Source organism: Hypanus sabinus, unplaced genomic scaffold, assembly GCF_030144855.1.
Source record: "Hypanus sabinus isolate sHypSab1 unplaced genomic scaffold, sHypSab1.hap1 scaffold_117, whole genome shotgun sequence".
Lineage (NCBI taxonomy): Eukaryota > Metazoa > Chordata > Chondrichthyes > Myliobatiformes > Dasyatidae > Hypanus > Hypanus sabinus.
In genome coordinates this window covers 1-71,556 of record NW_026779229.1, presented here as the reverse complement: position 1 = coordinate 71,556, position 71,556 = coordinate 1, and the positions used below count along the sequence as shown (strand labels likewise).

The following is a 71,556-nucleotide window of genomic DNA, read 5'->3' as shown; positions in this document are numbered from 1 at the left end:
TCACCGAATTACCTCAACTTAAGATACATCAGCGAGTTCACTCCGGAGAGAGGCCATTCACCTGCTCAAACTGTGGGAAGGGATTCGCTCAGTCATCTCAACTGAAGGTACATCAGCGAGTTCACACTGGAGAGAAGCCTTTCACCTGCTCGGACTGTGGGAAAGGATTCACTCAGTTATCTCAACTGAAGGCACACCAGAGCGTTCACACCGGAGAGTGGCCAATCACCTGCTCGGACTGCGGGAAGGGATTCGCTTCGTCATCCCATCTGAAGATACATCAGCGAGTTCACACTGGAGAGAGGCCGTTCACCTGCTCAGACTGTGGGAAGGGTTTCTCTTCGTCATCCCACCTGAAGGTACATCAGCGAGTTCACACTGGGGAGAGGCCGTTCACTTGCTCAGACTGTGGGAAAGGATTCACTCAGTCATCCATCCTAAAGACACACCAGCGACTTCACACTGGGTAGAGACTGATCTGCTCGGACTTTGGGAAAAGATTCTCTCAGCCAAATCAACCAGTGTGCATCATTGAGTTCACACTGGGGAGAGGCCATTCACCGGCTGTGAATGTAGAAAGCGATTCACTCCATCATCTAATCTTATGTAGCTCTCAGTTCTTCTGGCAGCTTAACAGAGGGGGTTATAGCCCCCCCCCCCCCAGTCCACTTTGGCCAAACTGAAGAATCTCGTTTGGGTGGATACTGTGTGATGTGTCCCCTGTGTAATGTGTCCCTGGGGTTCATACTTTCTGTGGACTGTCTCTTTAAAAGGCAAAGAGAACCGAGACTGACGTTGGACACGCTGTTGGATTTCTGCAGAAGTGCTGGGTTGCTATGGTGACCAGCTAATGTTTATGTTCTGTGTGGTTAAGCAAGGTCAGAATGATCCTTTACCGACACAGAACAAGCAAGCGACTTCTTACAGAGAGAGGGGGCGGAGCTATGTGATGGACAGCTGGTGTTCAGCACAACGGTATTTAAACACACGTAACTGCTTTTCTCGCAGGACATGCGGACGCACAAAGGCTAGTGATGAAAGTTTCTGCTGGTTGGACTTTCTTGTACCCACAAGGGTGGGATTTGAGGATTGATAAAGAAGAATCGATCTGTGGCTGTTAGTGCGTGTAAGAGTGACCCTGTGGGATCTACCGGAGAGTCTAACCCTTACCTGGGTTGGGAGACTTTCTCTTGAAGAAGGTGCTCTTGAGTTGGTCACGTCTGGCTAACTTGGAAGATTTGATGGGCATTGGAAAAGGTCGACAACACCTGTTTACTTGGATTACATCTCCCTCTCCCTCTGCCTCCTTCCCTTCCTCCCTCCCCCTCCAATCTTGTGAACTAAATTGAACCTACCACTTCATCGTAAGACTATGTCGTTTACCACCTCGGTTTTGGATTTTATATACAGGTGGCTCCCATTTTTCGGACATTTGCTTTACGACAGCTCACTGTAACGAAAGACCTACATTAGTACCTGTTTTTGCTAACCAAAGAGGATTTTCGCTTTTACGATAAAGATGATGACTGCTTTATACGTGAGTTTACCCCGAGAAAGACTACTGTGACCGTGAAGTCTTGTGCGGCAGTTGTGTACGCATGTGTGTACGTGCTGATTTTTTTTCTCTCCAAATCGATTTCAGTTCACTATCTTCCCGATTTTCAGTGAAACTGCACATACATACAATATTTCTACTTTATATAGTGTGTATATTTATCATACCATTCCTACTTTTACTATAGGTTAGCGTTATTTTAGGATTTATGTGCTATTTGGTATGATTTGGTGGGTTATTCTTTGGGTCTGGGAACATCCAAAATCTTTTCCCATTTAGATTAATGGTGATTGCTTCTTCGCTTCATGACATTTCGGCTTACAAATGGTTTCATAGGAACGCTGTACCTTTAGATACTGGGGGAAACCTTTATTCACACCTATATATGCATAACATTGCTAACCCTTGGATTATCTGGTTTAAGTTCACTATTATTAGTAGTTACCAATAAAATAGTGTTTGTTCACTGCAAAACCAGACTCCAAGTGTGCTTAATTGTTGCTGGTAGTTTTATAGGTTTGCGTCTATGTGACACCTGAAGTAACAAATGGTACATAATATGTGATTAAACTATTAAGATTTATAATTCTTACTTTGACTATAGGGTTAGTAAAGAAAACAAAAAAAAAAAGAAAATGGGCCCACTCTCTCCATTCACGTCTTCTCATCTCTCCCCAGCAAAAGGCCATGAAAATCTCTCTTCCAGACTCACAAGGAAGAACATTTCTGTCATTAGATAGTCCCACACTCCAAAACCCTGTTATCTCTGGTCTTACCCTAAACATTGCTGCTGCAGAGAAGCCATTACCTCAGCAGTGAAACATTACAGAGAGGCCGTTACATTAGCAGTGACACCTTACAGTGTGTTACACTTGTGACACACTACCAAGTTCAAACTGGAGAGAAAGTTTCAATGAGCTGCATGCTGGATATTTGTCCATCACCGTTGCTGAATGCAACTTCAAGAGTGACTGTCGGTGCTGAACTCTGCAATTATTGCTGCTGCTCACCACACCCAGTTCTGCACCCTGGTCACTGGGCATGGGAGGAGTTTCTTCTGCTGCACATTCACCTTTAATGGGACTGGAGTTTAATATTCTGCATCTGAGACAAATAAACCAGTTCTATTTTAAACTATGTCTTTGGTACTTAGTGAATTTATAACACAACTGGTGTACTCAGGCCTGCTGAACCCGGCCAGTGAATCTGCTCCACATCAGTCCATTTAAATCCTCCTCTGTTGTTTCCCTTAAGTTCTCTGCAGACTGAAGAAGTCGAGATGACTGCAGTTCTAATCTCTGGGGTGATGAAAAATGACATTGTTCGTTAACCTCCTTAATCACAACATATTTCCACATTATGACTCACTTTCCCTGCTTCTAAAGGGTTGTTGGAAACACCACTGTCCTCGAAAGACTTAAATTGGAATGGAAGCCTAGTTGGAAGTTCAAAGGAGCAGGGTCAGAAACCAGAGGCTGGTCTGCACAGGGCAGAGTTTGGGACTCTGGACGATGGTTCTGGTAAGAACGTATGATGAGGAGAAAGGAATCAACAGTGGGGCATGGCAACGAATGACAGAGTAGCAACATTTGGATGTTAATTGGCAGACAAAATAATTTTGTTGTCTGACTGATGAACAATGCCTGTGGTGAGAGGCCCCATTGGTCGAGGCACATGTGTGTGTTGAGAATGGTTATACCTATTGAGGGAGTTATTCCTGGTGTTTATCCTGTAAAATTATATCTGAATGGTTATTTGAGATGATCCTATCTGTAATAATGTATTGATTATCATATAAATTGTGAGATTATGTCCTTAACTGAATCAGGCTTGAATTTATGGTGCCTTAATGAAGTTACTGTGGTCATTCACCCATTTGTATTTTAAAGCAAGATTTTGGTGAATGACATTTGCCATTTGATTGTACCTGCATAAGTAATCAGATTGAGTTAAACTGCTGCAGGATCCTGGAATGTGTTGAATTGTCTCTGGTTTTTCTTGGCATTTTCTGCATTTAGTGTCTTGTTTGCTTGTATTGCATGTATTTCAGATTTTTTTCTTTTTCTTAAACACCTTGTCCTGCATTTCTGCAAGGAACCCCTCTGTTTCTGGGAAGAGGTCTCCAACTCTCAGTCAGGTGCTCGATGCTTCCTTCACACCATCTAGTCTGCTCAGATCATTGGGATGTCTCCCATGGAGGGTCATACTCATTCCACTGGTTAATGTTTTCTTCCAGAGTGATGACTTATTGTTCTCAGTTGGCCTCTCATTTAAGCTTTCTGGTCTATATTTCTTATCATGATTGCATATACACACATGGAGTGCTGAATCCTGTTTATTTTTGATGAAAATATATATTTAGGTTTTATCTGACTGTTGTGTGATTTTTTTTTCATGTGTGTTATTCCTGTTCCTCCTTCTGTCCAAGGTAGTTGTTAATCTAAGTGGGACTTCGTGTAAATAGACTTTTCTAAAGTCTCTTCAGTTCTTATTTGTCTTTGTAAATTTTACTGATTGAAATGGGACCAAGATATTTTCATTAAAAAAGTCAATCTCGGTATTGATGCAAGTGTTTATTGCCTTTGTTGTATTTGTTACCTATTGAGTTCTGTTTGGCAGGTTTTTTTGAAGCCATGAACTAAATTTTGTCAAAGGTTTTCTGGATTTTACACTACTTTCTATTGTCTTTGCTTGTTGATATTCCAGATACGTGGGTATCGAGTCATAAAGAAGAGTCTTTTATAAGACTCTTCTTTATGTTGATTCCCATCCAGAGATGCTGCTTGACATTCTGAGCTCCTCCAGCACTTTATGTGTAGTTCTCTCCATTTCTAGCATCTGCAGGTCCTCTCATTTCCCCGATACTTATATGTTTCTTGAAATAATGAGCCGGTAGTAGGGCTGTGTGGCTCTTTTTGTAAAATATTAAATAAACTCATTATAATGAGGTTGTATAGGGTTGGAAGGTGTAGAATCTCTGGGTAGAATCATCGCCCTCTGTGGTGGGGATTTACAGACATTCACCACCCTCGGAGTGGAAACATTTCCCCTCATCTCAGTCCCGGGTAGTCCACCCCTGTTTCAGAGACTGGGATCCCTGATTCAACCGGTAATGATGTTGTGCATTTCAATGTTCACCTCTCAGTCTTCGTTTTCCTAAATGAAAGGGTTATCACATTTGATCTTTCTTCATATGATGACCCCACCACACCAGGGATCAGTCAGGTGAATCTTCATTGCACTCTCTATAACAAATACTCTCTAACCTCTTTGTTAATCCTCTATGGAATTTTCATATTCTTCAGCCCCGTGTTGCCCCAACCAATCACCTCCCACCCATCACTATTTCCACCTTCCCACCTCCCCCTCACCTGGATCCACCTCTCACTCCCCGGATCTTGCCCCATCCCCACCCCTCACCTCTATTCTCTGACTATTTCCCGTCCACTCTCAGTCCAGAGAGAGGGTCTCGGCCCGAAATGTTGACGGTCCATTTCCCTCCACAGATGCTGCCCGACCCACTGAGTTCCTCCGGCAGTTTGTTCTTTGGTCTGTATAACCCGTGTTAGTATGGGGAGCGGGATTTTACACCATATTCCAGGCACAATCTCAATAAAGCCCAAATAATTGTCACTTTGCCCGGCCCATTGGCCCCGCTTGCAGGACAACGGTCTGCCGGTGTTTCCCCCACATGTGCTGAATCCCTCTGCTCGACACCACCGTGGGCTCAGACATTTCCACAGATGAGCCCCTCCTGTCCCCACCGGGCCAAACATCCTGTCCGCCCCCTCTCTCACCATCTTCATCCTTTCAAGAAAATCCCCCACTCCCTCCCTCCCTCCCTCCCCGGGGAACCGGCATCGAACCGACGGGCCGAGCGGTCTCCTCCTACCTCTCAGCGATACATCAGACTCCGGCCCAGGAGACGCTTCACAAACGCCCCAACTTCCCTCGAAGGGAAATGGAAATAAATCAGAAAGCGGACATTTACTTTGAGGTTTTCTCCGCTCTGAGGAGGCGGTCGGCGCTCGAGTGGGAGACGGACTCAGCGGGGTAACGCCCACTCGGCTTGTCCGCCTCCGCGACTGGTTGTAACCAGCGATTGACATCGCATCGCACCAATGGGAATAGCGCACGCAACTCCTGAAACCTCTGTTGACAGTGGTGGGGGAGGGGCTGGTCACTTGATTATTAGTCCAGCCGTTAAACCGATAAAGCTCGAGCACAGCAGCGCGTGGGTGACGTAAGACAGCGCACGTGAGGGCAGATCCCGGTGTGGGGAGCCCATGTGTGACGTCAGGCGCGTGGGGGGAGGAGCTGTGTGACGTCACCTGTGGGAGAGCGCTGGCATTTAAAAGCACCTCAATGGACTTTTCATTGGGACAACAACATTAATGACGGGTTTCATCACTGAATCCAGTGTTGTGGGATGTAAAGTCCCCTGTTATGTGTCCGGCTGTGCCGTGTTGTTGGTGGAGTGGGCAGCGTGGTGTTTGTCTCGATTCGGGTCACAACACCAGAATTGCCAGCGGGGTCCACACACAGTGTATTAGTGAACAGAAAACCTCAAGTCCCTGCAGTCTTTGTCTCCTGGTAAACTCAACACCCTGACAGTGTGGACAATAGATACCCCTTCCTCTCAGAGTCAGGGGATCACTCAGAAAGCTGATCGCCGAGAGGAATTATATTTATTGGTCATTAAAGTTCACCCAGATTCGTTTGGACGGATTTGATGTGGAGTTCAGGGAGTCACAGTGAAAGGGCCGGACGGCTGAACTCTCTCCGTTGTCCAAACATCCTTCCAGCTGAGGCGACATTTCACCTGTGAATCTTCCGGGGTCGCCTGTTGTGTCCGCTGGTCCCGATGCGGCCGGTTCGACACTGGTGACAGCGGCTGCTCCGCAGTTGTGCGGGGTAGGGGTGTTTATTTTCGGGGGCTCAATGTTTGTTCCCTTTTGTGCGGGGGGGGGGTGTGGATTGATGATCGGGATGCCGTTCTTTTTTATGCTGGGGTTGGGGTGGAAGTTTGATTTTTCTCTCTGAACGAATGTCATGCTCTTTGTTTCTTGGCTCTCTGGAGAAGGGATAAAAACTCAACTGGAGTCGGGGTGATGACTTCTCTGTAGGCTGACACGTTATTATTTGGGATTCGGCCGATCAATGTAGTGCCGTCAGTAAATCTGATTAGCAGATTGGAACCCGCCACTGCAGCCCCACAGTGCACTATGTACTGATTGCAAAGCTACGAAATTGCATGTGAATAGCCTCCCCTCCCCCAACTCCACTCTTTCTGCGTCACCAGCAGACTGGGGCATCTCACATCTCGCTGCCTCCTCCAGGACATTAAACTGTGAACAACTGTGGTTAGGGACTGATCTCTGGGGTACTCCAAACGCTACCTCCTTCCAGTCTGAAAACGACCCACTCATCCAGCCACACACTACCGGCAGTTTATCGATCTCCAACGAAAAAGCCTAATCACCTACTCCTGAGGGTCAATACCATTGCTGACTCTGAGTTTACCACCGTCAAATGCCGGGAGGGACATAATAATCAGAAAGTCTCTCGTCACAGCCGTGTAAATAAAATATGATCGCAGTGTGTGTGTGGCGCATGCTCAGAATGCGAAGGAGACGGACAAACTGAGCCATGTCACAGACTGATGAAGGGGAGGAATGATCCATTTTGACACAGAGAGGGAAGCAGAGAGTTTTATATTGTGCCTGATACCGAAACTGTGGCCAGTTAAAAGATGAGTGCTGAATCCTGTTTATTTTTGATGAAAATATATATTTAGGTTTTATCTGACAGTTGTGTGATTTTTTTTTTCATTATTAGTCCAGCCGTTAAACCGATAAAGCTCGAGCACAGCAGCGCGTGGGTGACGTAAGACACCGCGCACGTGAGGGCAGATCCCGGTATGGGGAGTCCATGTGTGACGTCAGGCGAGTGGGGGTGTCTGACGTCACCGTATTTAAACGAACCAAAATGGGCGTTTCTTATTATTTCGGTGGGACAACAACATTAATCACGGGTTTCATCACTGACTCCAGTGTTGTGGGATGTAAAGTCCCCTGTTATGTGTCCGGCTGTGCCGTGTTGTTGGTGGAGTGGGCAGCGTGGTGTTTGTCTCGATTCGGGTCACAACACCAGAATTGCTAGCGGGGTCCACACACAGTGTATTAGTCAACAGAAAACCTCTCGTCCCTGCAGTCTTTGTCTCCTGGTAAACTCAACACCCTGACATTGTGGACCATAGATACCCCTTCCTCTCAGAGTCAGGGGATCATTCATACAGCTGATCGCTGAGAAAAATTATATTTATTGGTCATTAAAGTTGGCCCAGATTCGTTTGGACGGATTTGATGTGGAGTTCGGGGTGTCACAGTGAAAGGGCCGGACGGCTGAACTCTCTCCGTTGTCCAAACATCCTTCCAGGTGAGGCGACACTTCACCTGTGAATCTTCCGGGGTCGTTCGTTGTGTCCGCTGCTCCCGGTGCGGCCGCCTCGACACTGGTGACACCGGCTCCTCCGCAGTTGTGCGGGGTAGGGGTGTTTTCTTTTTTATCGTGGGTCGATATTATTGTTCCCTTTTGTGCGGAGAGGTGGATTTTGGTGTTTGATGATTGGGATTCCGCTCTTCTTGATCCGGGGGGGTGGGGTGGAAGTTTGATTTTTCTCTGTGAACGACTTTCATGCTCTCTCTCTGTTTCGTGGTTCTATGGAGAAACAAAGCTCAGCGTTATTTATGGATACCTGCTTTAATAATAAACTAACCTTTGAACTATCCACTCCAAGCGGGACTTCCCGGTGTCCAAACATTTTCAATCCGATTACCATTCCCGTTGCTACCCGGCCTGTTGTGTTCGGCCAGCATTTTGTTTGTATTGCTTTGGATTTTCAGGATCTGCAGACTTTGTCGTTTTTTTACCTCTCCGTTGTCCGTCCCGCCTCCGAACACTGGTGGCGCTGTGCGGATCTCCAGCCACTGGTGGCGCTGTGTGGGTCTCCGGCTGTCGGCGACGATGTGCAGACCTCCGGCAGCCGGTGGCGCTGTGGAGGAACGCTGCTGAACGCATGCGCGGTGCCGAGTTCTGTTGTTGGCGGTTCTCCGATTCGAGCAGGGGTGAGTAGGGAATGATCCCGGTGTTGTGTAACTCGGGGGCCGGTTGCATTGGGAAAGGTCTGGGCCCGAGCTCTGCCGGACGGCTGGAGGGGGCGTGCAGTGCCAATTTTTTAGGTGCTGGAGCAGTACCGGGGGGGGGGGGGGGGGGGGGTTGGGGTTGGGGTGGGGGCGGTAATTGATAAGTTCGTGGCCTAAGTTAGGCCTGAAGTTATACAGCGTTCGGTATCTGCACGTGTAGTTTAACTCTTTGAGTGATTATGCAGAAAGTTTGAAGTTAATAACTTTTGTGGTATTTCTGTTTGACATAATTGAAAATTGCTAAGTTTTGTAAAATTGAATCTTTCCACCTTGGGCCACGAACTTATTAATCACCCTTAGTTTGTGACACCCAATTTGTGTACCTGCTCATTTCATGTACTGGGCAACTTCCTTGCCCCATTCGTGTAATGAGCAGGTACACAAATTGGGTGTGACATATATAGGGCTTCTTGTAATGTCAAGCAATAAACCAGATGAAAGGAATATATGAATTTCAGAGCTCCACAGAAATATAGTTATAGCTAAAACATTAACAAGATTTTAGCCTATCACTAGATTTCAGTGTATAACTGGTGCAATTAAACATAAAATTCTTAATTTAATAATATGACAAAGTATTACACGGTTGCACTTAACTGATTATCATAGAATATAATTATCAAGCAAGTAAAATAACTTTGATTGCTTCGAAGACACAGGGTTGTAAGTGAGAAAAATGTACTTTAGGATTAGCGAGTAATCCACGGACCACCACAGATGTAGCCTTACTAATACGACTGAGTCAGAGCAGACGGCCGCAGCACTTAGCAGTGTTCCTCAGAGGTATAAAAATAACAAAAATAAAGCAATTCAGTTTTTACACTTTTAGCCCCTAAATTGGAACCAAGTAATCAAGTATGAAAAAAGAAACTCTGATGAACTATTGCTAAAGCCACGAATATTGCTGAATATTAGTCTCAAAAGCTGTAGGTTGTCAACTCTGCCTTGTACTGTTTGTCTCGCAGAAATGGTTGGACAGGAAGTGTACCTGTGAGTGTCGATACTCACAATATCCTCACATGACATGGTTAGACCGATACAGACACTGTTTAGTCTTTAAATATATAAAAAGTTAAACAAGCTTGAATCTTTATTATTATCGCATCTATACGAATAGAAAAGATTGTATTTTGAAAGTCATAAATGTTAAGAGGGGAGGAGAGCAACCATTTGGGAGGTTTGGAAATGTGTTTTGTCTCATTCATTACCTCACTAAATTATTCTTCTTCCTTTCAACACAAAGGGAAAAAGAGCCTCTTTCCAATCAGCTACAGTTGGTGGAGCGAGGCCAAGGGGTTGATCTGCTATTAATGATAATTGAAATGACGTAAAACTAGCTTAAATCCCAGAAATGTCTTGTTTTCCATTTGGCTTGGAAAATAAAACTAAATTTATCCAGGTTTCGAAGAGGATTTTGGATGATTAGCTTGTGTTTTTGATCAAAGTCAGATCGAAGATAAGTGAGCAGTGAATTTTTCTTTCATTGTTTTTAACTTTTAAACTTGGGTTTCAATGTTCATTCCTTGCTGAATATAGCTCCTTCATGGTATCCAATGGTACCCATTGCAAAGAGCGGAAGAATGCTCACATTTGTGTACAGGGATTTCCCAGCTTCCTCGGCCAATGGGTCGAGCGAGGAGGAATTTCACAAATACCTAAATAAAAAGCAGTCACAGCTCCAGGATTTCACCAAAAACGATCAAATATCCTAATGTTATTAGTGGTATTTTTTCCCCACCAGCCAACACTTTCCAACACCCGCTTCCGTAAAATTCCCTCTATTTAATATCCGGGGTTGTTAAATTCCGTACTTGCTTATTTTGACTTTTTTCCAGAGGTGTCAGAGCGGCGCTCCGGTGAGCTCTGATAGCACTGCACCCCTGAATGTATGAGACTGTTAAATGCAAAACCCCGAACAATGTCGATGATCAGAGGGATCTTAGACTCCAAGTTCATCACTCCCTGAAAGAGATTGATCGGGTGGTTAAGAAGCAAATGCAGTGGTTGTCTTTATTAGTTGAAGCACTGAGTTCAAAAGTCATGAAGTTGTGCTGCAGCTTTGTAAAACTTGTTAGCCCACATCTGGAGTGTTTCATACAGTTCTGGTCGCCCCCATTCTCGGAAGGATGTTGGGTCTTTGGAGAAGGCGCAGGAAAGGTTTACCAGGATACTGCCTGGATTAGAGGGCATGAGCTATAACGAGAGGCTGGGCAAACTTGTGTTGATTTCTCCAGAGCGGCGCAGGCTGGGGTGAGACTGGATGGACGTTTATAATATTACAAGAGGAATAGATAGAGTGGACAGAGGGTATGTTTTTCCTGAGGGTTGAAATGTCTGACACATTTAAGGTGAGAGGAGATGTGAGGGGCAAGTTTGTTTATTTCCACAGAATGCTGGGAAGCTGGAGTCTGTGCCTGGGATGTTAGACCGCCCGGTCACGTGATCCCATTTGCCCCTTCCATATAACCACAGATGTAACGATCTCTTTGTGCATGTTCACAATCTCCAGATGGGCGGTCACTCGTCCTCCAACTTGCCCGAACTCGTCTCGCTTCCTGAGGCTCCTCACATTTGTCCTGGAGCTTTATGGCTGTTGTGTCTTCTCCCGGATTGGGGTGGGTGAGGAAGCAGAACGACCCAGGTTGTGGGGATCTTTGATTTCACTGCCTGCTTTACCGAGGGACTGGGAAGTCTCGGGGGGAGGATGGTTTCTGTGATGTGCTGCTCTGTATCCAAAGGTCTCTGCATTTCCTAGCAGTCACAGATGGAGCAGTTACCGTGCAAAGCTTGAAGTGTCTGGATGGGAAACTTTCTATGGTGTGTTGATAAAAATCTGGTGAGGGTCAAAGTATATCTGGCAAAGTTCTTGTTATTTTTGCTAATTCTGTCATTTTAGAATCTTTTGGACAATAGTATGTACTATTCATTCAGTACCTATGTGTTGCTGGAGGACCATCAGTGATCGTCCTTGATCCCTTCTCCCACCTGGTTCCATCTGCTCATCTTGTTCAACCTCTGTCCAGTCTCCTCACAACCCCAACCCCACTTCAGTGATATACATCAACCATCTGGGTCATCCTCAGTCCGCCTTGTATCCCACCTCCTCAATGTTATATATCAACAAACTTTCTTCCAACCCTTGTCTTCATTGTGAAGTGTTCTTTTGTACCTTTGGCCTCGCTGATCATTTCCAGAATCAGTTATTGTTAGCTGGAATGCCGGAGGGTCATCAGGTCCCAGTTCTGTTGTGCATTGGTGTGGAGGTGCTAGTTTATGAACAGTGACGGGCTGACACACTGCAGCATTTTACTGGCAGCAAAGAGTACTGGGAGAGTTGGTGCTTGGGCTCTAATCCTGTGATTGGCTTTCCAGGCAAATGGAACTGTTGTTGTGTTGGCTTGGACTTTGGTTAGTGCTTCTACAGATGGGGCTGGATGGATGTCCTTCTTCGAGCAGCTGGACATTGGTTGTGGGGAAATCCCGGATTGCACTACCCAGTGTGAGATGTGGGGACAATGTGTGAGACTCTCAGGGTCGGTGAGTGGCAGATTAAGCTGTGTGACTCTGTGAGGTTGGGTCCTGGGATATCATAGTTTTTCATCCAGGTAAAATGGACCTGGGGATCGAGCTGCTTGGGCTTATGAGGTGTTGAGTGAGTATTTCTGGTCTTGGTTCAGATGTTTGTTTCTGGAGTTCCTTTGGAAGCAATGACTGCCAGTCTGAGGAGAGGATGATTCCCACTTCCATCCTCACAGGCAGAGGCTGTGAGTAAATGAGCTGTTCCGTGTTTACAACTGTAGATATAGACCCTGAGTTTGGTGTTCAAACTGTGTTTGGAAATTCCTCCCCCCCCCCCCCCCCCGCCTCACTGTCACACAGTGGAAATCAGGCAGCTGTGCTGGAGATCTACACTAAAAACTGAAAATATTTGAAGTCATTCTGATGAAGTGTTATTAATTGAATTGTATTGTAAGCTATTCCTTACCTGCTGAGTGTTTCTGGTATTTATGACAGAAATTAATATATTCATGATTGCTAAGTACCTTCAGGCTAACAGGAGGAAGACAGGAATATGGTGTTGGAATGAAAATCAGCCGTGGCTGAATGGTGGGCAGACCATATGGATCGAATCACCTAATTCTCTTCCTGTGTCTTATGTCTTACCATGACTGAATGACGGCTCCTTCTTATCCCATATCGTCTGTGTCATGTGAGGGACAGTAAAAGATTGTTCACTGAGATCATTATATTTGCCTTCAATGTTTAAATTTCAGTGAGTTTTGTTCCTAGTAACATTAAGCAGAAATGTTTGGTCCTCCTTTTCATTGTGAACGTGCTTCATTCTCTTTCACGTTAAAGTTAGACCTGCAGTGAGAGATTTATTGGAAGAAAAACCACGACTGAAGTCGAGGGAACAGCAACAAGTGAACCAGCCCGAGGATTGAGAGCACCGACTGGAGAGAACCCATCTGACTCGGAGATTCCAGTGATTCAGTCAGGAGAAAGTTTGGTGAGTCTCATTTACTCAAACACTGGTCCTTTAGACATTACATACCTGCACAAAGGAAGGTAGGAAATAGTTGGGAGTGAGACAGAATGTGCCCAGAAGAACCAGTTATGCTTCTATCAGACCCAGTTGTGAAGAAGCCCCCCCCCCCCAATATTCCCATTAAATGTTTCGCCCTTCACCCTTAACCCATGTCTTCTGTTCTTTTTCTCCCCTCGCCTCAGTGGAAAAAGCCTGTTTGCTTTCACTCCATCTATACCCATCATAATTTTATATACCTCTATCAAGTCCCTGCTCATTCTTCTACTCTCCAAGGAATGAAGTCCAAAACTATTGATCCTTTCTCTGTAACTCATGTCCTCAACTCCCGGCAACATCCTTGTAAACCTTCTCTGCACTCTTTCAACCTTATTAATATCCTTCCTGTAATTAAGTGACTAAAACTGCACACAATACTCCAAATTCACCCTCACCAATGCCTTATACTGCCTTACCATAACATTCCAACTCGTATACTCAAAACTTTGATTTATGAAGGCCAATGTACCAAAAGCTTTCTTTACTACCCTATCTACCCGTGACGCCACTTTTAGGGAATTTTGTATCTGTATTCAAAGATCCATCTGTTCTACTGCACTCCTCAGTGCCCTGCCATTTACCTTGTATGTTCTACCTTAGTTTTTCCTTCCAAAGTGCAAGACCTCACACTTGCCTGTATTAACCTCCTTCTGCCATTTTTCAGCCCATTTTTCTAGCTGGTACAGATCCCTCTGCAAGATTTGAAAACCTTCCTCACTGTCCACTACACCTCCAATTTTTGTATCATCAGCAAATTTGCTGATCCAATTTACCAAATTATTATCCAGATCATTGACAAATAACAATGGACCCAGCACTGATCCCTGTGGCACACTACTAGTCACAGGCCTCCACTCAGAGAAGCAATCCTCCACTACCACTCTCTGGCTTCTTCCATTGAGCCAATATCTAATCCAGTTTACTACCTCTCCATGTATACCTAGCAACTGAATCTTCCTAACTAACCTCCCATGCAGGACCTTGTCAAAGGCCTTACTGAAGTCCATACAGACAACATCCACTGCCTTTCCTTCATCTATTTTCCTGTAACCTCCTTGAAACACTCTTGTTAATCATGCCCTACCATACGCAAAGCCATGTTGACTCACCCTAATAAGTCCCTGTCTATCTAAATACTTGTAGATCCTATCGCTTAGCACCCCTTCCAATAATTTACCCACGACCGACGTCAAAGTTACCCTATAATTTCCTGAATTACTTTTTGAGTCTTTTTTACCCAACAGAACAACATGAGCTATCCTTGAATTCTCTAGCACCTCACCCACAGATAACAACATTTAAATATACCTGCCAGGGCCCCTGCAATTTCAACACTAGTCTCCTTCAAAGTCTGAGGGAATACCCTGTCAGGTCCAAGAGATTTATCTACTCTGACTTGCCTCTAGATAGCAAGCACCTCCTCTTCTTCTTTCTGTATAGGTTCCATGACCTTAATTCTTGTTTGCCTTACTTCCATTGACTTCCGGCCAATTTCCTTAGTAAATACAGGAGCAAAAAAATACATTTAAGATCCCCCCAATTTCTTTTGGTTCCATTCATAGGTGACCACTCTGATCTTCAAGAGGACCAATTTTGCCAGTCTCCCTCGGTGCTGGAGGCCTGTTTCGTCCAAGGAGCCCTTGGCTCTTTGGCTTGAACCCAGGGCAAACCCTGAAGGTGGTATGGGGAACCACCAGTCCTGTCTGTCGCCAAAAGTAATTTGGAACTTTGGCCAGAAATGCAATGCCGTCTCTTCCTTTATCGTCTCCAATCACCATGACTGGGAATTTCTGTCCCTCGAGGGGTGCAAAATATTAGTTTTCCTCAGTTGAGCACCACGTAGGGTCATAACACGGAGTCACATGAGAGCTGGCCCCTGGCAGAAGGGGTTCAAATGAGGTGGAGTCCAGATAAAGTGCCCACCACTGGGTGGTCAGAGGAAGCTATCAGTTGTTCGCAGTAACAGCATGATATCCTTGTCCGTGCATAGAATCTCGACGTCCAACAGACAGAGCAAGTCTCTCCCTACGAGATTACACCCCCGTCTGGTGGTGACAGTAAATGAAACCTCACACTGCTTCCCCTGGAATTCCACCTGCTGTGGCTGGGTATGTGAATACGTTCGTTCCGTGCCTTAGCTGGAATCCCTTTTCCGATACTATTTCCTGATCGAGACTGGTTGTGGTTGCCCCACATCAATCATAAACGGAATTGAAATTCCAGCACCTGTCAATATTACACTGGGCTCTTCCTGAGGGATGATACTCAGAGTAGGAGGCATCCTTGCTTGTCCATTTCTAAACGGGTTGTTGTCCCCATCTGTCCCTTGGTAGGTTTTTGATCCCATTTCTGATCCCCAGATGTAGCCCGCTCGCATCCTTCCTGCTGAACATGTTCATTTTAAATATTAGTTCCCTTCGGGGTTGATCGGGATTCAAAAGCCGGGTCCCAATAATATGTCAAAGCTCGTCTCATTCTATTTCAGTCATTGTCAGGCCAGTCCATATTATTTGTTTTAATCCTGTTGGCTAACTTTGTTGGTAAGCATTGGAGCAGTAGGGCATTGAACAGGGGGGACAGATTCCCATCATTAAATGTTTGGTCTCCTGTGAAAGTGCCGTAGCAGGCCACAAATCACTCCCAACAGTCTGGTCCTGATTTCCCCAGGGTTATGTTTGCATCCAGGTACTTTAGTGATGCTACAGGTTGCTGGACAGCCCTTTCCAATGCTTGAATGATCTGGTCTGTCTGTTCATTCTCATTATGGTTTTCCGCCTGTAACTCCTGATAGGTTTGGTATCTCAATTCTGCCTTCCATTTCCGCCCCTCATCAGTTGACAGAATCCTGCAGCAGAGACCGAATAAATCTTACGGAGTCGCATTAAACATTTGTGTAGTACTCTGGACACACTGAGCAAACTGTGCTGGATTTTCTTTTCTATCTGGGGCCTGAATCATGATCATTATCGTTTCTTGAGGCTTCCAGGGTGCATACACAGGAATCACCATAAGACAAAGGAGCAGCAGTCGACCATTCAGCCCATCGAGTCTGCTCCTCCATTTCAATATGAGCTGATCCAATCTCCCCTTGAGTCCCATTCCCCCGCCTTCTCAGCATAACCTTTAATGCCCTGACTACTCATATACCTATCAATCTCTGCCTTAAATACACCCAATGACTTGGCCTCCACTGCCGCTGGTGGCAACAAATTCCACAGATTCACCACCCTCTGGCTGAAAAAATGTTTTCGCATCTCCATTCTGCATGGGCGCCCTGCAATCCTCAAGTCATGTCCTCTCGTACTGGACTCCCCCACCATGGGAAACAACTTTGCCACATCCACTCTGTCCATGTCTTTCAACATTCAAAATATTTCTGTGATGTCCCCCCGCATTCTTCTAAACACCAATGAGTACAGTCCAAGAGTGGTCAAACGTCCCTCATATGTTAACCCTCTCATTCCTGGAATCATTCCAGTGGATCTTCTCTGAACCCTCTCCAATGTCAGCACATCCTTTCTTAAATAAGGAGCCCAAAACTGCACACAAGTGATGTCTTACCAGTGCCTTATAGAGCCTCAACATCACATCCCTGCTCCTATACTCCATGTTCCTCTAGAAATGAATGCCAACATTGCATTCGCCATTTTCACCACCAACTCAGTCTGGAGGTTAACCTTAAGGGTATCCTTCACAAGGACTCCCAAGTGCCGTTGCATCTCAGAACTCTGAATTTTCTCCCCATTTAAATAATAGTCTGCCCGTTTATTTCTTCTACCAAAGTGCATGACCATACACTTTCAGACAATGTAATTCAATTGCCACTTCTTTGCCCATTCCCCCAATCTATCCAAGGCTCTCTGCAGACTCTCTGTTTCCTCAGTACAACGAGCCCCTCCACCTATCTTAGTATCATCAACAAACTTAACCACGAAGCCATCTATTCCATAATCCAAATCGTTGATACACAACGTAAAAAGAAACGGCCCCACACGGACCCCTGTGGAACACCACTGGTAACCGGCAGCCAACCAGCATGGGATGCCTTTATAAAACAACACACAAAAAATGCTGGTGGAACACAGCAGGCCAAGCAGCATCTATAAGGAGAAGCACTGTCCACGTTTTGGGCCGAGACCCTTCGTCAGGACTCAATGGGAATGCCTTTATTTCCACTTTCTGTTTCCCGCCAATCAACCAACGCTCTATCCACGTATGTAACTTTCCTGTAATTCCATGGACTCTTATCTTGTTTAGCAGCCTCATGTGTGGCACCTTGTCAAAGGCCTTCTGAAAATCCAAATACACAACATCCACTGCATCTCCCTTGTCTAGCCTACTTGTGATTCCCTCAAAAAATTACACTAGGTTTGTCAGGCAGGATTTTCCTTTAAGGAAACCATGCTGAGTTCAGCCTATCTTGTCATATGCCTCCAGGTACTCCGTAACCTCATCCTTGACAATTGACTCCAACAACTTCCGAACAACCGCTGTCAAGATAACAGGTCTATAATTTCCTTTTTCTCCCTTGCCCCTTTCTTAAGTAGCAGTGTGACATTTGCAGTCTTCCAGTCCTCCGGAACCATGCCAGAGACTATCGACTTTTGAAAGATCATTGCTAATGCCTCCGCAATCTCCACTGCTACCTCCTACAAAACACGAGGGTGCATTCCATCTGGTCCAGGAGATTTATCTACCCTTAGACTATTCAGCTTCCTGAGTACTTACTCTGTCGTAATTGTGACTGCGCACATTTCTCTTCCCTGACACCCTTGAATGTCCGGTATATTTCTGATGTCTTCCTCAGTGAAGACTGATGCATAATACTCGTTCAGTTCCTCCGCCATCTCCTTATCTCCCATTACAATTTGCCAGCATCATTTTTTATCAGTCCTATATCTATTCACAAAGCCTTTTACTCTTTATATACTTGAGAAAGCTTTTAGTATCATCTTTGATATTATTTGCTCGCTTCCTTTCATAGTTCATCTTTTCCCTCTAAATGACCTTCTTAGTTTCCTTCTGTAAGCTTTTAAAAACTTCACAATCCCCTGTCTTCCCACTAATTTTTGCGTCCTTCTATGCCCTCTGCTTTACTTTAACTTTGGCTTTGACTTCTCTTGTCAGCCACGGTTGCATCCTTTTTCCATTCGAAAATTTCTTCTTCTTTGGAATATATCTGTCCTGCACCTTCCTCACTTCTCACGTAACTCCAGCCACTGCTGCTCTGCCGTCCTTCCTGCTAGTGTCCCTTTCCAGTCAACCTTGGCCAGTTCCTCTCTCATGCCACTGTTATTTCCTTTACTCCACTGAAATAGCGACACATCGGATTTCAGCTTCTCTTTCTCAAATTTCACAGGAACTCAGTCATGTTGTGATCACTGCCTCCTAAGGGTTCCTTCACTTTCATCTCTCTAATTACCTCTGTTTCATCACACAATACCCAATCCAGTACAGCTGATCCCCTAGTGGGCTCAACAATAAGCTGTTCTCAAAAGCAGTCTCAGAGACATTCTACAAATTCTCTCTCTTGAGATCCAGTGCTGACCTGATTTTCCCAATCCACTCGCAAGTTAATATCCCCCAAAATTGGAATTCCTTGGAATGTAGAAGATTGAGGGGAGATTTGACAGAGACGTACCAAAATCATGAGGGTTATAGATGGGGAAAATGCAAGCTGGCTTTTTCCACTGAGATTGGGTGGGACTACAACCAGAGGCCATGGGTTAAGGGTGAAAGGTGAAATGTTAAGGGAAACATGAGGGGAAACTTCTTCCACTGACGGTCATCCGGGTGTGGAATGAGCAGAAAACCCAGCTGGACCATGCGAGGTCAGTTTCAACTTCTAAGAGGGTTGTATAGGCACCTGGATGGCAGGGGTACAGGAGCAGACAGTTTAAATAGTTCAACACAAACTAGATGGGCCAAAGGGCCTGATTCTGTGTTGTGCTTTTCTATGACTGTGACAAGAACCTGAAATAATATGATTATTCATTTAATTCCTTTTAACAGCTGTGCGGACCAACCATTCATCTGGGCAGGAAACGTTTACATGGCTTCAAAACTGTGGCACTTCACATTGACAATAGATAAAAGAAAATCCCAGCTGCACGTCAACAAAGGGTATTTGTGTGAGAGTGTTCAGTTACTTTGCGGACAGGCACTCTTGCAGCTCAGTGGAAACAGAGAATAATACCAATGGAGAGAGTCAAACTGAGCCAGGTCACAGACTGGTGACGGCAGAAATGCCCGATTCTTATAGACACAGGAAGATCATCAGAGAATTTGATGGTCGTTCCAGATACCTGCACTGTGCCCAGCTGGAAGATGACTTCTCTCTCCAACTTGGGTTGAACCTCACTGTAACAGTGTGATGCCAGATCACACCTTGACACCTCAAGTAATCTCGTCTGACATATTGTCCTTCACCCATTGATGTACTATAAATCTTTTTCAGGTTAAAAACAACAAGGAAATTATCTACGGGGAGGTCAAACACAACACGCTGTTTTGTTGTCTATGTCCAGATATTTAAGAAGTGGAACAAGGGATTCACTCGATCATCATTCCTACTCAGGCTGTGGGGAGTGATTCACTCGATCATTATTCCTATTCAGACTGTGGGAGAGATTCATCGATCATCTGACCGACTGACATGCTGTCAATTTACACGGGGGGAATCCATTTATCTGCTCAGTCATCCACTCTAATGGCTCACCAGCGAGTTCACACCGGGGTGTGGCCATTCACCTGCTCAGACTGTGGGAAGGGATTCATGTTGTCAGCTCACCTACTGAGTCATCAGTCAGTTCACACGGGTGAGAGGCCATTCACCTGCTCTGACTGTGGGAAAGGATTCACTTTGTCATCTAATCTTAAGCTACATCAGCGAGTTCACTCTGGGGAGAGGCCGTTCACCTGCTCAGACTGTGGGAAGGGATTGGCGTTGTCTTCCCACCTACTGAGACATCAGTTAGTACACACTGGTGAGAGGCCATTCACCTGCTCAGAATGTGGGAAAAGATTCACTTCGTCATCTCAACTTAAGGTACATCAGCGAGTTCACACTGGGGAGAGGCCATTCACCTGCTCAGACTGTGGAAAAGGATTCACTCAGTCATCCCACCTTCAAGCACATCAGCGAGTTCACACTGGGGAGAGGTCGTTCAACTGCTCAGAGTGTGGGAAGGGATTCGCGTTGTCATCTCACCTACTGAGACATCAGTTAGTTCACACTGGTGAGAGGCCATTCACCTGCTCAGAATGTGGGAAAAGATTCACTTTGTCATCTCAACTTAAGGTACATCAGCGAGTTCACACTGGTGAGAGGCCGTTCACCTGCTCGGACTGTGGAAAAGGATTCACTCAGTCATCCCACCTAGAAGCACATCAGCGAGTTCACACTGGGGAGAGGCCATTCACCTGCTTAGACTGTGGGAAGGCATTCACACAGTTTGCTACCCTACAAGCACACCGGTCAGTTCACACTGGGGAGAGGCCGTTCACCTGCTCAGACTGTGGGAAAGGATTCACTTCGTCATATAAACTTAAGGTGCATCAGCGAGTTCACACTGGGGAGAAGCCATTCTCCTGCTTAGACTGTGGGAAGGGATTTGCGTTGTCATCTCACCTACTGAGACATCAGTTAGTACACACTGGTGAGAGGCCGTTCACCTGCTCAGACTGTGGGAAAGGATTCACTCAGTCATCCCAACTACAAGCACATCAGCGAGTTCACACTGGGGAGAGGCCATTCACCTGCTCAGACTGTGGGAAAGGATTCACTTCATCATATAAACTTAAGGTACATCAGCGAGTTCACATGGGGGAGAGGCCGTTCACCTGCTCGGACTGTGGGAAAAGATTCACTTCGTCATCTCAACTGGAGATTCATCAGCAAGTTCACACTGGGGAGAGGCCGTTCACCTGCTCAGACTGTGGGAAAGGATTCACTCAGTCATCCCAACTACAAGCACATCAGCGAGTTCACACTGGGGAGAGGCCGTTCACCTGCTCAGACTGTGGGAAAGGATTCACTCAGTCATCCCACCTGCGAGCACATCAGCGAGTTCACACTGGGGAGAGGCCGTTCACCTGCTCGGACTGTGGGAAGGGATTCACTCAGTCATCCCACCTGCGAGCTCATCAGCGAGTTCACACTGGGGAGAAGCCGTTCACCTGCTTAGACTGTGGGAAGGGATTTGCGTTGTCATCTCACCTACTGAGACATCAGTTAGTACACACTGGTGAGAGGCCGTTCACCTGCTCAGAATGTGGGAAAAGATTCACTTTGTCATCTCAACTTAAGGTACATCAGCGAGTTCACACTGGGGAGAGGCCATTCACCTGCTCAGACAATGGAAAAGGATTCACTCAGTCATCCCACCTGCGAGCACACTACTCAGTTCACACCGGGGAGACTCTAGACACCTGCTCGGACTTTGGGAAGAGATTCTCTCAGTCAAATCAACCAAATGTGCATCATTGAGTTCTCACTGGAGAGACCGTTCACTGGATGTGTGTCCATCACCGTTGCTGAATGCAATTTCGAGACTGACTGTCGGTGCTGAACTCTGCAATCATTGCTGCTGCTCACCACACCCAGTTCTGCACCCTGGTCAATGGGCATGGGAGGAGTTTCTTCTGCTGCACATTTACCTTTAATAGGACTGGAGTTTAATATTTTGCATCTGTGACAAATAAATCAGTTCTATTTTAAACTCTGTCTCTGGTACTTAGTGAAATTATAACACACATAGTGCACAGTAGAGAGTCAACTCAGGCCGCCTGGACTTTGCTGAGATTCAATTCCACGATAGTCCTTTTAAATCATCCCCTGTTATTCACCTCTCACTCTCCCTGTGGTGATGGGTTCCAAATAGTCACCACTCTGTGGGTGAAGAGGTTTCCCTTGAATTCTCTGTGGACTGAAGAAGTTGAGCTGACTGCAGTTCTGTCTGAGATGTTCTTCGCCCCTCAGATCTCTGGATGAGGAAGAATGACATTGGTAGTTAACCTCAATAATCACGACTCATTTCCATTTTATGAGTCATTTTTCCTACTAACAAAGGATAGTTGAAAACACCAGTGTCGTTTAAAGACTGGAATTAGAATCGGAAACCATCAGTTGGATGTTCAAAGAATCATGGTCAGAAGCCAGAGGCAGGTCTGCACAGGGTAGAGTTTGTGGCTCTGGAAGATGGTTGGGGTAAGAACGTATTATGAGAAGGGAATCAGCAGCAGGAAGTGGAAACAAATAACAAAATAGGAACATTTTGAAGCTGATTGACAGAAAATAATTGGGTTGTCTGACTGATGACAGAAACAATACCTGTTGTGAGGTGCTCCATTGGTCGAGGGAGATGTGGGTGTTGGGAATGGTTATATCTATTGAGGGAGTTAGTCCTGCTTGTTCATCCTGTAATATAATTTCTGGATGGTTATTATATAACCATATAATAATTACAGCACGGAAACAGGCCATCTCGGCCCTTCTAGTCCGTGCTGAAAGCTTACTCTCACCTAATCCCACCGACCTGCACTCAGCCCATAACCCTCCATTCCTTTCCCGTCCATGTACCTATCCATTTTTTAAAAAATATCGAACCTGCTTCTACCACTTCTACTGGAAGCTCCTCCACACAGCTACCACTCTCTAAGTAAAGAAGTTCCCACTTGTGTTACCTCTAAACTTTTGCCCCCTAACTCTCAAATCATGTCCTCTTGTTTGAATCTCCCCGACTCTCAATGGAAAAAGTCTATCCGCATCAACTTCATCTATCTCCGTCATATTTTTAAATACCTCTATCAAGTCCCCACTCAAACTTCTATGCTTCAAAGAATAAAGACCTAACTTGTTCAACCTTTCTCTGTAACTTAGGTGCTGCAACCCACGTAAAATTCTGGTAAATTTTCTCTGTACTCTATTATATTGACACCTTTCCTATAATTCGGTGAACAGAACTGTACACAGTACTCTGAATTCGGCTTGAACAATGCCTTGTATATTTTTAACATTACATCCCAACTGCTATACTCAATGCTCTGATTTATAAAGGCCAGCATACCAAAATCTTTCTTCACAACCCTATCCACATGAGATTTCACCTTCAGGGGACTATTCACCATCATTCTATTATCTATGCCCCACAGATCACTCTGTTCTACTGCATTCTTCAATGTCTTACTGTTTACATGTATGTCCTATTTTGATTAGACCTACCAAAATGTTGCACCTCACACATCAGCATTAACCTCCATCTGACATCTTTCTGTCCACTCTTCTAACTGGCTTAATTCTCTCTGCAAGCTTTAAAAACCTGCTTCATTATCCACAACGCCACCTATCTTAGTATCATCTGCATACTTTCTAATCCAATTTACCGCCCCATCATCCAGATCATTAATGTATATAACAAACAACATTAGACCCAGTACAGATCCCAGAGGCACACCACTAGTCACCGGCCTCTAACCGGACAAACAGTTATCCACCATTACTCTCCCATCTAGCCACTGATAAATCCATTTTACTACTTCAAAATTAATACCTAACGATTGAACCTTCCTAACTAACCTTCCATGTGGAATCATGTCAAAGGCCTTACTGAAGTCCATACAGACAACATCCACTGCTTTATCCTTGTCAACTTTCCTAGTAACCACTTCAAAAAGTTCAATATGTTTTATCAAACATGACCTTCCACACACAAATCCATGTTGACTGTTCCTAAACAGACCCTGTCTAATCAGATAATTATATATACCATATCTAAGAATATTTTCCATTAATTTACCCACCACTGATGTCAAACTTACAGGCCCATCATTGCTAGGTTTACTCTGAGATACCTTTTTAAACAATAGAACAACAATACGCCAATTCTCTGGCACCATCCCCCTTTCAAATGACATTAGGAATATTTTTGTCAGAGTCCCTGCTATTTCTACACTAACTTCCCTCAAGGTTCTAGGAAATATCCTATCAGGACCGGAGACTTGTCCACTTTTATATTCTTTAAAAGCTTTAGTACTTCCTCTTCGTTAATCATCTTAGTTTCCATAACTACCCTACTTGTTTCCCTTACCTTACACAATTCAATATAATTCTCCTAAGTGAATACTGATGAAAATAAAATTTTCAAAACCTCCCCCACTCCTTTTGGCTACACACATAGCTGTCGAGTCTGATTCTCTAAGGGACCAATTTTATCCCTCATTATCCTTTTGCTATTAACTTAACTGTAGAAACCCTCTGGATTCATTTTCACCTTACTTGCCAAAGCAGCCTCATATCATCTTTTAGCTTTTCTAATTTATTTTTACATTTTTACATTCTTTATATTAGATTCTTTTTATTCTTTATATTCCCCGAGCACCACAATTGCTCCATGCTGCCTATATTTATTATAGATCTCTCTCATTTTCCAAACCAAGTTTCCAATATCCCTTGAAAACCTTGGCCCTCTCGAACTTTTAACCTTTCCTTTCAACCTAATAGGAACATAAAGATTCTGTACCCTCAAAAATTCACCTTTAAATGACCTCCATTTCTCTATTATATCCTTCCCATTAACAAATTGTCCCAATCCACTCCTAAATCTTTTTGCATCTCCTGAAAGTTAGCCTTTCTCCTATCAAAAATCTCAACCCTGGTTCCAGTCCTATCCTCCTCCATAATTATTTTGGAACAAAATCACTGGACACTATGTGGTCCCCAACACAATCCTCCGTCACCTGAGCTATCTCATTCCCAGCAGGAGATCCAACACTGCCACTTCTCTAGTTGGTATCTCTTTGTATTGCTGCAAACAACTATCCTGCACACATTTTACAAACTCAAAACCATGCAGCCGTTTTACAGAATGGGCTTCCCAGTCTATGTGTGGAAAATTAAAATCTGCCACAATCACAACCTTGTGCTTACTACAAATAACTACTATCTCCTTACAAATTTGCTCATCCAATTCTCGCTCCCCATTAGGTGGTCTATAATACACCCCTTTAAGTGTTACTACACCTTTCCCATTCCTTAATTCCACCCAAATAGTCCCCCTGGACGAGCCCTCTAATCTATCCAGTGAAAACACCGCCCTGATATTTTCTTGGACAAGCAATGCAACGCCTTCCCCTCTTGCCCCTCCGATTCTATCACACCTGAAGCAACGAAATCTAGGAATATTTAGTTGCCAATCACACCCCTTCTGCAAACATGTTTCACTAATAGCTACAACATCATATTTCCAGGTATCAATCCTTGCTCTAACCTCATCCACCTTTCTTGCAATGCTCCTAGCATTAAAATAAATGCATTTAAGAAACTCTCCACCTCTTCCTCTCTGCTTATCCCTAACGGTGCACACAACTTTATTATCTTTTTGTTTTCCTTCTCCCCTACATCTTCGGTATGAACCCTCCTACATCAGGGAGGAAGTTCAAATCATATCTGTGTTAAATGTTTAACCATCACAGTAACTGAAGGCAGCTGCAGGTTCACGAGGGACTGTTACTGTCAAATTCTGCAGTTTTTGCGGCTGCTCATCGCACCCAGGACTGAACCCCGGTCATTGAGCCTTGGAGGAGTCTGTAAGGCTGATGTTAGCCTTAAACTAGACTGGTGTTTAATATTGTGGATCTGTGAAAGATAAATCAGTTTTGTATCAAATCCCGTGTTTCAGGTACTTACTGTCTCCACTGCACTCACTATGGACGCTACAAAGTCCAGTCGGCCTATCTGGTTCCTGCCCATGTTTCTGTTCCATATCCGGATATCAAAATCTACCCCTGCCGTGCCCCTCTCACACTCCCTGAGGTGTCAGGTTGCAACTAGTCACCACTCCGTGGAATAGGAGATTTCCGTTGAATTTCACAGAATCATAGAAATCTATTTTCCTAAGCTCCATGTACCTATCTCAGAGTCTCTTAAAAGACCCTATTGTATCCGCCTCTACCACCATTGCTGACAGTGCATTCCACACACACACACACACACCACTGTTTGCTTAAAAAAAAACCTTAGCTCTGATATCTCCTCTGTACCTACTTCCAAGCAGTTTAAACCTATTCCCCCTCGTGTTAGCCGTTTCAGCCTGGGAAAAAGCCTCTGGCTATCCACACGACCAATGCCTCTCATCATCTTATACACCCGCATGATTTTCTCCAGTAAGACGATGAGCTCACTGTGGTTTTGACATTCCCTCCCCCCTTTCCTCCCCATCTCTCCTCTTCCTCCCCCTCCCTCCTCTACCCCTTCCCCTCTCCCAACCTCCCCCTATGTGTTTCACGTCACTGACCCGCCTCACTCAGGCACTCAACGTGACACTCACAGTAAACGAACCTGCGGTCTCGTAACACAATGCAACTCTGAAGTCTGACAGCAGACCAGCGAGTGAATCTTCGATGGTGCAGAGTCAAAAACCAGAGAGCTGCCAGATTGAGTCAGGCTTTGGGGCTGCAAAGAGAGATGGGGTCCAGAGTTTACGAGGAGGAGGAATCAGACCAGCTGGATGTGGCTACAAAAGAAAGATTAGAAGCATTTGGAAACTGGTTGATCGAAAAAAAAGGTGGTTAATTTCTGCAAAATACTGGTGGAAATCAACAGACAGCAATTGTGAAGAGGAATAAAAAGACAACGTTTACACCGAGCCCCTTCAGCATGCCTAGCCTGTGTACTCCGCTGCTTAGTTGCTGCTTGAACTGCAGAGTTCCTCCAGCATTTTGTGTGTGTGCGTCTCTGTATTCCAAGCAACTGCAGAATCTCCTGTGTTTTATAACTGCATTTTACTTTGGCATTAGATACGCGTTGATATTGAGTATATTGCTTATGGGAGCCGCTTTCTGCGTTAAAACAGCTGCAGATTTTTCGATACACTCGAAAAAAATAAGGTATAGACCTTGAACCGGTAACTGCACAAATCTTTAATGGCACCGTGATTACCCATAGGGCCATGAGTTAAAAATTTCGCCGTCGTTGAGGCACCGATGAAATGCGCAGGCGTCAGGCTGAGGACGTCCCCGAGTGTCACGCATGCGCATAGTACACTGAAGGCTTGAAAATGTCGGATGGAGGTAAGAGTGATTCTCCGTGTTTTTCTCTGAAACACCAACTTCAGAACGATTCCTGTGAAATCCGGACATCACAGTCCGCAATCCCGGGACAGTCCTGCTCTCTTCCCTCTCTCTCAGCCTCACGATCCGTACACGGGCCCCGGGGAGCTCCCGGCTGATGAGGGAATGGGAACTGATGGATCTCTCAGACAGAGCTGAGCAGCTATCTAAATGCAAGGATTAGGAACTCGGAGAAAGGGAACAAAATCTTTTACATCACCAGTTGAGAAATTCGCCTTTGTTCTACCTCCGATCACTGACAGGAGAAAACCTGCAGATGCTGGAAATCCAACCAACACACACAAAATGCCGGAGGAACTCAGCATTAGTACTCTTTTCCGTAGATGCTGCCCGGCCTGCTGAGTTCCTCCAGCATTTTGTGTGTGTTGCTTGTTCCACCTCCTCTTGTTCTGGACTTTTCAACCCGTGACGACATGTTTTGTACCATTCTCTTTGGAAGATAATGATATCAAACACCTTTGCCCTGGGCAACAAGTAGCTTTCACATCAAATGTGCCAGACTCCAGTGAGACAGACTACTGCCCTTCCCTTCATATTCATTGGGATTGCCATCACTGAGGTCACCACCATCAGTCATTGGGGGAGACTTCAGGGGAAATATTTATGTACAATACAGAAACTGGTGATACCTGTGTGTATTGTGGTGATGCAAAAGTTGTTGGAGAGTTTACAAGAGGGAAGAATTGGAGTGCTATTTGGAAATCTGACTTTTTAAAGCATAATTTAGCAAGCAAACCACTTATGGACAAAGTGCAAAAGCACTGGAGAGAAAATCCTTCATTACCCTTTACAGGCCTGTGACATGGTGTGAGAGGGCAGATGAACTGAATCGAGCCCAGAGGAGATCACAGTTCTTACAGACAGTGATTTGCTGGCTGTTAAAATGAATACCTCTCTATATAAAATTCGCAGTGCACATGTCGTCACTGGGTAAAAGAATGCACAGTACAAGATTTCTGTGCACACTGGTGATTACAAATTAGAGGGGACATTGGTGGGGAGAACTCCAGTGTCCTTGACACCCTCACCTACAAGATGTGCACCCAGCAGCACTTTGAGGAGTTGGAGCTGAAAACGGATGAATTGTGGATCATCCAGCAGTTGGAGGGGGTGATAGATATGACATGAAGAGAGGTGAGTTACACCTAAGGTGCAGGAGACAGGAAACTAGGTGAGAGACGTGAAGGGGAATGAAGTTAAATAGCCATCGCAGAGTACTCTTGTTGCCATCCCACACAACAGCCAGGTGGGCCACTTTCGAAACTGTTGGGGATGGAGGGATTACCTGGCAGAGGAAAGTCAAACGGGTGATAGGGGATTCGTTAGTTAGGGGAACAGAACAGAGGGGATAAAAGGTCAGTTTTGATGGTGTCAAAAGGACCTGACAAGTGTGGTTTGGGATAGGCCGTTTTCTGGCAAAGGAGTACTTGGTAAGTGGGAGGCCTTCAGAAGTGACATTTTTGAGAGTGTAGAGTTCGTATGCTGAAAGGTAACTGGTGAAGGGAGCCTTGGTTTTCAAGAGATATTGAGGCCCCCGATATTTTGTTCCTCTAAATGCCTCAGACTGTTGGGTGCTACCAAGACTCATTAATGACAACAGTATCATAATTCCACCCCCGAGCTCATCAGACTTATTTTTAGTCGTCTTCTGTTGGTTTCTAAAAGCTTCCAATAGTTTTTGCTCTTTTGTTTGCCCTCTCTTTGGCTTTTATGTTGGCTTTGGCTTCTCATTTCAGCCACGGTTGTGTCTTCCTGCCTTTACAAAGCTTCCACTTCTTTGGGATGTATCAATCACTCAGCTCCTGAATTGCTCCCAGAAACTCCAGCCATTGTTGCTCCGTTGTCACTCCTATCTTTCCCTTCCAAGCAAGTTTAGCCAGCTTCTGTCACAGAAACATGGAGAAGTTCAGTACGGAAACAGGCTATTTGCCCAATCCATTCAATGCCAAACAAACATTTAAACTGTCTAATGCAACTAACTGCACCGGGACCATCGCCCACCATACCCCTACCATCCAGGCTCCCATCCAAACTTCTTTTAAATGGTGAAACCGAACTCATATTCACCACTTGTGCTGGCATCTCATTGCACGCTCTCACGACCATTTCAGTAAAGAGCTTTTCCAAATGTTCCCATTAAATTTTCACTTCCCCGCTTACCCATGACCTATGGTTGTCATCGCACCCATCCTCAGTGGAAAAAGCTGCTTACCTGTACCCTATCTATACTGTCATAACGTTGTCTATTCCCAACAAATCCTCAAAGATATGTATAATATCTTTGTTTATGTTTAGAGCCTTTTTCAGATGTATAGGATGATGAGGGACACTGATCGTGTGGATAGCTAGAGGTTTTTACCCCAGGGCTGAAATGGCTAATGTGAGGGAGCATAGTTTCAAGGTGCTTGAAAGTTGATATGGAGGGGATGTCAGGGGTAACTTTATTTACACTGAGAGTTGTGGGTGCATAGAACGGATTGCAGGCTACTTGTGTGAGAGTGTTTCAGTTACTTTGGGGCCAGGAACCCATGCAGCTCAGTGGGAACAGGGAACAATACCAACGGAGAGAGTCAAACTGAGCCAGGTCACAGATTGGAGACGGCAGAAATGCCTCATTCTTAAAGAGACAGGAAGAGCATCAGGGAATTGATGGTCATTCCAGATACCAGCACTGTGCCCAGTTAAAGGTGATTTCTCTCTCCAACTTGGGTTAAACTTCACTGAAACAGTGTGATGCCAGCTCACACCTTGACAACTCAAGGAATCTCATCTGAAATGTTGTCCTACACCCATTGATGGATTTTGTAAATCTTTTTACAGGTTAAAAATGACAAGGAATTTGCCTACGGGAATCTCGAACACAACACACTAGTTTTGCTGTCTCTGTCCAGATATTTAAGAAGTGGAGCAAGAGATTCACTCGATCATCCTTCCTGCTCAGACTGTGGGTAGGGATTCACTCGATCATCTGACCAACTGGCATGCCCATTAGTTTACATGGGGGGAGCCCATTCATCTGCTCAGACAGTGGGAATGGATTCACTCGGTCATCTCAACTGAAGGTACATCAGCAAGTTCACACTGGGCAAGGCCATTCACCTGTTCTGTGAGTGAGAAGGGATTCAGTTGGTCTTCCCACCTGCGGACACACCAGTCAGTTCACACTGGGCAGAGGCTGGTCATCTGAGGAATTTGTGGAGAAGGATTGACTCGGTCATCTGTCCTAATGGCTCACCAGCGAGTTCACACCGGGGAGAGGCCGTTCACCTGCTCGGACTGTGGGAAAGGATTCACTTCCACATATAAGTTACTGAGACACCAGTCAGTTCACACCGGGGAGAGGCCATTCACCTGCTCAGACTGTGGGAAGGGATTCGCTCAGACATCTCAACTGAAGGTACATCAGCGAGTTCACACTGGGGAGAGGCCATTCACCTGCTCAGACTGTGGGAAGGGATTCGCTCAGACATCTCAACTGAAGGTACATCAGCGAGTTCACACTGGGGAGAGGCCATTCACCTGCTCAGACTGTGGGAAGGGATTCGCTCAGTCATCTCAACTGAAGGAACATCAGCAAGTTCACACTGGGGAGAGGCCATTCACCTGCTTGGACTGCGGGATGGGATTCATTTCGTCATATAAGTTACTGAAACACCGGTCAGTTCACACCGGAGAGTGGCCGTTCACCTGCTCAGACTGCGGAAAGGGATTCACTGAGTTACCTCAACTTCAGGTACATCAGCGAGTTCACACCAGAGAGAGGCCATTCACCTGCTCAAACTGTGGGAAGGGATTCGCTCAGTCATCTCAACTGAAGGTACATCAGCAAGTTCACACTGGAGAGTGGCCAATAACCTGCTCGGACTGCGGGATAGGATTCGCTTCGTCATCCCATCTGAAGATACATCAGCGAGTTCACACTGGTGAGAGGCCGTTCACCTGCTCAGACTGTGGGAAGGGATTCACTTCATCATCCCATCTGAAGATACATCAGCGAGTTCACACTGGGGAGCGGCCATTCACCTGCTCAGACTGTGGGAAGGGATTCATTTCATCATCCCATCTGAAGGTACATCAGCGAGTTCACACTGGGGAGAGGCCGTTCACCTGCTCGGACTGTGGGAAAGGATACTCTCAGTTATCTCAACTGAAGGCACACCAGGGAGTTCACACCGGAGAGTGGCCAATCACCTGCTCAGACTGTGGGAAGGGATTCCCTTCGTTATCCCAACTGAAGATACATCAGCGAGTTCACACTGGTGAGAGACCATTCACCTGCTCAGACTGTGGGAAGGGATTCACTCGATCATCCCATCTGCAGATACATCAGCGAGTTCACACTGGTGAGAGGCCGTTCACTTGCTCAGTCTGTGGGAAGGGTTTCACTTCGTCATCCCAACTGAAGGTACATCAGCAAGTTCACACTGGGGAGAGGCCGTTCACTTGCTCAGAGTGTGGGAAGGGATTCACTCGGTCATCCCAACTACTGACACACCAGCAAGTTCACACTGGGGAGTGGCCTTTCACCTGCTCAGAATGTGGGAAAGGATTCACTGAGTCATACACCTTACTGGTACATCGGCGAGTTCACACTGGGGAGAAGCCGTACACTTGCTCAGAATGTGGGAAGGGATTCACTCAGTCATCCATCCTAAAGGCACACCAGCGCCTTCACACTGGGTAGAGACCAATCTGCTTGGACTTTGGGAAGAAATCTCAGCCAAAACAACCAGTGTGCATCATTGAGTTCACACTGGGGAGAGGCCGTTCACCTGCTGTGAATGTAGGAAGCGATTCACTCAGTCATCTAATGTTATGTAGCTTCCAGTTGTGCTGGCAGCTTAACAGAGGGGGTTATAGCCCCCAGTCTGGCCAAACTGAAGAATCTCGTTTGGGTGGATACTGAGCAATGTGTCCCCTGTGTAATCTGCCCTTGGGGTTCATACTCTCTGTGGACTGTCTCTTTAAAGTGCAAAGAGAACCGAGACTGACCTTGGACGCTGTTGGATTTCTGCAGAAGTGCTGGGTTGCTATGCTGACCAGCTAATGTTTATGTTCTGTGTGGTTAAGCAAGGTCAGAATGATCCTTTACCAACACAGAACAAGCAAGCGACTTCTTACAGAGAAGTCTATTATCCCCCCCTCCCTATCTTGTGAACTAAATTGAATCTACCACATCATCGTAAGACAATGTTGTTTACCACCTTGGTTTTGGATTTTATATACAGGTGGCTCCCGTTTTTCGGACGTTCGCTTTACGACAGCTCACTGTTACGAAAGACCTACATTAGTACCTGTTTTTGCTAACCAAAGAGGATTTTCACTTTTATGATAAAGATGATGACTGCTTTATACGTGAGTTTACCCCGAGAAAGACTACCGTGACCGTGAAGCCTTGTGCGGCAGTGGTGTATGCATGCGTGCACGTGCCGATTTTCTTTCTCTCCAAATCAATTTCAGTTCACTATCTTCTGGATTTTCAGTGAAACTACACCGTACATACAATATTTCTACTTTATATAGTGTGTATACTTATCATATCATTCCTACTTTTACTATAGGTTAGTGTTATTTTAGGTTTTATGTGCTATTTGGTATGATTTGGTGGGTTTTCTTTGGGTCTGGGAACGTCCACAATCTTTTCCCATTTAGATTAATGGTGATTGCTTCTTTGCTTCATGACATTTCGGCTTACAAACGGTTTCATAGGAACGCTCTAGCCTTAGGTACCGGGGGAAACCTGTATTCACACCTCTATATGCATAACATTGCTAACCCTTGGATTATCTGGTTTAAGTTCACTATTATTAGTAGTTACTAATAAAATTTTGTTTGTTAACTGCAAAACTAGACTCCAAGTGTGTTTAATTGTTGCTGGTAGTTTTATAGGTTTGCGTCTGTGTGACACCTGAAGTAACAAATTGTACATAATATGTGATTAAACTATTAAGATTTATAATTCTTACTTTGACCAGAGGGTTAGTAAAGAAAACAAAAAAAAAAAGAAAAAGGGCCCAGTCTCTCCATTCACGTCTTCTCATCTCTCCCCAGCAAAAGGCCATGAAAATCTCTCTTCCAGACTCACAAGAAAGAACATTTCTCTCATTGGATAGTCCCACACTCCAAAACCCTGTTATCTCTAGTCGTAACCTAAACATTGCTGCTGCAGGGAAGCCATTACCTCAGCAGTGAAACATTACAGAGAGGCTGTTACATCAGCAGTGAAACCTTACAGTGTGTTACACTTGTGGCACACTACCAGGTTCAAACTCGGGAGATAGTTTCAATGAGCTGCATGCTGGATATTTGTCCATCACCGTTGCTGAATGCAATTTCGAGACCGACTGTCGGTGCTGAACTCTGCAATTGTTGCTGCTGCTCACCACACCCAGTTCTGCACCCTGGTCACTGGGCATGGGAGGTGTTTCTTCTGCTGCACATTCACCTTTAATGGGGCTGGAGTTTAATATTCTGCATCTGTGACAAATAAACCAGTTCTATTATAAACTCTGTCTTTGGTGCTTAGTGAATTTATAACACATCTGGTGTACTCAGGCCTGCTGAACCCGGCCAGTGAATCTGTTCCACATCAGTCCATTTAAATCCTCCCCTGTTGTTTCCCTTGAATTCTCTGCAGACTGAAGAAGTCGAGATGACTGCAGTTCTAATCTCTGGGCTGATGAAGAATGACATTGTTCGTTAACCTCCTTAATCACAACTTATTTCCACATTATGACTCATTTTCCCTGCTTCTAAAGGGTTGTTGGAAACACCACTGTCCTCTAAAGACTTAAATTGGAATGGGAAACCATAAGTAGGATATTCAAAGGAGCAGGGTCAGAAACCAGAGGCTGGTCTGCACAGGGCAGAGTTTGGGACTCTGGACGATGGTTCTGGTAAGAACGTATGATGAGGAGAAAGGAATCAACAGTGGGGCATGGCAAGGAATGACAGAGTAGCAACACTTGGACGTTAATTGGCAGACAAAATAATTTTGTTGTCTGACTGATGAACAATGCCTGTGGTGAGAGGCCCCATTGGTCGAGGCACATGTGTGTGTTGAGAATGGTTATACCTATTGAGGGAGTTATTCTTGCTTGTTTATCCTGTAATATTATATCTGAATGGTTATTTGAGATGATCCTATCTCTAATAATGTATTGATTATCATATAAATTGTGAGATTATGTCCTTAGGCTTGAATTTATTGTGCCTTAATGAAGTTACCGTGGTCATTCATCCATTTGTATTTTAAAGCAAGATTTTGGTGAATGACATTTGCCACTTGATTGTACCTGCATAAGTAATCAGACTGAGTTAAACTGCTGCAGGATCCTGGAATGTGTTGGATTGTGTCTGGTGTCTCTTGGCATTTTCTGCATTTAGTGTCTTGTTTGCTTGAATTCCATGTATTTCAGATTTTTTTCTTTTTCTTAAACACCTTGTCCTGCATTTCTGCAAGGAACCCCGCTGATTCTGGGAAGGGATCTCCAACTCTCAGTCAGGTGCTCGATGCTTCCTTCACACCATCCAGTCTGCTCAGATCATTGGGATGTCTCCCATGGAGGGTCATACTCATTCCACTGGTTAATGTTTTCTTCCAGAGTGATGACTTATTGTTCTGAGTTGGCCTCTCATTAAAGCTTTCTGGTCTGTATTTCTTATCATGATTGCATATACACACATGGAGTGCTGAATATTTTTGATGAAAATATATATTTAGGTTTTATCTGACTGTTGTGTGATTTTTTTTTTTCATGTGTGTTATTCCTGTTCCTCCTTCTGTCCAAGGTAGTCGTTAATCTAAGTGGGACTTCGTGTAAATAGACTTTTCTAAAGTCTCTTCAGTTCTTATTTGTCTTTGTAAATTTTACTGATTGAAATGGGACCAAGATATTTTCATTAAAAAAGTCAATCTCGGTATTGATGCAAGTGTTTATTGCCTTTGTTGTATTTGTTACCTATTGAGCTCTGTTTGGCAGGTTTTTTTTAAGCCATGAACTAAATTTTGTCAAAGGTTTTCTGGATTTTACATTACTTTCTATTGTCTTTGCTTGTTGATATTCCAGATACGTGGGTATCGAGTCATAAAGAAGAGTCTTGGCCAGGAATGTTGATTCCCATCCAGAGATGCTGTTTGACATGCTGAGCTCCTCCAGCACTTTATGTGTAGTTCTCTCCATTTCTAGCATCTGCAGGTCCTCTCATTTCCCCGATACTTATATGTTTCTTGAAATAATGAGCCGGTAGTAGGGCTGTGTGGCTCTTTTGGTAAAATATTAAATAAACTCATCATAACGAGACATTCACCACCCTCGGAGTGGAAACAATTCCCCTCATCTCAGTCCCGGTTAGCCCACCCCTGTTTCAGAGACTGGGATCCCTAGTTTAACCGGTTATGAAGTTGTGCATTTCAATGTTCACCTCTCCGTCCTCGATTCTCTAAATGAAAGGGTTATCACATTTGATCTTTCTTCATATGATGACCCCACCACTCCAGGGATCAGTCAGTTGAATCTTCATTGCACTCTCTATAACAAATATTCTCTAACCTCTTTGTTAATCCTCTATGGAATTTCCATATTCTTCAGCCCCGTGTTGCCCCAACCACTCACCACCCACCCCTGTCACTATTTCCACCTTCCCACCTCCCCCTCACCTGGATCCACCTCTCACTTCCCGGCTCTTGCCCCATCCCCACCCCTCACCTCTTTTATCTGACTATTTCCCGTCCACACTCAGTCCAGAGGGAGGATCTCGGCCCGAAATGTTGACGGTCCATTTCCCTCCACAGATGCTGCCCGACCCACTGAGTTCCTCCGGCAGTTTGTTCTTTGGTCTGTATAACCCGTGTTAGTATGGGGAGCGGGATTTTACACCATATTCCAGGTACAATCTCGACAAAGCCCAAATAATTGTCACTCTGCCCGGACCATTGGCTCCGCTTGCAGTGCAACAGTCTGCCGGTGTTTGCCCCCCATGTGGTGAATCCCTCTGCTCGACTCCACCGTGGGCTCAAACATTTCCACAGATGAGCCCCTCCTGTCCCCACTGGGACAAACATCCTGTCCGCCCCCTCTCTCACCATCTTCATCCTTTCAATAAAATCCCCCCTCTCCCTCCCTCCCCGGGGAACCAGCATCAACGACGGGCCGAGTGGTCTCCTCCTACCTCTCAGCGATACACCGGCCGCAGGAGACGCTTCACAAACGCCCCAACTTCCCTCGGAGGGAAATGGAAATAAATCGGAAAGCGGACATTTACTTTGAGGTTTTCTCCGCTCTGAGGAGGCGCTTGAGCGGGAGACGAACAGCGGGGTAACGCTTGTCCGCCTCCGCTACTGGTTGTAACCAGTGATTGACATCGCTTCGCACCAATGGGAGTAGCGCAGCTCCTCAATCCTCTGTTGACAGCGGTGGGGAAGGGGCTGGTCACGTGATTATTAGCCCAGGCGTTAAACAGGTGGAGCTCGAGCACAGCAGCGCGTTGTTGACGTAAGACACCGCGCACGTGAGGGCAGATCCCGGTGTGGGGAGCCCATGTGTGACGTCAGGCGCGTGGGGGGAGGAGCTGTCTGACGTCACCTATGGGCGAGCGCTGGCATTTAAAAGCACCTTAATGGTCTTTTCAGTGGGACAACAACATTAATCACGGGTTTCATCACTGAATCCAGTGTTGTGGGATGTAGTCCTCTGTTAAGTGTCCGGCTGTGCCGTGTTGTTGGTGGAGTGGGCAGCGTGGTGTTTGTCTCGATTCGGGTCACAACGCCAGGATTGCCAGCGGGGTCCACACACAGTGTATTAGTCAACAGAAAACCTCTCGTCCCTGCAGTCTTTGTCTCCTGGTAAACTCAACACCCTGACAGTGTGGACCATAGATACCCCTTTCTCTCAGAGTCAGGGGATCACTCAGACAGCTGATCGCTGAGAGGAATTATATTTATTGGTAATTAAAGTTCACCCAGATTCGTTTGGACGGATTTGATGTGGAGTTCGGGGTGTCACAGTGAAAGGGCCGGACGGCCGAACTCTCTCCGTTGTCCAAACATCCTTCCAGCTGAGGCGACACTTCACCTGTGAATCTTCCGGGGTCGCCCGTTGTGTCCGCTGCTCCCGATGCGGCCGCATGTACACTGGTGACACCGGCTCCTCCGCAGTTGTGCGGGGTAGGGTTTTTTTTGGGGGGGTATCAATATTATAGTTACCTTTTGTCTGGAGGGGTGGGTTTGGCGGTTGATGATCAGGATGACGTTCTTCTTGATCCGGGGGGTGGGGTTGGAGTTTGATTTTTCTCCCGGAGCGACTTTCATGCTCTTTTTTTGTTTCGTGGTTTTCCGGAGAAGAACAAAATAACTCAGAATTGTTTATGGATAACTGCTTTATAATAAATTAAACTTTGAACTATCCGCTCCGAGCGTGAGTTCCCGATGTTCAAACATTTTCATTCCGATTCCCATTCTCGTTCCGACGTGTCAACCCATCGCCTCCTCTTGTGCCAAGATGAGGCTACATTCAGGGTCCAGGATCAGCACCTCATATTCCGTCTGTCTACCCCCACCCCCACAACCTGATGGCATGAATATCGATTCTCCTTCCGGTGAACAAATTTCTCTCACACCCCTCCCTCCCACTCCCTCTCTGACTTTTCACGTCTTCTCACCTGCTTATCACTTCTCTCTGGGTCCACTGCTCCATCCCTTTCTCCTATTCTCCACTCTCCTCTCCTATTAGACTCTATTTTCTTCTGCTCTTGAGCTTTCCCACCTACCTGGTTTCACCTATCACCTTCCAGCGAGACATTTCCTCGCCCGCCCCGATTTTATTCAGATATTTCTCCCATCCCATCTCAGTCCTGAAGGAGGGTTCAAATGAAAACTCTTTTCGATAGATGCTGCCCGACCTGCTGAGTTCCGCCAGCATTTTGTTTGTGTTGCTCTGAATTTCCAGCATCTGCAGACTTTGTGGTGTTTGTGATTTACCTCTCCGTTGTTCCTCCCGCCTCCGGCCACTGGTGGCTCTGCATGGACCCCTGGAGACTGCTGGAGCTGCGCGGGCCTCCGGCCACGGGTGGCGCTGCGTAGAAACCTCTGCTAAACGCATGCGCACTGCTCTCTGTAGCTGTTGGCAGTTCTCCGATTCGACCGGGGGTGAGTCAGGGTTGATCCCGAAATTGTATAAATGTGGGCCGGTTGCATTGGGAAAGGGCCGGGCCCGAGCTCTGCCGGACGGCTGGAGCAGGGGTGCAGTGGTAATTTTTTAGGTGCCAGAGCTGTACGGAGGGTGGTTGATAAGTTCGTGGCCTAAGTTAGAAGGCCTAAAGTTATACAACTCTCGGGACCTGCACGTGTAGTTCAACTCTTTGAGTGATTCTGCAGAAAGTTTGAAGTTAATAACTTTTGCGGTATTTCTGTTTCAGGTAAATGAAAATTGCTCGGTTTTGTAAAATTGACTCGTTCCACCTTAGTCCACGGACTTATCAATGACCTCTAGTGTGTGACACCCAATTTGTCTACCTGCTCATTTCATGCACTGAACAACTTCCTTGCCCCATTCGTGTAATGAGTAGGTACACAAATTGGGTGTGACATATATAGGGCTTCTTATAATGTCAAGCAGTAAACCAAGGTGAAAGAAATATATGAATTCCAGAGCTCCACAGAAATATAGTGATAGCTAAGACATTAACAAGATTACAGCCTGTCACTACATTTCAGTGTATAACTGGTACAATTAAACATATAATAATTTAATAATATGAGAAAGTATTGCACGGTTGCACTTAACTGATTATCGTAGAATATAATTATCACGCAAGTAAAATAACTTTGTTTGCTAAGAAGCCAAAGGGTTGTTAGTGAGAAAAATTTACTTTAGCGAGCAATCCACGGACCACCACAGATGTAGCCTTACTAATACGACTGAGTCAAAGCAGACAGCAGGGCCCACAGCGCTTAGCAGTGTTCCTCAGAGGTATAAAAATAACAGAAATAAAGCCATTCATTTTTTTTACACTTTTAGCCACCTAAATTGGAACCAAGTAATCAAGTATGAAAAAGAACGTCTGATGAACTATTGCTAAAGCCACGAATATTGCTGAATATTAGTCTCAAAAGCGGTAGGTTGGCAACTGCCTCGTACCATTTCTCTCGCAGAAATGATTGGATGGGAAGTGTACCTGTGAGTGTTGATACTCACAATATCCTCACAGGTCGGGTGTTACATGGTTAAACCTTTACAGATCCTGTTTGGTCTTTAAATATATAAAAAATTGAAGAGGCTTGAATCTTTACATACATTATTATCGAATCTATACGAATAGAAAATGTTGTATTTTGGAAGTGATAAATGTTAACGGGGAGGAGAGCAACCATTTGGGAGTTTTGGAAATGCATTTCATCTCGTTCATTGCCTCACTAAATTACTCTTTTTCCTGTCAACACAAAGAGAAAAAGAGCCTCTTTCCCATCAGCTACAGTTGGTGGAGCGAGGCCAAGGAGTTGATCCACTACTAATGATAGCTGAAATGACGTAAAACTAGCTTAAAGCCTCGGAATGTCTTTTATTCCATTTGGCTTGTAAAACAAGATTTAATTTATCTAGGTGTAGAAGAGGATTTTGGATGATTAGCTTGTGTATTTGCTCAAAATCAGGACAAAGATAAGCGAGCAGTGAATTTTTCTTTCATTGTTTTCAACTTGTAAACTTGGATTTCCAGGATCATTCCTTGCCTAATCCTGCTTCTTCAAGGAATCCAATGGTACCCATTTGAAAAAGCAGAAAAATGCTCGCATTTGTGTACAGGTATTTCCCAGCTTCCTAGGACAACAGGTCGAGCGAGAAGGAATTTCACAAATACCTAAATAAAAAAATTCACCAAAAATGATCAAATATCCTAAAGTTATTAGTGGTATTTTTCCCCATCAGCCAACACCCCCTCTTCCCAACCCCCGCTTCTGTAAGATTCCCTCTTTTTAATATGCGGCCGTTGTTAAATTTCCGGCTTGTTTATTTTGACTGTTTTTTACAGAGGTGCTGGAGTGGCACTCCGCTCTGGTAGCACTGCAGCCCTGAATGTATGAGACAGTACAGTGTTAAATGCAAAACCCTGGACAGTGTTGATGATCAGAAAGATCTTAGACTCCAAGTTCATCGCTTCCTGAGAGAGACTGCACAGATTGATCGGATGGTCAAGAAGGCAAATGGCATGGTTGTCTTTATTAGTTGAAGCCCTGAGTTCAAAACTCATGAAGTTGTGTTGCAGCTTTGTAAAACTAGTTAGACCACATCTGGAGTGTTTCATACAGTTCTGGTCGCCCCCATTCTTGGAATGATGTCGGGGCTTTGGAGAGGGCGCAGAAGAGGTGTACCAGGAAACTGCCTGGATTAGAGGGCATGAGCTTTAACAAGAGGCAGGACAAACTTGTGTTGTTTTCTCCAGAACAGCCAGGCTGGGGTGAGACTGGATGGACGTTTACAAGATTATGAGAGGAGTAGATACAGACGTTATGTTTTACCTGGGGTTTGAAATGTCTGACACATTTAAGATGAGAGGAGATGTGAGGGGCAAGTTTGTTTATTTCCACAGAGTGCTGGGAAGCTGGAGACTATGCCTGGGGTGTTAGACCTCACCGGTCACATGATCTCATTTGCCCCTCCCATTTAAACGCAGAAGTAACAATCTCTTTGTGCATGTTCACAATCTCCAGATGGGTGGTCACGCATCCTCCATGTTGTGTTGGGAAATCTGATTTTGGTCACTGAGTCCCGTTAACTTCCCCCGAACTCGCCTCGCTTCCTGAGGCTCCTCACATTTGTCCTGGAGCTTTATGCCTGTTGTGTCTCCTCCCGGATTGGGGTGGGTGAGGAAGGAGAATGACCCAGGTTGTGGGGATCTTTGATTTCACTGCCTGCTTTACCAAGGGACTGGCAAGTCTAGGGGGGAGAATGGTTTCTGTGATGTGCTGATCTGGATCCAAAGGTCTTACCAGTTCCTCGCAGTCATGGGCAGAGTAGTTACCATGCAAAGCGTGAAGTGTCCAGATGGGAAACTTCCTATGGTGGGTTGACAAAAATCTGGTGAGGGTCAAAATATATCCGGCAAAGCTCTTGTTATTTTTGCTAATTCTGTCATTTTAGAATCTTTTGTACAATAGTATGTACTATTCATTCAGTACCTATGTGTTGCTGGAGGACCATCAGTGATCGTCCTTGATCCCTTCTCCCACCTGGTTCCATCTGCTCATCTTGTTCAACCTCTGTCCAGTCCCCTCATACCCCCCCCCCACCGTTTCAGTGATATACATCAACCATCTGGGTCATCCTCAGTCCGCCTTGTATCCCACCTCCTCAATGTTATATATCAGCAAACTTTCTTCTAAACCTTGTCTTCATTGTGAAGTGTTCTTTTGTACCTTTGGCCTCGCTGAGTCATTTCCAGAATCGGTTATTGTTAGCTGGAATGTCGGAGAGTCATCAGGTCCCAGTTCTGTTGTGCATTGCTGTGGAGGTGCTAGTTTATGAACAGTGACGGGCTGACACACTGCAGCATTTTACTGGCAGCAAAGAGTACTGGGAGTGCTCGTGCACAGTGGAAATCAGGCAGCTGTGCTGGAGATCTGCACTAAAAACTGAAAATGTTTGAACTCAATCTGATGAAATGTTATTAATTGAATTGTATTGTAAGCTGTTCCTTACCTGCTGAGTGTTTCTGGTAATTCCAGTTTCTTTTTATTTCTTGGTTTATATTTCATGAAATGGACCTTTTTTAACCTGGAAATGAAAATGGCTGTGATAGTTTGTAGGCCTCCATTAGAGTCTCTGCAGGGCTCCCCTCTCCACGCCACCGATGTTGTCCAAGGGAAGGGCATTAGGACCCATACAGCTTGGCACCGGTGTCGTCGCTCAAGGACACACACGCAGCCTCTGCCAAGGCTCGAACTAGCAACCTTCAGATCACTAGACCAACGCCTTAACCACTTGGCCACGCACCAGCACATGTGATAGTAGAACAGTAATGAAAGCATAACTTTTCCCTGTCAATTATCCTGGTACCAATTTGTCTGTTATTCCTGGAAATGTCTTCAGTACAGTTGTGGCTAACAAGGTTCACATGAATAATCTCAGGAATGATGGGTGTTATGTATGAGGAGCATTTGATGGTTCTGGACCTGTGCTCGATGGAGTTCAGAGGGACGGTGGGGTTGGTGGAGGGACGTATGGTTAAGAGAGTCTGTGATCTGACAGCACAGTCTCAGAATAAAGATGCTTCCTGTTAAAATTCAGTTGAGAATTTTTTTTTGCCAAAAGATGTCTGATCTGTGGAATTTGTTGCCACAGAGTCTGATTGAGGCTGCCATTTGGGTATATTTATGACAGAGATTAATATACTCATGATTGCTAAGTAGGTTTAGGGTTACAGGAGGAAGACAGGAATATGGTGTTGGAATAAACATCAGCCATGGTTGAGTGGTGGGCAGAACAGATGGATCAAATCACCTAATTCTGTTCCTTTGTCTTATGTCTTACCATGACTGAATGATGGCCCCTTCTAATCCCATATTGTTTTGTGAAATGTGAGGGACAATAAAAGATTGTTCACTGAGATCATTATATTTGCCTTCAACGTTTAAATTTCAGTGAGTTTTGTTCCTAGTAACATTAAGCAGAAATGTTTGGTCCTCCTTTGTATTGTTAATGTGCTTCATCATCTTACATGTTAAAGTTAGACCCGCAGTGAGAGATTTATTGGAAGAAAAACCACGACTGAAGACGAGGGAACAGCAACAATGAAACAACCCGAGGACTGAGAGCATAAACTGGAGAGAACCCATCTGACTCAGAGATTCCAGTGATTCAGTCAGGAGAAAGTTGGTGAGTCTCATTTACTAAAACACTGGTCCTTTAGACATTACATACCTGTGCAAAGGAAGGTACAAAATAGTTGGGAGTGAGACAGAATGTGCCCAGAAGAACCAGTTATGCCTCTGTCAGAACCAGTTGAGAAGAAGCCCCCCTCCAAATGTTCCCTTTAAATGTTTTGCCCTTCACCCTTAACCCTTGTCCTCTGGTTTTTTTCTCCCCTAGCCTCAGTGGATAAAGCCTGTTTGCATTCACTATATCTACACCCATCATAATTTTATATACCTCTATGAAGTCTCCGCTCATTTTTCTAAGCACCAAGGAATGAAGCCCTAACCTATACAACCTTTGTCTGTAACTCAGTTTCTCAAGTCCCGGCAACATCCTTATAAACCTTTTCTGCACTCTTTTAACCTTATTAATATCCTTCCTGTAATTCGGTGACCAGAGCTGCACACGATACTCCAAATTCGGCCTCACCAATGCCTTATGCAACCTCACCATAACATTCCAATTCTTATACTCAATACTTTGATTCATAAAGGACATTGTACCAAAAGTTCTCTTTACTACCCTATCAACCCATGATGCCACTTTTAGGGAATTTTGTATCAGTATTCCTAGATCCCTCTGTTCTACTGCACTCCTCAGTGCCCCACCATTTACCTTATCTGTTCTACATTGGTTTTTCCTGCAATACCTCACACTTGTCTGTATTAAACTCCATTTGCCATTTTTCAGCCCATTTTTCTAGCTGGTCCAGATCCCTTTGCAAGCTTTGAAAACCTTCCTCACTGTCCACTACACCTCCAATCTTTGTATCATCAGCAAATTTGCTGATCCAATTTACCAAATTATTATCCAGATCATTGATATAGATGACAAATAACAATGGACCCAGCACTGATCCCTGTGGCACACCACTAGTCACAGGCCTCCACTCAGAGAAGCAATCCTCCACTACCACTCTCTGGCTTCTTCCATTGAGCCAATGTCTAATCCAATTTACTACCTAACCTCCCATGCGGGACCTTGTCAAAGGCCTTACTGAAGTCCATGGTAGACAACATCCACTGCCTTCCCTTCATCCACTTTCCTTGTAACCTCCTCAAAACACTCTAATAGATTTGTTAAACATGACCTACCACACACAAAGCTGTGTTGACTCTCCCTAATAAGACCTTGTCTATCTAAATAATTGTCGATCCTATCTCTTAGTACTCCTCCAATATTTTACCCACTAACAACATCAACTTACCAGCCTATAATTTCGAGAATTACTTTTAGAGCCTTTTTTAAGCAACAGAACAACATGAGCTATCCTTCAATCCTCTGGCACCTCACCCGTAGATATCGACATTTAAATATATCTGCCAGGGTCCCTGAAATTTCAGCGCTGGTCTCCTTCAAGATCCGAGGGAATACCCTGTCAGGTCCTGGATATTTATCTACTCGCCTCAAGATAGCAAGCACCTCCTCCTCTTCTATCTGTATAGGTTCTATGACCTCAATACTTGTTTGCCTTATTTCCATTGACTCCATGCCAGTTTCCTTACTAAATACAGATGCAAAAACAAGATCTCCCCCATTTCTTTCGATTCCATACATAGCCGACCACTCTGATCTTCAAGAGGACCAATTTTATCCCTTACTATCCTTTTGCTCTTAACATACCTGATGTAGCTCTTTGGATTATCCTTGGCCCTGTGCCAAAGCAACCTCATGTCTTCTTTTAGCCCTCCTGATTTTTTTCTTAAGTATTTTCTTACTCTTTTTATACTCCTCAAGCACCTTATTTGCTCCCTGGTTCTTATACATGTCATACATCTCTCTTTTTCTTTATCAGAGTTCCCTCGAGAACCAAGGTTCCTTATTCTTATTCATTTAGCCTTTAATCCTGAGACTTTGTTCCCAGGGTGTCCTCGTGGGCCGTCCGTAAATGATTTCAGCTGGTGACAACCCTGTTTTCCCCTGTGGGGTAACCCTCGTGTGGAATCGGGCGACTGGTCGGACCTTCAACCAAGTGAGTCCAGTCTCCGCTGTTAGTCTGGCCAGTTTACTCTTCAGAGTGCCATTGGCTCTTTCCACTCTGCCAGTGGCCCGTGGGTGGTGTACACAGTGGAATTGTTGCTTGATAGCTAATTTGTTACAAACTCCTTCGTTGGCTTTCACCACAAATTGTGGGCCATTGTCAGAGCTCAGCATCTCTGGCAGGCCGTACCTGGGAATTATTTCCCGTAATAAAACCTTCACAACAGTCACAGCAGTATTAATGGTAGTTGCAATAGCTTCAGCCCATCTACTAAACACATCTATAATAACCAAGCAGTATCTATAGCAATGTACTCTAGGCAATTCAATGAAATCAACTTGTAGACACGAAAAAGTTTCACCTGTCAAGGGAGTCGTATCCGGTGTGCAGGGTTCAGGATACCAACCATTCCCTCCTTTTCCAAGTGTGTACAGTTATTTACATAATTGACCAATGTTGGTAAAAACTGTGTAGGAACCCAGACCTGTCCCACTGGGGTGATCCAAAAACCTAGATCGGGGTCTTTCTGGAACCCCATCTGGGACCACAGTTTGCGCTCATCCTTAGAGGCGTCCCCCTGAAAAGTACGCACCTCCCTCGTGTCCGGCAAACCCGTTCTGCTTGAGTCACGGAGGATTGCTTGACGGGAACCCGAGCGGACTACAACTACCGAGGATTGTGCCGCACTTTTCGCTGTCTAACCTGCTAAAGCATTGCCTGCAGTGACCAGGTTAGACATGCGGGCGTGGGCTGCACATTTAATAATAGTCAAAACTCGAGGTAGCTGTAGAATGGTGAGTAAGTTGTTTACAAAGGTGGCATTACTAATGGGGTGGCCAGAGGAAGTCAGGAATCCCCATGTTCCCAGAGAGCCCCGTAGTCATGTACAATTCCAAATGCCTAACGGGAGTCTGTGTAAACGTTCCCACTGTTGTCTGTTCCTGGGATACAGGCACGAGTCAAAGCAAACAGCTCAGCCTTCTGGGCAGAGACAGCTGCTTCAAAAGAGGCCTGTTCAACTATTCAACTGTTCATCACTATCGCATCGTTTCCCTGCTGGGTCCACAAAAGAGATTCCATCCTCGTAACAAGTTGCCTCAGGCTTGAGGGAGTACTGCAGAATGGATGGGAGAGTCTGTCCTTCTTTCACTGTGACCCAGACAGGGGGCAGTTGGTGCGGCCAACTTCATGGCCTGAAATTGCCCAGAGATGTGGTACACCATCTTGGGTTTTGTCAATATTAAAAGAGAGTTTTACTAGATGTCCCGTCTTCACTTCCGACTCCTTCAAGTATCGGAGATGGCCCACAGGAAATCTTGCCAGTCTGGAGGCTTTCATGCTGGAGGCTTGTTTTGTCAGGGTGTAGTCAGGGAACCCAGGGCAAACCCTGATGCTGGTATGGGCAGCCACCAGTCCTGTCTGTCGCAAAAGGAAATCCAGAACTTCGGACAGTAATGAGCTGCCCTCTCTTCCTTTAACCTGTCCAAGCACCGTGAAAGGGAACTTCTGTCCCTCGAGGGGTGCAGAAATATGGCTTTCCTCAGATGAGCACCCCCTAGTGTCAAAGCACAGAATCACATGAGGGTCGGCCGCTGGCAGGTGGGGTTCAAACTCAGTGGAGTCCAGATTAAGTGCCCACTACCTGGGGGGGGGGGGGGGTTCAGAAATTGGGGAAGCTGTTGGTTGTTCGCTAGTTGCAGGGTGATACCATTGTCTGTGCATAGGCTCTCGACTTCCAACAGACAGAGCGTCTCTCCCTACGAGATGACACCCCCGACTGGTGGTGACTGTGAATGAAACCTCACACTGGTTCCCCTGGAATTCCACCTGCAGAGGCTGGTTATGTGAACACGTACATGCTATGCCTTCAAAGCCAGACAGAGTGATTGTAGCGTCTGATAGCTGGAATCCCTTTTCTGTTACTGTTTCCTGATCGAGAGTGGTTGTGGTTGCCCCATATCAATCATAAATGGAACTGGAATTCCAGCAACTTGCAATGTTACATTGGGCTCTTCCTGAGGGGTGGAAATCACAGTAGGAAGCATCTTTGCTTGTCCATTTCTAAGCGGGTTGTCTTCCCCACCTGTCCCGTGGTAGCTTTCATTTCTTCTGATCCCCAGATATAGCCCACTCGCATCCTTCTTTCCACTGAACATATTCACCTTTAATATTAGTTCTCTTCAAGGTTGATCGGGATTCGAAAGTCGGGTCGCAATGATATGTCAAAGCTCGTCGCATTCGATTTCGGTCATTGCCAGGCCAGTCCATATTATTTTTAATCGTGTTGGCTATCTATATTGGTAAGCGATAGAACAGTAGGGCATTAAACTGGGGGGACAGATTCCCATTATTAAAGGCTTGGTCTCCTGTGAAAGTGCCATAGCAGGCCACAAATCATTCCCAATAGTCTGGTCCCGATTCCCCAGGGGTAGGTTTGCATTCAAGTACTTTACTAATGTTTACAGGTTGCTGGAGAGCCCTTTCCAAGGCTTGAATGATCTGGTCTGTCTGTTCATTCTCATTATGGTTTCCCGCCTGTAACTCCTGATAGGTTTGGTATCTCAATTCTGCCTTACATTTCCTCCCCTCAGCAGCTGAGAGAATCATGCAGCAGAGACTGAATAAATCTTGTGGAGTCGCATTAAACATTTTTGTATTGCGGACACACTGCGCTGGAATCTGGGGCCTGATTCATGATCATTATCATTTCTTGAGGCTTCCAGGGTGCATACACAGGTATCACTGAGGGCTGTCCCTCCTCCTGCTCGTGGATTGGGCAGCATTCGGGTGGGAATTGTCTTTGTGGAGCCATTAACTCTGGGGTTTTATTGGATTCTTCCCTCCCTGTCTCGGAATAACCCTCTGTATTCCCTTTCAGGATCTCATGGTAAAGTGGCACCCCCCCCCCCCCCCCCCCCACTTCCCTGTCCTGCTGTTTTACCCGAGCGGCCATCGTTGGGGTTTGGGGGCAGTGGGTGCACTTGGCCCCTGGTAAGGTAGGAGAGGTACGGGGGGGGGGTTCCCACTCCTCATCACGGTCACTGTCCTCAAGCAGGGTCGGTATGACAGACATGGGTTTGGGATCCCTTGTTTCCCTATCAGTATGTAACAAAACCCAATTTCCCTCAGGGTCAATAAAGTACGTTTGTCTGTCTGTCTGTCTGACGTTCCTGCCCTTCTCTCCTATCTGGGCCGGCATTGGTTTGCTTACGTTGTTTTTCCTGCTCTCGTTTTCGGCGCACATCCACCCATTCACACTTCACTTTTAGCGTCTCCCAATCTTTGCAGTACATACCTCTACCCCATTGTCACATGCATTCTTACTCCAACTTGCTAATAACATACTGTTCCACTTCATATCTGCTTTTCCTTTCACTCCCTTTCAACAATTTCCACTTCTTTCCACAGTTCTTTTTCCATATCAAATTGACTGTTTGTTCTCATGATGTAATATCCCAGTTTCCCTTCCCCCCCCCGTGGCCACAGTTTGTTCCCCAATTTCTTATTCAGCGCTGCACTCAACATTTGAAAATCTTTTTCCTTGCCTGGAAAACTCTCAGACATATTGTGTAGGGCTGCTCCTGGCCCACTCGCATCAATCGACTGCAATTGACCCATGTCCTCTAAGTAATCTACCCGGCACAAAGCCTCCTGCTCAATTATCGATCAGGTAACTTTACCCGGCTGGCACCTCCTGCTCAATTAATGAAATTACCTGGCATGTCTGCCTCCTGCCCACTTAAGTAAAATTTACCTGGTACCGCCACATGCCCACTTAGCAAAATTTTGCCTTCCTTATACGAGCCTCTCGACAGATTCTTTCCCAATCCCGTCAAGCTAAGCAATCAGCCTTGGGTGAGGGACCGTACCTCCAAATGAAGTAACGGAGAGTGACAAAAGGTAAAATACCTATTGGGCACCTGGTCAGTCTCTGCAGTCCCCAGAGTGGTCCAGCCGCTTACTCAGCCCGTCTGCTTGGCACTCCCTGTATTGGGATCCTGTTCGTGATGACAAATGTTAAAAGTTGAGTCCAATTAAAACTCGGGAGTCCAGTTTCTTATCATCACCACAGTTTGTTGTGCATTCTTCTGCAGGAGATTGAGACCCAGTTGTCAAAGGGAAGGCACGTAAGCACTGCCACTGTTTACAAATGGACTGACTTAGGTTACAGCCTGTACATAGTACATAGTAAGCCCATACATTACTATTGCAATATCTTGTTCGAACTGGTGCAAAACTTAATTACTTAGAATTGAGAGTTTACTAAATCAAGGTTTTAATTACAGATGGATGTACAGTCTCGTCCTTGTCAGTTATTCCCTTTGCAAGGCCCTGATTTAATAACAAACAAGTTCATTCCTGTCCTTATCAGGGAGTCCTCCTCCACTTACTCAAACATGAGTACAATGTATAATGTTATCAGCTCTCAGTGTGTCTCTCTGCAAGCCTCAGAGAACTGGTAATGAGCCTGTCTTAGCTAAATGCTGAAAACTGAGTTCACATCAGTTCAAAATTCCTATTCAGTCCCAATTATTCTTCTGGCCAGAGGTTTCATAGGTTCAAAATGATTTTGTTTATATATCCTCAATTCCTCAGGAGGGTCCAGGGGAAATATTTATGTCCAATATAGAAACTGGTGTTACCTGTGTGCATTGTGGTGATGCAAAAGTTGCTGGAGAATTTGCAAGTGGGAAGAAGTGGAGTGATGTTTGCAAATCTGACTTTTTAAAGCATAGTTTAGCAAGCAAACCACATATGGACAATGTACAAAAGCTCTGGTGAGAAAATCCTTCATTACCCATTACAGGCCTGCTACATAGGTTGTGTGAGAGTGCAGATGAACTCGATCACGTATAATGTGTAAAATATCCTTTTTTTTGGTTAAGAGCTTTTTTAGGTGTATAAGATGATGAGGGGCATTGATCGTGTGCATAGCCAGAGGTTATTTTCCCAGGGCTGAAATGGCTAACACAAGAGAGCAGAGTTTTAAAGTGCTTGAAAATTGATACAGAGGGGATGTCAGGAGTAACTATTTTTTTAAAAAAAGAGTGGTGGGTGCATGGAATGCACTGCTGGCTTTTTGTGTGAGAGTGTTTCAGTTACTGTGGGAACAGGAAACCATGCAGCTCAGTGGGAACAGGGAATAATACCAATGGAGAGAGTCAAACTGAGCCAGGTCACAGATTGGAGACGGCAGAAGTGCCCCATTCTGATAGACACAGGAAGAGCATCAGAGAATTTGATGGTCATTCCAGATACCAGCACTCTGCCCAGTCAGAAGATGATTTCTCTGTCCAACTTGGGTTGAACTTCACTGTAAGAGTGTGTTGCCAGATCACACCATGACAACTCAAGTGATCTCATCTGAAATGTTGTCCTACACCCATTGATTGATTCTGTAAATCTTTTTACAGGTTAAAAATTACAAGGAATTTGTCTACGGGAATCTCGAACACAACACGCCAGTTTTGCTGTCTCTGTCCAGATATTTAAGAAGTGGAGCAAGGGATTCACTCGACCATCCTTACTGCTCTGACTGTGGGGAGGGATTCACTCGGTCATCCTTCCTGCTCAGACTGTTGGGAGGGATTCACTCGATCATCCTTCCTGCTCAGACTGTGGGGAGAGATTCACTCGGTCATCCTTCCTGCTCAGACTGTGGGGAGGGATTCACTCGATCATCCTTCCTGCTCAGACAGTGGGGAGGGATTCACTCGATCATCCTTCCTGCTCAGACTGTGGGGAGGGATTCACTCGATCATCCTTCCTGCTCAGACTGTGGGAAGGGATTCACTCGATCATCCTTCCTGCTCAGACTGTGGGGAGGGATTCACTCGGTCATCCTTCCCACTCAGACTGTGGGGAGGGATTCACTCGATCATCCTTCCTGCTCAGACAGTGGGGAGGGATTCACTCGATCATCCTTCCTGCTCAGACTGTGGGGAGGGATTCACTCGGTCATCCTTCCCGCTCAGACTGTGGGGAGGGATTCACTCGATCATCCTTCCCACTCAGACTGTGGGGAGGGATTCACTCGATCATCCTTCCTGCTCAGACTGTGGGGAGGGATTCACTCGGTCATCCTTCCCACTCAGACTGTGGGGAGGGATTCACTCGGTCATCCTTCCCGCTCAGACTGTGGGGAGGGATTCACTCGGTCATCCTTCCCACTCAGACTGTGGGGAGGGATTCACTCGATCATCCTTCCTGCTCAGACAGTGGGGAGGGATTCACTCGATCATCCTTCCTGCTCAGACTGTGGGGAGGGATTCACTCGGTCATCCTTCCCGCTCAGACTGTGGGGAGGGATTCACTCGGTCATCCTTCCTGCTCAGACTGTGGGGAGGGATTCACTCGGTCATCCTTCCTGCTCAGACTGTGGGGAGGGATTCACTCGATCATCCTTCCTGCTCAGACTGTGGGGAGGGATTCACTCGGTCATCCTTCCTGCTCAGACTGTGGGGAGGGATTCACTCGATCATCCTTCCCGCTCAGACTGTGGGGAGGGATTCACTCGATCATCCTTCCTGCTCAGACTGTGGGGAGGGATTCACTCGGTCATCCTTCCTGCTCAGACTGTGGGGAGGGATTCACTCTATCATCCTTCCTGCTCAGACTGTGGGGAGGGATTCACTCGATCATCCTTCCTGCTCAGACTGTGGGGAGGGATTCACTCGATCATCCTTCCTGCTCAGACTGTGGGGAGGGATTCACTCGATCATCCTTCCTGCTCAGACTGTGGGGAGGGATTCACTCTATCATCAGACTGACTGCCATGCCTGCCATTTTAAACGGGGGTGGTGGGGGGGGAACCTGTTCATCTGCTCAGACAGTGGGAATGGATTCAGTTGGACATTTCAACTGAAGGGACATCAGCAAGTTTATACTGGGGCAAGGCCATTCACCTGTTCTGTGTGTGAGAAGGGGTTCAGTCGGTCTTCCCACCAGTGGACACACTAATTAGTTCACACCACACCGGGCAGAGGCTGGTCAACTTCTGAATTTCTGGGAAAGGATTCACTCAGTCATCTGACCTAATGGCTCACCAGCGAGTTCACGCTCGGGAGCAGCCGTTCACCTGCTCAGACTGTGGGAAGGGATTCACTTGGTCATCTAACCTGAAGAAACATCAGCGAGTTCACACTGGAGAGAGGCCATACACCTGCTCAGAATGTGGGAAGGGATTCACTTCCTCAGATAAACTGAAGATACATCAGCGGGTTCACACTGGGGAGAGGCCGTTCATCTGCTCAAACTGTGGGAAGGGATTCACTCAGTCATCTAAACTGAAGGAACATCAGCGAGTTCACACTGGGGAGAAGCTGTTCATCTGCTCAGACTGTGGGAAGGGATTCACTCGGTCATCCAACCTGCTGGCACACAAGTCAGTTCACACTGGGGAGAGGCCTTTCACCTGTTCAGACTGTGGGAAGGGATTCTCTTTGTCATCCCAACTGAAGGGACATCACCGAGCTCACACTGGGGTTTGGCCATTCATCTGCTCAGACTGTGGGAAAGGATTCACTCAGTTATCAAAACTGGAGGTACATCAGCGAGTACACACTGGAGAGAGGCCATTCACCTGCTCAGACTGTGGGAAGGGATTCACTCAGTCATCTATTCTGAAGTTACATCAGCGAGTTCACACTGGGGAGCGGCCGTTCACCTGCTCAGACTGTGGGAGGGGATTCACTTGCTTATCTAATCTGAAAGGACATCAGAGAGTTCACACTGGTGAGAGGCCATTCACATGCTCAGACTGTGGGAAGGGATTCATTCTGTCACACGAACTACTGGTACACAAGTCAGTTCACACTGGGGAGTGGCCGTTCACTTGCTCAGACTGTGGTAAGGGATTCTCTCAGTCATCCCAACTGAAGGTACATCAGCGAGTTCACACTGGAGAGAGGCCATTCACCTGCTCAAACTGTGGGAAAGGATTCACTCAGTCATCCAAGCTGAAGGTACACCAGCGAGTTCACACCGGAGAGAGGCCGTTCACCTGCTCAGACTGTGGTAAGGGATTCACTTGCTCATCTGAACTGAAGGTACATCAGCGAGTTCACACTGGGGAGAGGCCATTCACCTGCTTAGACTGTGGGAAGGGATTCACTCAGTCATCGCATCTGAAGGTACATCAGCGAGTTCACACTGGAGAGAGGCCGTTCACCTGCTCAGACTGTGGGAAGGGATTCACTTGTTCATCCCAACTGAAGGTACATCAGCGAATTCACACTGGGGAGAGGCCGTTCACCTGCTTAGACTGTGGGAAGGGATTCACTCGGTCACCTCAACTACAGAGACACCAGCGAGTTCACACTGAGTAGAGGCCGATCAACTGGTCAGTCTTTGGGAAAAGTTTCTCTCAGCCAAATCAACCAAAATGTGCATCAGCGAGTTCACACTAGGGAGTGGCCGTTCACCTGCGGTGAATGTGGGAAGTGATTCACTAAGTAATCTAAGCTTATGTAACTCTCATTTTAGCTAGCAGCTTGATATAGCTTAATTTGCCCCCGGCCCCAGCCCGGCCAAACTTAAGAAATGTCATTTGGGTGGATACTGCGTGATGTGTCACCTGTTACAAATCAGTACTGTACCCCGAAATAACAACGGTACACAATATGTGATTAAACAATTGAGATTTATAATTCTTACTTTGACTATAGGGTTAGTAAAGAAAACAAAAAAAAAGAAACAGAGCCCACTCTCTCCATTCGCATCATCTCATCTCTCCCCAGCAAAAGACCATGAAAATCTCTCTTCCAGACTCACAAGAAGGAACATTTCTCTCATTGGATAGACCCACACTCCAAATCCCTGTTTTCTAAACATTGTTATACTTGTGACAGATTACCCGGTTCACACTGGGGAGAAAGTTTCAATAAGCTGTATGCTGGATATATGTCCATCACCGTTGCTGAATGCAATTTCGAGAGTGACTAAGTGCTGAACTCTGCAACTATTGCTGCTGCTCACCACACCCGGTTCTGCACCCTGGTCACTGGGCATGGGAGGAGTTTCTTCTGCTGCACATTCACCTTTAATGGGACTGGAGTTTAATATTCTGGTTCTGAGACAAATAAATCAGTTCTATTTTAAACTCTGTCTCCGGTACGCAGTGAATTTATGACACACATAGTGCATAGCAGAGGGTCAACTCAGGCCGGCTGGACCCTGCCTGTGATTCTGTTCCAGGACAGTCCTTTCAAATCCTCCCCTGTTGTTCACCTCTTGCTCTCCCTGTGGGATGGGTTCCAAACAGTCACCATCCTGTGGGTCTTTTAAGGGACTCCTGGATAGGTACACAGAGCTTAGAAAAACAGAGAGCTGTCGGTAACCCTTGGCATTTCTAGAGCAAGGACATGTTCGGCATCGCTTTGTGAGCCAAAGGGTCTGTAACGTGCCGCAGGTTTTCTATGTTTCTAAGGTGCTGCACGTGAGGCTGCTTAACAGGATCACAGCTCATGGAATTACAGGAAAGAAACTTGTACTGACAAGGGAGAAAGAGTCAGAATAATGTGGGCAATTCTGATTTGCTGTCGGTAACTCATGCTGTTCTGTAGGGATCAGTATTGAGACCGCATCGTTTCATGTTAAATGTGAATGATATGGATGACAGAATTGATACCTTGGTGACGAACATTGCGGTTGATACAAAGATAGGTCTGGGACAGATAGTTTAGAGCAAAGCGGGAGTCTGCAGAAGGACTTCGATAGGTCTGGAGAATGCCAGCAAAGTAGCAGTTGAAATACAGTGTATGCAAGTCATGTACATTTGGTAGAAGTAATTGGCATAGAAAAAAAGTAGATGGGAGAAACTTGAAAAAATTAGAGGTGCATAAGTGCTTGTGAGTCCTTGAGCAAGAGGCCCTAAAGATTTGCTTGCAGATTGAGTTGATTAAGGATGACAACTGCAATGTTAACAATATAAGAGCAAGGATGCGATACTATAGCTTTACAACACATTGTGCAGATCACTGTTGGTGGATAGTGAGCAGATTCCGACCTGTACTTACGACTTATTATCTGAGCAAAAGATGTGTTCGTATTGGAGTGGGTCCGGAGAAGTGTCAAAGAATGATTCCAGAACGACCAAGAGTGGATGACCTGGATGAGGAAGTACGTGGGAAGGGATTCACTCAGTCATCCAACCTACAGAAATTTATCAATATCCACTGCTGCTGATTTCCACACACAAATAAATCAAAAGGGATATGCCCAATCAAATAGATAATTAATAGATCAATAGCCCCCAACCAACAAGGCCCAGCCGGACACATAACAGGAGACTTTACACCTCACAACAGTGGATTCAGTAATGAAACCCGTGATTAATGTTGTTATCCCTCTGAAATCATAAGAAACGCACATTAAGGTGCATTTAAATGGGAGTGCATCCCCACAGGTGAAGTCGCACAGACCTCCCTCGTGCCTGACGTCACTCATGGGCGACCCACACCGGGATCTGCCCTTACGTGCACAGCGTCTTACGTCATCCATGTGTTGCTGAGCTCGGGCTTTATCAGTTTAATAGCTGGGCTAATAATCATGTGACCAGCCCTCCCCCACAGCTGTCAACAGAGGATTCAGGGGCTGCTCTATTCCCTCTGGTGCAAAGCGATGTCAATCACTTGTTACCACCAGTTCGCAGAGGTGGACAAGTCCAGAGGGCGTTACCCCCGCTGATTTCGACTCTCGCCCCAGCCTCAAACTCCACATCACAGTCGAGTAAATGTCCGTTTTTTGATTTAGTTCCATTTCCCTCCAAGGGAAGTTGGGGCGTTTGTGAAGCGTCTCCTGCGGCCGAAGGCTAATGTGTCGTCGAGAGGTAGGAGACCGCTCGGCCTGTCGGTTTGATGCCAGTTCCTTGGGGAGGGAGAGGAGCGATTTTATTGAAAGGAAAAAAAATGGTGTGAGAGGGGACAGACAGGATGTTTGTCCCGGTGGAAATCTGCGGAAATGTCTGAGCCCACAGTGGTGGTGAGCAGAGGGATTCACATTAGGGGGAAAACACCGGCAGATGGTTGACGTGCAAGTGGGGCCAATGAAAGGTTCAGGAGGTGAGTGGTTGGGGCAACATGGGGCTGCGGAAGATGCACATTTTGTTGCACAGAGGATTAACAAAGTGGTTAGAGAGTATTTGTTATAAAGAGTGCAATGGAGTTTCAATAGAATGATCCCTGAAATGGTTGGGTCATCATATAAAGAAAGATCAAATGTGGATAACCCTTTCATTTAGAGAATCGAGGGCTGAGTGAACACATTGAAATGCACATTATTACCGGTAGAAACAGGGATCCCAGTCTCTGAAAAAGGGGGTGGATGCCTATATTTTATAAAATCCCTATTGGTTTTCCTTTACCTCCTTTCCCAGTTTTATGCTTGCCCTGGTCCTTCACACCCCCTTACCTGCTTAAGATTCAACCCATTAGCAACAGTCAGTAATTCATTCTTTTTGGCTTTTCCTGATGCCTCAGGGGTTGGCGATTCCAGAAATTTATAAATGTCCATTGCTGCTGATTTCCACACACAAATAAGTCAAAAGGGATTTCCCCAATCAAATTGATATTTAATCGATCAATAGACCCCACATTTGTTCATATCCCAGATGCAGGCCCCAAATTTGTTATGAACCATAATGCTTTAGAAACAAACCAGCAGCAATAGACTACACCTGGAGTCTGGTTTTGATGCTAAATCTATCCTTATTAGAATCTACTTGTAATATTGCAACTTAAACAAGATAAACAGAAGTTAACAATGTTAAGTTTATAACTGTGTGTAAATGTAACTCCCAAACAATTGAGCTTGGGGGAAACAAGGCTTAGAGTCTTGAGATGGTAAAGTATGAAAGTTCAGTTCGACTACAGTATAGGCGATGAGAGAGAGAGATTTGTAATCCAGGGTAAATGGCGAAAAAACGCAAATATGTAGAATTCCACAGGTTCTTTGGTGGTAAATCAAGAGAACAGTAACTGTAGATTTTATCTGTCATCGCTCCAAATCCACATACAAATTATCACTGAAAGTGACTTGTCACAAGGTGTGTCGTCTTCAAGTGAACAACCACACCACAGCCGGCAAGGGTTAACACATAAGTGGTCTTCACAGGATGCGCCAAATCCGATCCACTCCTATGGATCAAACAAGGTGACAACCACACATTCGATGTATGGTAAATCGATAATTAACCCACCCTTGTGGGCATAGGAAAGTTCCAAACGGTGACACTTGGCCCCTAGTTCCCTGGTTTTGATCCTTCCATTTTTCCTCCGTCTCCATCTGACTCTGAGTGTCTATGTCCTCGGTTAAAACTAAACAAGCTGCACACGATGTAAACCAGCTGCAAGTCAGGCTGATTCACCTTCTTAATCTCTCTCTCTCTCTTTTAAAATGACAGTCCACAGCAAACGAAACCCAGGGATTCATAACAACGGCTACCTCCCATTGTGAACTGACTGGTGTGCCAGTAGTTGTGATGACTGAGTGAATCCTATCCCACAGTCTAAGCAGGTGAACGGCTTCGCCCCAGTGTGAACTCGCTGATGATTCTGCAGATGGTGTGACTGAGTGAATCGCTTCCCACAGACTGAACAGGTGAATGGCTTCTCCCCAGTGTGAACTCGCTGATGTACCAGTAGGTTGGATGACTGAGTGAATCCCTTCCCACAGACTGAGCAGGTGAATGGCCTCTCCCCAGTGTGAACTCGCTGGTGTCTCTGTAGGTAAAATGACAGTATGAATCCCTTCCCACATTCTGAGCAGGTGAACGGCCTCTCCCCAGTGTGAACTCGCTGATGATTCTGTAGGCTGGATGACTGAGTGAATCGCTTCCCACATTCTGAGCAGGTGAATGGCCTCTCCCCAGTGTGAACTCGCTGATGATTCTGTAGGGTGGATGACTGAGTGAATCCCTTCCCACAGACTGAGCAGGTGAATGGCTTCTCCCCGGTGTGAACTCTCTGATGTACCTTCAGTTTAGATGAGCTAGTGAATCCCTTCCCGCACGGTGAGCAGGTGAATGGCCGCTCCCCAGTGTGAAATTGCTGGTGGACCAGTAGTTTGGATGACTGAGTGAATCCTTTCCCACAGACTGAGCAGGTGAATGGCTTTTCCCCAGTGTGAACTCGCTGATGACTTTGCAGGTGGGATGACTGAGTGAATCCCTTCCCACAGACTGAGCAGGTGAATGGCCTCTCCCCAGTGTGAACTCGCTGATGACTCAGTAGGTGGGATGCATCAGTGAATCCCTTCCCACAGACTGAGCAGGTGAACGGCTTCTCCCCAGTGTGAACTCGCTGATGACTCTGTAGGTTGGATGACTGAGTGAATCCTTTCCCACAGACTGAACAGGTGAATGGCTTCTCCCCAGTGTGAACTCGCTGATGACTCAGTAGGTTGGATGATTGAGTGAATCCCTTCCCACAGACTGAGCAGGTGAATGGCTTCTCCCCAGTGTGAACTCGCTGGTGACTCTGTAGGGTGGATGACTGAGTGAATCTCTTCCCACATTCTGAGCAGGTGAATGGCCTCTCCCCAGTGTGAACTCGCTGATGACTCAGTAGGTGGGATGACTGAGTGAATCCCTTCCCGCAGACTGTGCAGGTGAATGGCTGCCCCCTGGTGTGAACACGCTGGTGTGCCATTAGGTCAGATGACTGAGAGAATCCCTTCCCCGAAATTGAGCAGATGACCAGCCACTGCCCAGTGTCATCTGACTGGTGTGTCCACAGGTGGGATGCCCGGCAGAATCTCTCACACACAGAACAGATGAATGGCCTTGCCCAGTGTGAACTTGCTGATGTACCTTCAGTTGAAATGACCAAGTGAATCAATTCCCACTGTCTGAGCAGGTGAACGGCCTTTCTCCTGTGTAAAATGCCGGGCTTGCCAGTTGGTCAAATGACCGAGTGAATCCCTCCCCACAGTCTGAGCAGGAAGGATGGTCGATAGGATCCCTTGCTCCACTTCTTAAATATCTAGACAGAGACAACAAAACTGGCGTGTCGTGTTTGAGATTCCTGGAGACAAATTCCTGTCCGTTTTTAACCTGTAAAAGATTTACAAAATCCATCAATGGGTGTAGGACAACATTTCAGATGAGATTACTTGAGTTGCCAAGGTTTGATCTGGTATCACACTGTTACAGTGAGGTTCTTCCCAAGTTGGACAGAGAAATCATCTCCTGACTGGGCAGAGTGCTGGTATCTGGAATGACCATCAATTCCCATATGCGTTTCAAGTTCCAACTCCTTAAAGTGCAGGGTTACAAGCTGCAGCTGGATGCACATCTTGTGAGTGAGGGCATCAGGGACACTACAGGTCTCCCCATCTTCCCTCCAATACCCCCTCTAATTTGAAATAACCAGTGTGTACATAAATCTTGCACTGTGTATTTTTTTACCCAGTGCCAAGATGTGCACAGTGAATTTTATATAGAGAGGTATTCATTTTCACAGCTAGCAAATCACTGTCAATAGGAACTTTGATCTCCTCTGGGTTCAATCCACTTCATCTGCACTCTCACACAACCTATGTAGCAGGCCTGTAATGGGTAATGAAGGATTTTCTCACCAAAGTTTTTGCATATTGTCCATATGTGGTTTGCTTGCTAAGTTACGCTTTAAAAATTCGGATTTCCTAATATCACGCCACTTCTTCCCACTTGCAAATTCTCCAGCAACTTTTCCAACTCCAGAATACACACAAGTATCACCAGTTTCTATATTCAACATAAATATTTCCCCTGAACCCTCACCCCCCCCTCAATGACTGACAGTGGTGAACTCAGTTTCTATATTCCCCTGAAGCCTCCCCCAATTCTCCAGCAACGTTTGCATTGCCACAATACACACATCAGACAAAGACTGACAGTGGTGAACTCAGTGATGGCAATGCCAATGAATACGAAGGGAAGGGCAGAAGTCTTTCTGTCTCACTGGAGTCTGGCACATTTGTGAAGTGAAAGCTACTTGCTGCCCAGGGCAAAGTTGCTTGATATCATTTAGTACCCAGAGAGAATGGGACAAAACATGTTCTCACCAGTAGAAAAGTCCAGAACAAGAGGAGGTAGAACAAGCAACAGACACAAAATACTGGAGGAACTGAGCAGGCCAGGCAGCATCCATGGAAAAGAGTACTAATGCTGAATTCCTCCAGCATTTTGTGTGTGTTGCTTGGATTTCCAGCATCTTCAGATTTTCTCTTATTAGTGATTGGAGTTGGAACAAAGGTGATTTTCTCAGTTGGTGATGTAAAAGATTTTGTTCCCTTTCTCGGAGTTCCTAATCCTTGCGTTTAGATAGCTGGAGCTCAGCTCTGTCTGAGAGATCCATCGGTTCCCATTCCCTCATCAGCCGGAAGCTCCCCGGGGCCCGTGTACGGATCGTGGGGCTGAGAGAGAGGGAAGAGGGCAGGACTGTCCCGGAATTGCGGACTGTGATGTCCGGATTTCACAGGAATCGTTCTGAAGTCGGTGTTTCAGAGAAAAACACGGAGAATCGCTCTTACCCGCACCCGACATTTTCAAGGCCTTCAGTGTACTGCGCGCATGCGTGATACTCGAAGACGTCCTCAACCTGACGCCTGCGCATTTCATCGGTGCTTCAGCGCCGGCGAAATTCATAACGCATGGCCCTATGGGTAATCACGGTGCCATTAAACATTTCTGCAAGCCCCGGTTCAATGTCTGTACCTCATTTTTTCCGTGTGTATAGAAAAATCTGCAGCTGTTTTAACGCAGAAAGCGGTTTCCATAAGCAATATACTCAATATCAACGTGTATCTAATGCCAAAGTAAAATGCAGTTATAAAACACAGGAGATTCTGCAGTTGCTGGGAATACAGAGACGCACGCACACAAAATGCTGGAAGATCTCTGTAGTTCAAGCAGCAGTTAAGCAGCGGCGTACACAGGCTAGGCATGCTGAAGAGGCTCGGGGTAAACGTTGTCTTTTTATTCCTCTTCACATTTGCTGCCTGACTGTTGATTTCCACCAGAATTTTGCAGAAATTAACCACCTTTTTTTTTCGATCAACCAGTTTCCAAATGCTTCTAATCTTTCACTTTTAACCACATCCTGCTGGTCTGATTCCTCTTCCTCCTCTTTGCAGCCCTAAAGTCTGACTCAATCTGGCAGCTCTTTGGTTTCTGACTCTACATCATCGAAGATTCACTCGCTAGTCTGCTGTCAGACTTTAGAGGTGCATTGTGTTACGAGACCGCAGGTTCGTTTACTGTTGAGTGTCCCTTTAATTGCCTGAGTGAGGTGGGTCTGTGACGTGAAACACCAAGGGAGGGAGGGAGAGAGAAGAGAGAAGGGGAGGGGAGGGGAGGGGAAGGGAGGAGAGAGGGAGGGGAGGAGAGGAGAAGGGGAGAGGGAGAGGAGGAGAGGAGGGGAGTGGTATGGGGAGGAGGGGTTAGTGGGGGAGGAGGTGAAGGGGAGAGTGGGAGGGGAGGAAGGGAGAAAGGAGGGAGGGGAAGGGAGGGGGAGAGAGGGGAGAGAACGTCAAAATCACAGTGGGTTTATCGTCTTGTTCAAACCGGGGGAAATCATGCAGGTGTATAAGATGATGAGAGGTATTGGTCGTGTGGATAGACAGAGGCTATCCCCAGGGCTGAAACGGCTAACACGCGGGGGAATAGGTTTAAGTTACTTAGAAGTAGGTACAGAGGAGATGTCAGAGCTAAGTTTTGTTTAAGCAAAGAGCGGTGTGTGTGTGGAACGCACTGCCAGCGACGGTAGGAGAGGCGGATACGATAGGGCCTTTTAAGAGGCTCTTAGATAGGTACATGGAGCTTAGGAAAATGGGTGGCTATGCGGTATGGTAATACTAGGCAGTTTCTAGAGAATGTTGCATGGTCGGCACAACCATGTGGGCTAAAAGTATTTGTAATGTGCTACAGATTTCTATGATTCTATGAAATTCAGTGGAAATCCTTCCTCCCACAGAGTAGTGACTAGTTGCAACCTGTCATTTCAGGGTGAGTGAGAAGGGAATGGCCGGGGTAGATTTTGATATTCTGATATGGAACAGAAACATCGGCAGGGACTTCTCTAGTGAGAAACGGAATTTGATACAGAAGTGATTTATCTGTCACAGATCCACAATATTAAACGCCAGTCTAGTTTAAGGCTAACATCAGCAGAACAGACTCGTCCAATGTTCTGTCCTGGGTGCGATGAGCAGCCGCAAGAACTGCAGAATCTGACATGAACGTGCAGCTGCCTTCAGTCACCGCGATGGTGAAACATTTAACACGGAGCTGATTTGAACTTCCTCCCTGATGTGAAGTTGCTGGTGTTGCCGCAGCTGGGATGATTGAGTAAAACTCTTTGCTCACTCCGGACAGAAATGTGGCCTCTATTTATTGTGAACTCACCGGAGCATCACAAGGTGGGTGAACTGAATGAGTCTCTTCGCACACACGGAGCAGGTGAACGGCCACTTCCCAGAGCGAAGCTGTTGGTGTATCTGCGATGGCCGACTGAATCCCTTCCAAAATGAGAGCCAGTGAATGACGTCACAGTGCTCGGAACGTCATGGCGATGTATCCAATCAGATCACGGACATGGACACGTGCTCGGGCTTTCCTTGTAGCGAGTGGGGCGCTGTCTTCTCCAGCATTTCCGCCTCCACATTCAAGGATCGGCGGCTTTCAAGCGCTGGTGAACTGACAGATACAGCGGAGTGAGTGTCGCTTTAAGTGCCTGAGGGAGGCGCGGCTGTGACGTCACAAACGCGCTGCAGCAGAGACAGAGAGACAGAGGGGAGGGGAGAGAGGGAGGAGAGGGAGGGGGGAGAGTGAGAGAGACTTCAGCTTGTCACTGCTGTGCCCAAAAGATTGGGTTGATCATCGGCACGCAGTGCACAACAGATGCCTGGCTGTCACTTCGTATAATCCTTGTGTGGATTTGTTGGAGTGTCTGTGGTATCACTTTTGTTGGCCCTTACCTGGAATCGGGGTGTTCTGTGGTAATCACTTGAAGACGATATTCCTGTCACTGTCACCTGGTGATATTTCTAAGTGGATTTCGTAACGAATCGACGGATAAGATCTTCGGCGACTGTTATTTCGTTTACCCAGCGTGGAATGTGTGTGGAATTCTTCGTAATTGCCTTCTCTCTACATGTTCGTGTGGATTTACAAATCTCTCCTCTCACTCACATTTTCCGTGGATTACTGAACTTTTCCACTTTGCCATCTGAAGACTTTAAGTATTGTTTCCCCAGCTTGATAGTTTAGGAGCTAGATATACGCATTACACTGTTAATTGCTGTTTATTTCGTTCAGTCTTTTAGATTTGGAGTATATTCTAATGAAGAGAGTGTTTTTACCATCGAAACCAGACTCCATTAGTTATCTGTTGCTGCTGGTACGTAACAATTGCAACAACCCAGCTGTCTGAGGCACAGTCCTTTAAAATTGGTGAAAATGACACAAAACGTTGAAAAGAGCGGGAAAGAAGGAGTTTAACCAACTTCGTCCGGAGACCTGGACAACGTCACAACCACAGTGAGCTCATTGTCTTGTTCAGCCCGGAGAAAATCATGCAGGGAATTCATGCAGGAGTATAAGATGATGAGAGGCATTGGTCCTGTGGATAGTCAGAGGCTTTTTCCCAGGCTGAAACGGCTAACACGAGGGGGAATAGGGTTAAGCTGCTTGGAAGTAGGTACAGGGGAGATGTCAGAGCTAATATTTTTAAGCAAAGAGTTGTGTTTGTGTGGAATGCACTGCCAGCGACGGTGGTAGAGGCGGATACAATAGTGTCTTTTAAGAGACTCTTAGATAGGTACATGGAGCTTAGGAAAATAGAGGACTAGGCGGTATGGTAATTCTAAGCAATTTCTAGAGTAAGTTACATAGTCGGCATAACATTGCGGGCCAAAGCGTCTGTAATGTGTCGTAGATTTCTATGATTCTATGAAATTCAAGAGAAATCTCCTATCCCACGGAGTGGTGACTAGTTGCAACCTGTCATCTCAGGGAGAGTGAGAGAGGAACGGCAGGGGTAGATTTTGATATACTGATATGGAACAGAAACACTGCAGGAGCCAGATGGGCCGAGTGGCCTTTCTAGTGTACATTGTGAGTGTGGTAGAGACAGTAAGTACCTGAGACACGGGACCTGATACAGAATTGATTTATCTTTCACAGATCCACAATATTAAACAACAGGCTAACATCAGCAGAACAGACTCCTCCAATGCTCAGTGACCAGGGTTCAGTCCTGGGTGCGATGAGCAGCCGCAAGAACTGCAGAATCTGACAGTAACAGTCCCTCATGAACCTGCAGCTGCCTTCAGTCACCGAGATGGTTAAACATTTAACACAGAGCTGATTTGAACTTCCTCCCCAATGTGAAGTTGCTGGCGTTGCAGCAGCTGGGATGATTGAGTGAAACTCTTTGCTCACTCCGGACAGAAATGTGGCCTCTATTTATTGTGAACTCACCGGAGCATCACAAGGTGGGTGAACTGAATGAGTCTCTTCGCACACACGGAGCAGGTGAACGGCCGCTTCCCAGAGCGAAGCTGTTGGTGTATCTGCGATGGCCGACGGAATCCTTTCCAAAATAAGAGCCAGTGAATGACGTCACAGTGCTCTGAACGTCATGGCGATGTATCCAATCAGATCACGGACATGGACACGTGTTCGGGCTCTCCTTGTAGCGAGTTTCCTGCACTGTTAAAAGTTTACAAAGCACGTCAGTGCGTGAAGGACAAGAGTTTAACTGAAATAATTTGAGTCTTCATGGTGCCTTCTGATAAAAACACTGTCAGAACTCAAAACATTTTGAAGGAACAAAGCTTCATCTTTTAACTGGCCACAGTTCCGGTATCAGGAACAATATCAGGAGCTCTCGGCTTCCCTCTCTTTGTCAAAATGGATCATTCCTCCCTTCATCAGTCTGTGACTTGCCTCAGTTTGTCTGTCTCATTCGCGTTCTGAGCATGCGCCACACACCCACTGAGATCACATTTTATTTACACGGCTGTGACTAGAGACTTTCTGATTATTATGTCCCTCCTGGTATTTGACGGTTGTAAACTCCGAGTCAGCAATGGTATTGACCCTCAGGAGTCGGTGATTAGGCTTTTTCGTTGGAGATCGATAAACTGCCGTTAGTGTGTGTCTGGATGAGTGGGTCGTTTTCAGACTGGAAGGAGGTAGCGTTTGGAGTTCCCCAGAGATCAGTCCCTGACCACAGTTGTTCACAGTTTAATGTCCTGGCGGAGGCAGCGAGATGTGAGATGTCCCAGTCTGCTGGTGAGGCAGAAAGAGTGGAGTTGGGGGAGGGGAGGCCATTCACATGCAATCTCGTAGCTTTGCAATCAGTACATAGTGCACTGTGGGGCTGCAGTGGCGGGTTCCAATCTGCTAACTAAATTTGCTGACGGCACTACACTGACCGGCCTAATCCCAAATAATAACGAGGCAGCCGACAGAGAAGAAGTCATCACCCCGACACAGTGGTGTCAAGAAAACAACCTCTCCCTCATTGTGACAAAAACAAAGGAGCTGGTTGTGGATTACAGGAGGAATGGAGACAGGGAGCAAATTCAACATTTCCAAGACTGTTATTGACACAAAATGCACATTTTAATATTGATCATGACACAATGTATTTTATATATTGTTAAAGACATAAAGCATATTTATAGATTTTTACTGACAGAGATTCGTATAACTTGTGTTCCGTGTGTTATCTGAATGTACTTGCCTGTGATGCTGCCACAAGTCAGTGTTTCTCTGTTCCTGTACGTTCCCGTACTTGTGCACTTGGTAATAAATTCAACAGGACCTGAGAAATCTCAGTGAGATTTGATTCGTGATGATCATCTTGGCAACTCGGTAGGTCGACTGTATGAGACAGTACCCTGTTAAATGCAAAACCCTGAACAGTGTCGATGATCAGAGGGATCTTAGACTCCAAGTTCATCGCTCCCTGAAAGAGACTGCACAGATTGATCGGGTGTTTAAGAAGGCAAATGACATGGTTGTCTTTATTAGTTGAATCATTGAGTTCAAAGGTCGGGAAGTTGTGTTGCGGCTGTTACGAGCCTGCGGTCGTACTGTGACTGTTTCTTTAAGAGCGCCGGCGTGAGGAGGCGGGACTATGACGTCTGTCACAGGCTGACAGCGCTGACTGTGGGCTGAACCATAGAGAGAAAGAGAGAGAGCGATCTGCAGACAGGCAGTCGGCCAGTCTAAAGAGAGAGAGAGAGACTGGAAAAGCTGATCGCTTCAGTTAGTCGCAGCTGAGGCTTGGAACTCTCCTATGCCCACAAGAGTGGGTTGATCATCGGTACACGGAACCACAACGAATGTGTGTGGCTGTCACTTCGTATAATCCATAGGAGAAGGTTTTGGAATATCTTGTGTTAACCCTTGACTGGGTATGTTGTGTGGTAACCCCTGGAAGTCGTGATTTACGAGAGTGACCTTCATCCAGAAGGTCCTGATGGACTGTTGCGGTTTCACGATCGACGACATCTACTGCATCCAGGACTTGGCTGGGTTCCTTGATGTCACCTTCCGATGACCCGCAGGGTGGCAGAAGTTGCTCCAGCTGTTCCAGGAGAAGGGGAGAGAGGAGCCGCTGTCGTTGCTGCAAGCACAGCCGCTCTTTGCTGCCGCCCAGCAGGAACGGACCGCCACCGTGCCGACGTCCTCACATTCCTCGCTCGGTATGTGTAGAGCGTAGGGGCTTTCCTGGACGTGAAAGACAGCCTGGGGTGCTGGACAAGCAAACGGCAGGTGAAGGTGAAGCTGAAGGTCGACTCTAACGGCTGCGTCGTCCACCCACCGTCGGTCTTCGCCATCGGAGGGAACCGAGGCTACCTGGTCTACGCCGGGCATCCCAGGGTGTAGCCGGCCGGGCAGCAACTGCGGCAAGACGGGGCATGTCAGCCCAGTGCAGGGCGGTAATCTGCAATAAACCGCCACCTCACCAAGGACTGCACGCAGGGCAAATCCTGCAACCTCTGTGGAGACACCGACCAACTGTACAGGGCCTGTTCGAAACTTGCCGGCACATATGCACAGGCGACCAGGGGAGGTGCTGGCACTGGAAGGGCCCCGGCAGGTTCGGATGTACCCGCCACCCCTGCAGAGGCGGCGCCCGAAGCGAGGGAAGACGCCAGCAGAGGAGAAGGCGCAGCCACCCCGAGGGCTCCCACCCCATTGCAGACCCTCCAGGCCCTTCCACAGGAAAAGGAGGAGGAGTCCATGGAGGAGGGGAAAGCCGAGGGGGAGGAAGGCTGCAGCTTTGTGGGAAAACGAAAGAAAGCCTAAAAAGCTCCGGCCAAGCGACAGAGGGCGGAACGGTAGGAGCTCGTGAAGAGAAGGGCAGGGACCCACGCAGCCTCCGATAACCTGTCCACGTCAGACGAGGAAGGAGTTGGGGGAGGCCAGCAGCAGCCCCAGAAGACGAAGCGGCGGGCAAAGCCAGCGGAGAGGAGGAGAGAGAGGGTGGGGAAAGTCTGCTAGCCAACCCCCAAGAACAAGCACAGGAGGCGGAGACCACCAGAGACCCCGAGCTCCGGGAACCCGGGAGCGGAGCTACGTATGGAGCCTCGCAGGCTGAAGGGGCTGCAGGCCTGGGAGACACCAAGCCCCCACGCACAGAACAGGAACTGCGACACCCAGGGGAGGATGACCTGTAGTTCCTGAGCCCACAGAAGGTGAAGGACTTCACAAAGGCCGTGGACATGAAGGCTCAGGACTGCGAGGGTAAGGACAGTGTGCTTCTGAAATAAAGAACTTTAAATGGCGGACATTTCACTGGCATCTGTCAATGTGCGCAGTCTGGAGAGCACGCTCCAGTACTTGGACTCGGTAAAGGCCGACGTGACCTTCCTCCAGGAGTGCGAACTGCCACACCTCCTCAACTACTGGAGGTGGTCGCGTTGGTGGACCCGGGGTTTGTCGGTGTGGCCGGGGACGGTCTGGTAGCAGTCGTCAAATAGCGGGACACTCCGCTCCGGCTGATCACCGTGTGCGCCTCCCCCGTGCGGACCGAGCGGCTCAAACCGCTGCTGGTGACGTCCCGGCTGGAGACTTCAACTGCACCATTGATCCGGCTGGACCATCCGGCAGACTGGACAGTACCTCTATCATGCAGATCTTAGACGACGGCAAGCGGGAGTGTCTGGAGCAGCCACTGACCCTGGACGGGCTGACTGGCTCCGTCCGTTCCTTTGAGTCGGGTAAGTCTCCCGGAAGCGACGGCTTACCGGTCGAGTTGTATTCGGCTCTGTGGAACCGGATGGGCCCCGACACGCTGGAAGTGAAAACGCTACGCTCCTGGCCGGCAGCATGTCCGAATCCATGCGGAAGGGCGTCATCGCCCTCATCTACAAGCAGAAGTGGGGGAGGGAAGACATTAGAAACTGGAGTCCCATCTCACTTCTGATTGTGGACTACAAGATCCTGTTCAAGGCTACCCCCAACATGGTCAAGTCTGCACTGGAGCAGGTGATCCACCCGGACCAAACCTGTGCAGTACCGGGCAGTAAGATCTCAGACAGCCTCGTGCTGCTGAGGGACACCATCGACTACGTGCAGGACAGGGGAGTGGACGCCTGCCTGGTCAGCTTGGACCAGGAGAAAGCCTTCGACAGGATATCGCACACGTACATGGCGGATGTACTCTCCAAAATGGGATTTGGGGAAGGAATCCGGAATTGGAGCAATCTGCTCCACACGGACATCCGTAGCGCAGTCCAGGTCAACGGGTGGGAAACAGACAGCTTCCCCATCAGGTCTGGAGTCAGGCAGGGCTGCCCTCTCTCCCCTATCCTGTTCGTGTGCTGCACAGAACTCTTTGCCGAAGCCATCAGGAGGGATGAGGGCATAAGAGGGGTGACGCTGCCAGGCAGCGGAGGGGGACAGGTCAAAACCTCCCTGTACATGGACGACGTCACCGTCTTCTGCTCCGATCCGAGGTCAGTTCGCAGGCTGATCAGCGAACAGTTCGAGCTGGCGTCGGGGCCAAGGTCAACCGCACGAAGGATGAATCCATGCTCTTCGGCAACTGACCCGACCGATCCAGTGTCCGCTTCACCATCCGGCCTGATCACGTGAAGGTGTTGGGGAGGGGCCGAGGCGTGCACGAGGAACTGGCAGGAGCGGACTGCCAAGGTGAAACAGAAACTGGGACTGTGCTGAGGACGCTCCCTTCCGATAACGGGCAAGAACCTGGTCATCAGGTGTGAGGTGCTCTCAGGGCTGCTGCACTTGGCGCTGGTGTGGCCAGTGCCCCGCTCCTTCAGCTTGGAAATCACCAGAACCGTCTTCAGATTCGTCTGGGGATCGAGAATGAAGCGAGTCAGACGGGCAGTCATGCACAAGTTCCTGGACAATGGGGGCAAGAACGTTCCCAATGTCGCCCTCACGCTGATGGCCAGTTTCGTGTGTGGATGCATCAGGTTTTTTGTGGATCCCAGGTACGTGGGCACCAACTACCGCATTGTGCCTAGGTTCTACCTGTCCCCCTGGCTACCTAGGATGGGTCTGGTCCCTTACCCGCGCAACGCCCCAGTCAGCTGGTCGTTGCCACCATACCTGTCCTTCGTAGAAAAGTTTTTGCAGGTCAACGCCTTTGACCACAGGGCCATCAGGCAGTGGTCAGCACATAATGTCCTGCAGGAGGACTTGACCGACACAGTTGGGTGGTTCCCTGAGCTGACCATCCAGTTCATTTGGCAAAATGTCTCATAGCCAGACCTCACCAACAGGCAGCAAGACCTCGCCTGGCTGGTGGTGAGAGGGGCCCTCCCAGTCCGATCCCTCCTGTACGCCCGGGACGTCATCTCCGCACCCTGCTGCCCACTGGAGGACTGCAGTGAGGAAGAGTCGGTGACCCACCTCTTTGCACACTGAGGGTACGTGGAGATGGGTGGAAGGGACGGTGTCGAGATACATCCCCAGCAGCTGCGTGATCTCTGGTCTACGGGCTGTTCCCGGGGACGCACAAGGAGACCAACATCTGGTGCGGCTGGCAGATCATCAACTCGGTGAAGGACGCTCTTCGGTCGGCCCGAAACCTGATGGTCTTCCGGCACACAGAGATGACCGTGGGGGAATGCTGCCGACTGGCACCTTCTCAGTTGCAGGAGTACGTGCTGAGGGACGCGCGGATACTTGGTGCAGCCACCGCAAGGGCCCAGTGGGGAAGGACCACGGTTTAGGGCTCTTCTTCAGCTGGAGTGTGTGGGATTAGGTGGTGGGGAGTTCACCCCTCAACAAAGGTGTGTAAAGATGAACCATGAGTGGCTGAAAGTGTAGAAACGTATTGAAACATCTGTTAATGGGAACATCTGTAAAGGACAGTGTCATCAAATGGTTTGTTGTAAATAATTTTATTTTTGAATAAAGTATATCTTGATTTCAAAAAAAATCTCACGCCACAGAACAGGAGAGGGCGAAATGGACAGCGCAGAGGGAGGCAAATTCACTCTCTGTCTGACCCCAGGAGTATGTGATGAGACGGTGTGGAGGGAGATTTTCTCCTCGTCTCACCCCGGGAGTGTGTGATGGGACAGTGTGGAGGGAGATTCACACAGTGTCTGACCCTGGGGGTGTGTGATGGGATGGTGTGGAGGGAGATTCACAATGTGTCTGAGACGAGGACTGGGTGATGGGACGGTGTGGAGGGAGATTCAGTCTGTGTCTGACCCCGGGAGTGTGTGATGGGACAGTGTGGAGGGAGATTCACTCTGTGTCTGACCCCGGGAGTGTGTGATGGGACGGTGTGGAGGGAGATTCACTCTGTGTCTGACCCCGGGAGTGTGTGATGGGACAGTGTGGAGGGAGATTCACTCTGTGTCTGACCCCGGGAGTGTGTGATGGGATGGTGTGGAGGGAGATTCACTCTGTGTCTGAACCCAGGAGTGAGTGATGGGATGGTGCAGAGGGAGATTCACTCTGTGTCTGACCCCGGGAGTGGGTGATGGGACAGTGTGGAGGGACTTCACTCCGCCGTTAACGCTGGTATTTAATCCCCCATCCGTCTTGTACTTGGGACTTCATGGACACACCTCTATTATAGTCGATTTTATCTGATGCGGGGCAGTTAGCCACGATGTGGGTTGGGTGGAGCTGTGATCCTGGGTTCCCAGACTCTGCCAGTCCGACCTCTCTCAGCCTGGAGCTGAGACGCTACTGTGTCAGTGTGAGGAGCTCC

General features: G+C 46.6%; 3 protein-coding genes across 7 annotated transcripts in view; 2 read left to right on the top strand and 1 right to left on the bottom strand.

Moving 5' to 3' along the window:
• Positions 1–22,034, top strand: part of LOC132386472 (zinc finger protein 850-like) — a 40,276-nt gene extending 18,242 nt beyond the window's left edge. Inside the window, exons 4-5 of the mRNA XM_059958772.1 lie at positions 1–388; positions 20,171–22,034. The exon at positions 1–388 is cut by the window's left edge and continues 1,135 nt beyond it. Coding sequence (XP_059814755.1) covers positions 1–388; positions 20,171–21,833 — 2,051 coding nt within the window. The 3' untranslated portion in view covers positions 21,834–22,034. The remainder of the gene's footprint in view (positions 389–20,170) is intronic.
• Positions 22,035–33,870: 11,836 nt separating this feature from the next.
• LOC132386465 (zinc finger protein 229-like) lies at positions 33,871–63,101 on the bottom strand. 2 transcript variants are annotated; one of them, XM_059958764.1, is made up of 6 exons: positions 62,745–62,760; positions 60,872–60,997; positions 55,378–59,411; positions 49,271–49,359; positions 42,166–42,240; positions 33,871–33,949 (listed from the first exon to the last, which is right to left on the bottom strand). In XM_059958764.1, the coding sequence occupies exon 3, from the start codon at positions 59,005–59,007 to the stop codon at positions 57,799–57,801; it is 1,209 nt and encodes a 402-aa protein (XP_059814747.1). In that variant the 5' UTR covers positions 59,008–59,411; positions 60,872–60,997; positions 62,745–62,760; the 3' UTR covers positions 33,871–33,949; positions 42,166–42,240; positions 49,271–49,359; positions 55,378–57,798. The 2 variants fall into 2 exon arrangements, with proteins under 2 accessions (XP_059814747.1, XP_059814746.1); XM_059958763.1 differs by lacking the exons at positions 33,871–33,949; positions 42,166–42,240; positions 60,872–60,997 and having other exon boundaries at positions 44,035–49,359; positions 62,745–63,101.
• Positions 38,241–61,467, top strand: LOC132386464 (zinc finger protein 132-like). 4 transcript variants are annotated; one of them, XM_059958762.1, is made up of 5 exons: positions 38,241–38,618; positions 39,490–39,586; positions 43,197–43,341; positions 45,245–45,352; positions 50,776–52,131. In XM_059958762.1, exons 4-5 carry the CDS (start codon positions 45,269–45,271, stop codon positions 52,129–52,131), a joined length of 1,440 nt encoding a protein of 479 aa, XP_059814745.1. In that variant the 5' UTR covers positions 38,241–38,618; positions 39,490–39,586; positions 43,197–43,341; positions 45,245–45,268. The 4 variants fall into 4 exon arrangements, 3 of the variants coding, with proteins under 3 accessions (XP_059814745.1, XP_059814743.1, XP_059814744.1); XM_059958760.1 differs by having other exon boundaries at positions 43,193–43,341; XM_059958761.1 differs by having other exon boundaries at positions 38,241–38,887; positions 43,193–43,341.
• Positions 63,102–71,556: the final 8,455 nt, after the last annotated feature.

Excerpts from the sequence above, each read along its gene's own strand:
- LOC132386465 (XM_059958763.1), bottom strand. The coding sequence starts at position 59,007 with ATGGCACACCAGCGTGTTCACACCAGGGGGCAGCCATTCACCTGCACA.
- LOC132386464 (XM_059958762.1), top strand. The coding sequence starts at position 45,269 with ATGATTTCAGCTGGTGACAACCCTGTTTTCCCCTGTGGGGTAACCCTC. Across the intron at positions 45,353-50,775 it reads CTGGTCGGACCTTCAACCAA|GTTAAAAATTACAAGGAATT; the intron begins GTGAGTCCAGTC and ends ATCTTTTTACAG.